This window comes from Nyctibius grandis, chromosome 5 (assembly GCF_013368605.1).
Source record: "Nyctibius grandis isolate bNycGra1 chromosome 5, bNycGra1.pri, whole genome shotgun sequence".
NCBI lineage: Eukaryota > Metazoa > Chordata > Aves > Nyctibiiformes > Nyctibiidae > Nyctibius > Nyctibius grandis.
Window position 1 is genome coordinate 52,031,083 of NC_090662.1, and position 72,089 is coordinate 52,103,171.

Below are 72,089 nucleotides of genomic sequence, written 5' to 3' on the forward strand. Positions count from 1 at the left end.
GGTCACACGAGAGAGAGAGAAAAGCTTCCAGATCAGATTTTTGCCACTTCATAGGCAACCCTAAATGCTGATTGATCTGCGTTCATCGTTGCTATACCAGAGCAGGGTAGGGACTTCTTTGTCTGGAGAAGGAAAGCCTGCATCTGTAAATTTTTTTTTTTTTTTTTTTTTTTTTGCTGTTGCAGCACTGGCTGCTTGGGCAGGAAGAGCTTTCCAGCATGACAGTTGGCTAACCCACAGCATGACAGAGTACCACAGATGCTTCCTGCTGCTACCATTTAGATTTTCTCTCGAATATTACTTGTGTGGCTGATGCACACAGAAAGATGAAGGGGGTACTAGTAGTTTCAGACTCTCAGAAGTTTTATTATTAAATACATTGTTCTGTTTGCATGCCTGCATCAAGCATAAAAGCTGCCACCATAAACGAGACAGCCAGACACTGGTCTGATTCAAAGTATAAGCGTTGTAGTTACATCTTGTCAAATGCTGCTTGTGAAATGACAAATCTCACCTACGGGCCCTATTCCACTGATGAAGCATGTAAGTATAGTGGGTCGTTTTAGGGGTAGAATGTCCAAACTGCAAATATCTTCCTCGCTCCACAGCTTTTTTTAAATTCCCTTTCCTCTCCTGCAGGAAGGCTCTATACACGCCTAGCTGGACGTGTGTCAGCTTGCTGTGGGACTTCTGGCAGGGGCTCTAATATTATGAAATTTTATGCTGATCCCAGCATAACGACTGGTTTTGTTTCGGAGAGGGATGACTTCTGAATGACTGAATAACCCACATACTGTACAGTGGAGAGAAGCAGAACATGGCATCTGCTTAATATCACAAAATGAAGCAGGGAAGAATGCCACTAATTTTCTTGTTAAAACAAGTTTGTGAGAACACTGCTCAGGCTCCCTGTAAGCATTCTGTTACATCAGAAAACATTACTTGTTTTTATCATTTTGCACACTTCTAATCACAAGGCTGCTACATACAGACACACTATACCCATAATCTCCATCACAATCCAGTTGGGATTCCTCAGGGTGTTTTACTGTGGCAGTTAGCATACAGGTACTATGGAGATTGGTCCCAGCTGTGGGGATGGTCAATAGGGCTTCACAGGAGACAAGATACACAGTACATCAGTATCACTGTAATCCCTGAACAATACAGAAAAGAAAACAGAAGTCAAAGCACCTTCTCTTTTAAAGTTAGAAGGGATATCTGGGCGCCACAGCTTCTGCAGATGCAGCAGCAGGAATCGCACAGGAGGCATGCTCTGATGGCTCCCGCCTCTTCAGAACTAACCCAGGCAGTTTTCCTTCAATGTGCTGTAAGGCTGCAGCCTAACAAGTGTTTTCACACCACACAATCTCTCTGATGGAGACAAAATACCAAATTCACGCTGAAATGATCACAAGGCAGCCTGTTAGAGATGATGGCACTTAACTTACTCTGTGCACTGCTTACATTTTTTTGCACTAATTCTTACTTAGAAATTGTTTACTGGCTACTTTCACTCTAGTTTAAGAGAGTTCATCCTTACCTAGACTTTTGTTTTGAAGAACACAGCCTACTGTTAGTATAAACAGCTTGTTCTTGCACCTATAGAACAGACAGGGTATGCTTTGAATTTCCCAGTTGTTGTCAGAAAAGGGTCCTATGTGCTTGCTATAAGAGCTGCCTTCAAGATCACTCCTGCCACAAAGAAGTTTTCCTGCCATAGTCTTGAATATGATCGTGAAACTTACATCTTCACCAAAAGCATATGAACACTTGCAGATAGGCACATTTTACTGTGATGCACCACTTAACTATGTTAGCCACATTTAACTGTGGTATTTTAAATAACAAGCACTAGATTAAGTTTCTTACATCAGTTTACTTAGAACATTTGGTATTCTAGTCTTGTTACACTTCCTCCTTACACTTCCTCCAACCTATCATCACTTATGTGAAATCATGCAATGATCCATAGTGGTTGTCAAATTTCAGTATTCAGATTCATAGCACAGATTGTAGTAGGTTCTTCTCCAAACCAAAACGACTGAAGTGCTCAAGCAAAAGTATGAACTGACAGAGGGTATAGGTTGTAGCACTCCTGACAGTAGCGCCTCGAGCTGGAGGAGCCTGCTTTAAGATAACACGCTTTTCAACTTGTATATTCATTCTTTTTGCTCCTCTCATGCCTATCCTGTTATCCTGCTTTGCTTCCCTTGAAGCTTTCACCAGCCTCTTCACTGCTCATGCTTTTCTTTCCACTCTCCCTTTTCAACTCCCACTTCCTTCATCCACATTATTTTAGCAGTTGCCTCCTCCACCTCTAGTTACAGGGGCAGTAGGAGCCACCTTTCTGCTTGAGTTGTGCTGTCCAGAGAACAGCCCATGCAGCTGATAGCGTACAACAAGCATCAGCTTGCAGCAGCAGTTTACCCAGAAGCGGTTCCGGTGTGTGGTTCACCATGCTGTACACAGAAGCTGTTGAAATGGCAACAACCTGAGAGGAGACACTGCAGGAAGAAGAGGAGCGGAGCGGAGGAGCTAACCTGAGCCAGCATCACGGACTACAATCCTGCTGTGTGAATGGCTCAGTTGCAACCCAATCTCGTCCCCCTGCAACCAGGCTGAGCAGTTTGCTCAGAACAGGTACAATTTTCAGCGAATTTTGCTGAACAATGGACAAGGCTGACTATATAGATATTTAAAGGTTGCAACTTGTCCATGCTTTCCACTGGGATAGCAAGAGATCCCCAGCACCAGGACACGACTCCTTGATAAGTGTCAAGCTTGTTCAAAAGCTTGGAGATGGTAGAGTATCTGCAGCAACAAGCATTAACAGAAAAATAACACTTCCTCCTCAAATTCCATCGTTGGAAATGGCTAAGCCCTTTTATTTCGTAACATTACTCTTCTCCCCCACTCAAACGCAAACCTCTTGAGCTGTATAATTTTATTAGGGTGGTCAGTGGTTAAATATATTTCTCCATGAAGTTTTCCTCAAGGCCTGATTTCTAAGTTACAGTACAACCATCAAGCCTTGCAAGACTGAAACAAGGCAAGAGAGCCACAGGAGCACTATGTCATTGTATTTGCAATATCACAAACGTAGTCAGTTTGGAAATAACTATCTACGGCTTAACTGTTGAACTTAGATTGATTCTAAGTGCAACATTGCAAGCTGGGTTTATGATCACATGCAGGAATATGCTTCAGCATTTCAGTCTTTTTGACAATGATTGTCAGAGATCAAGCATGACTTCGGAAAATAAACACTGAGGGGTCTATTGGTTGTGCTGGTTGCCTTCGGGGGACAGTAATAAAGCAAGCTAATGAAAGTAGTATTCTCAAGTGGTATTTCATCAGCTCACGCTCCTCATCTAGTGATCAAAAAGCCTTTAGCAATTCTTCATTCAACATATAAAATGCTGATCGGTTGATTGGTATCAAGCTGACAAATGACATTTAGCTGATATTCAGAACTTGGGCTGTTTGTGGCCCTTTTGAAAAGAATGAAGTCAGTGAGATTAAAGCTGTAATAATTGTATTCAAGTATTGACATGCCTGCAGAACGGCTGGGGACCCTGCTATCCCAAGATCTTAAAAAATGGTGGTTCAAATACTTTTAACCTCCTGCTGTAGAGTTTAGTTCATCTTTTATTGAAACCTTAATACTTTTGAAATGAAACATAGAATCATATAATGGTTTGGGTTGGAAGGGACCTTAATAGATCATCTAGTTCCAACCCCCCTGCCACAGGCAGGGACACCTTCCACTAGACCAGGTCGCTCAAAGCCCCATACCAGCCTGGCCTTAACACACTGCCAGGGAGGGGGCATCCACACCTTCTCTGGCAACCTGTTTCCAGTGTCCTCACCACCCTCACAGTGAAGAATTTCTTCCTAATATCTAATCTAAATCTACCCTCTTTCAGTTTAAAACCATTCCCCCTCGTCCTGTCACTACTTGCCCTTGTAAAAAGCCCCTCTCCCGCTTTCCTGTAGGACCCCTTCAGGTACTGGAAGACTGCTATGAGGTCTCCCCAGAACCTTCTCTTCTCCAGGCTGAACAGCCCCAACTCTCTCAGCCTCTCTTCATAGGAGAGGTGCTCCAGCCCTCTCATCATCTTCGTGGGCCTCCTCTGGACTCCCTCCAACAGCTCCATGTCCTTCTTACATTGGGGCCCCCAGAGCTGGACGCAGTACTCCAGGTGGGGTCTCACGAGAGCAGAGTAAAGGGGCAGAATCACCTCCCTCGACCTGCTGGCCACGCTGCTTTTGATTCAGCCCAAGATAAATGCTGCAATATACTGGCCCTACAGAAGAAAATTCAAACGATTTCTGCACCTTTAAGGTAGAGAGTCATAACGCAGCATATTAAGATTTAGTGGTATAGGCACACCCCCCCCCCATCTTCTAAACATACTTATTTTAAAACTTTTAGTTTCAAAAGCAATGTGTTATTTATAACAAAAAAAGGCTATATGACAACTGTTTTGCAGAAACCCAGCTATTTTTTCAATAGTTAGAATGTCAAATTTCTATTTGAATCATCCCACATTACTTTAACATTTAGTCAGCCAGCCAGCTAGTTTTACTCTACAGCTTATACGTGGAATATTTGACAGAAGCTTTTTCCTGTAACATCCTTTTTAAGACCAGAATGGCAGTTTTGTAATGTCAGGCTTCCTACATTAGCATTTAAAGTTTTAAATGCAATTATCTGAGAACAAGTAAAAAAAGCCTCCAAATCTGATATAACACTAAGTTCTCCAAGTGTAACTAAGTATAAAAAGGCAAAAGAGGGAGCATTTCTATGTAACAGAAGAACTGATATTGCATTTAATTTAATTTCACTAATTCTTTGCTCAAGTAGATAAAGGCCTGTAACACCACTCCATGAACTAAGGTAAGGAGAAGGCAGCTTCTCAATTCCATTTAAATTATAGGCTTCTATGATTAAAAATATGTTTTTCAGTTCTCTTTATTCTTAATCAGTTAGAACAATAATACAGACTTCATTAACTTTATATGCCTGCAAGAGAACTTTCTTTTTCAGAAACTGATCTTAAACACATAAAACGACAAAAATCCCACAGTATCTTTAATAAAAAGGAGCAGGTTCTTGCAAGAGGGTCCTAAGTAGAGAGCAGGGCAGTGAAACCACACAAATCTGCAAATAAGTCAACTTTTCATTTTCCTTAGAAATAGCTACAATTTTTATTCTTCATACACCTGGAAGATTTGAAAGAGCCAAGTAACTGAGAAATCCTCCTCTTGCTTGAGGAGCATCTGCTTTCCACAGGTCTGCAGCACAACTTTCTGGAGATGCTGTTAAAACCTGTGGGCTTTTCTATGAATTACAGACTGTGACGTTGAAGTGGCTAAGCATGTCTGGCTTGTAGTATAAAACACAAATATTAGAAGGCATAAGCAAAGTTTAACAGATACCCATTGAATACAGTTTAAAAATAGGATCACAGGATAATTCAAGCTAGAAGAGGCCTTGGGAAGTCATCTAATGCAAACTCCTGCTCAAAGCAGCAGAACTTCGTGAAGTTTCATTCAGATTATTTAATGAAGCATCATTCCTTTAATGCCTGCAAAGACAAAAAAGGCTGTGAATTTTCCTCACTAAAGAGTTATTTTCTGCTGAACAGTCTCCCAACTCCACAAAAGAATAACTGAATAAGCTGTTATTTTGAACATTTGAATACTGATTTAACCCAGTACCCCTCTTCACAGCTAAGAATATCTTCCCAGACAGCTCTCTGCAGAACTGCAGTGCACTGTGATAGAATAGCTCAGGAAGGAGGGGAAGGGCCAGGGATCAGAAGCCACACAAAATCTAGGCAGTTCAGCAGTGAACAGTAACAACTAAGCCCTGTGTTATTTCTCCTGCAGGCTTCTTTTCTAACAGGAGACGAGAAAAGCTAAAGTCCAGTCTAAGCTTCACTGACCATTACTAAGATTCACTGGGAGGAAAAAAAAAATGCCAAGGTATCTGAAACTTCCTACAAGGAGCTTTTCATTCATGACAGTAACTTAACTCCTGACCATCTCTGAAATTTAAAAATATCACCACTGAAGACTTCAAGATTAGATGTTACCTTAAGTTCAGCTCACTAGAGAACAACTCTGAGAACTGTAAAAACACTTAAGTAACATCATTTGCACCAAGCTTCGTGTTACTTACTTTAGACACAGGACAATCTTTTAATTCTTTTCATTCCATTTTTAACTTGTAAGAAGATGAGAAAGAGCTGCTAGAAGAAAGGAGAGAAAAATGCATGCTTCTATTTAATAAAAGATGCTTCTACAGACGAATGGGAATTGCAAGTTTGCTTCAATGCACATATGCTAATCCCTTTCTTCTGCACCTAATGGCCCCATCTTTCCAAAAAAAGATCAAAGCCACTGGCAACATTTTAGACAACCTGAGTCCCTCTCATGTAAGAAGTACTCTGGGATACCTAACAGGCCAGCAAGCATAGGATATCATCTTGCATGCAGTAACTTAATGCCTGGAAGTTGTAGCATTTTAGATAAAAAACAAGGAAGGTAGAGTTACTTATGCTTAACCATATCATTTTGGGAGTACTTTTTAAATGGTAGCATCTTTCAGTGCTGTTGTTTAGAGCAACTCATACAAGAGCTCTTCTGACAAGATGTATGGAAAGAACTAGCTTTGAAAAATATATGTTCTTAAGATAGAGGGACAGCTTTTTTCCCCCAATAGAAAAACAACAGTGTGAGTCTCATTTCAAAATTTCGAGGCCCAAAAGAGGTGGCACTAGAACTGCTTATCTGGTTACTTAGCACATCAGGATTCCAGAAGGCTCATTGTGTCTTTACAGAATAGAGCTAAAGTTGATGCCATTTTAAGACATTAATTTTTGACTCTCCCAGCCAGCAATCAAAAAGGTTTACTATAGCAGAAGTGATCAGAGCTCTGCTATCACAGTAAGCGTTACCACAGGCAGATATCAGCAAGCCCATCGGTCAGGTCAGTTTAAGATAACAGAATGACAAGTGGCAGTTCCTTTCATGTTTTGGTTCAGGTTTGATCACTCCCATGATTATTTCTTTGTTGAATTCTATCAGTGTATACAGATAATATCCATGAGGCTAATGGGGAAACCCTGTAGAACTGCACTTCCTGCTCAAGAATTTCAGGATCACGGAATGGCTAAGGTTGGCAGGAACCTGTGCAGATCATCTAGTCCAACCCACTGCTCAAAGCAGGGTCAGCTGCAGCAGGTTGCTCAGGGCTGTGTCTAGTTGGGTTTTGAGTATCTCCAAGGATGGAGACTCCACCACCTCTCTGGGCAACCTGGTCCAGCATCTGACCACCAGCACAGTACGAAAAGTGTTTTCTTGTTTTCAGGCAGAATTTCACATGTTGTAACTTGTGCTCATTGCCTCTTGTCCTGTCAGTGGGCACCACTGAGAAAAGTCTGGCTCCCTCCTTTGATTCCACCCATCACACATGCACAGTTGTGGCAAATTAGACCCCTATACAGCTGAAAAGCTTAATGCTTGTTTCTGGGGTTGGGTGGTGGGAAGGAAGAGGGGCTGTTAAGCAGGTGTTTGCTGCCTGCGGCCAAGGGATCTGTGTAGCACAGCACAGCCTGTGCCTGCTCATGTGTTGTGTTGTGGATCAATCACTCCTCCACGTACAGGGGTCTGCAGGTCAGGATCACTATGCTTGTTCAAGTAACTGTTTTGCTATACAGCTACCTTACATTGCCTTTGCATGTATTTTCCCTATGAAGTCCTCATAGGCCTTTTATGCATATTTTCAAAGCTCTGCCCTTAGGGCTTTTTACTAGAAGTGGGTCTTCAAGATATACCTGACAGAAGTCTACTGTAAGACATAATGCACTTGAAGTTTCCTGCCCAAGGCTTAAATTTATAAGTGTTATCCTAATTCTCAGCACCTGTACATCTGCAAGTATGACCAAAGTCCCGCTATGGGTAGAGCTGGAACCTTGTCTATATACCAAGGTGCTTTCATATAAGTTGGCACAGAGGTATGAATGAACAGAGGTACTTATGAGCTAGGTAAGGGGTTTTTATGAACTACCTAGGAGAAACATTTGGTCTTAAATGTTCATTCTCTACTGCTCATTCTTATCTTCATTCACTGTTCGTTCTTAGTTTAAAACCTAATTCTTCAAGACTTCATATCAATTAAAAAGTGGAAGGAGCACATTAAGGACCCTTCACTGGGAACACCAACAGCCACATTGAACAGCAGTTTTCCCGTGTGTTTACTGATCTTGAAGTGAGATCTTGAGGTAGAAGGCAGAAGACAAGATCATAAGGCAAGGCAGAAGGATGATAAAGCAGACAAATCCACAATTGCACCTCTTACTCCATCTGTCTTTCACTGATTCCCTACAATAATCCTTGGCAGACTGGAAGGGGGAAGAGGAGAAAGGGAGAAGACAGCAAGTTTTAGGTCATGTCCATACTACTGCTAGATTTATTAGAACAGAGCCTAGCTGATTTGGTAAAAGGAAAAAAAAGCTAGGAATGACTCATCTTTTTTTGACATTAAAATACAACATAAAGTACCTTTTCCAGAGTATTTTAGTTATTTAAAAACACTAATTTAATAGAGTGCTTTTTGGATGATGGTCCTCAATGAATTAGACTGTTACACTGATCAGAATATTAATGACAAATACATGGCAAATGAGTAAATACATACCTTCCTGTCTTTAAAAGCAGTGTTGTCAGAAAACAAATCCTATTGCTTTCTACCAAAATATCAGTTCCAAGAGCTCCTTATTTCATGTAATCTATGCCTGACCCATTGTCCTGGTTTCATGGGGATAAAATTTATAGAAACAAGTTTCTGTTAGATTTTGTTTCAGTTTGTGGCCAGCCATGGTGATCAAGGCCATTAGCAGTTAAATCCAGGGCAGCTGACCCAGGCTGGCCCACAGGTGTTCTATATCATTAACATCAAGTTCACTACAAAAGGGAGGGCTTGCTGGGGAGAGGTGGGGCTCTTTTTGTTCTGTTCTCTTCTCCCTTCCCTTTTTCTCCTTCCTCTCAATGACTGGTATCTCTGGAGTGACTTGCCACAACTGCATGGGCTAAGTATTATTTTGTGTGTTTTGTATCACCCTTGATACTGGTTTATTTATTTTATTAAATCTGTCATCAACCATGTCAGTCTCTTCTCCTTTTGCATATGATCTCCTATTAATGCTGCTGAGTTACTATGAAAGCGTAAGAGCCATGTCTAATTTGTTTCCTCTACTGAGAGAGAGTCCCTGCTTTGTCAAATTTGCATGTAAGCACCAACTCTAGCTTTATGCTTTGCAACTAGAATGGTGCTGCCACTGTCTAGTGAGCTACCTTTTGCATGCTATCTTTCAGGTGTTTTAAGCCTATCCCGTAGTTTTCTAAGCAAAACCTCATCCTAGACCTCATTTTGAACAAACAGAACAAACAGTACCTGTAGGAAGCTTTTGGTTTAGACACTGTGTAAGCCATATATCCTTGATGGATACTGCAGTCTCCTGAAGAAGGTGGTTAGGTAGTTCTGTATACAGTCCAGGAGAGAAGATAAGCAGAAGCAACTCTAAGGCTCTTGATTCTGGCCCAGAATTTCTCACGACATGGCCATGAATAAGCAGGCCAGTTCCGTCTGGAGATAAGTCTGAGCTGGACTCTCCATGCTGGCCAGGCTCATCCAACAAAGTTATGATATTTCAGTGAGGGCTTGAAATCTGTAAGATCAGAAGATATGCACTGCTTGGGGAGAGGGTGGAGGTGGAAAAAAGCAGGAGCTCTTTAGAACCAAGTATTTGCATCAGAAAAGCAGTATGGACATTAAGACATTCTACTGTAATTTATGCAAGGCTTAACTTGATCTGGATTCTTCTAGGGCTCTGCAGAGGCTGGCACTACTGGCAGTAGAAACTGAATTTATCGGGCCTTTGGAATAACTTCCCAATACAGTCAGCCATACACAAGTTATCCTTCCATGAATATTACATTTGCTTGCTTACTTTGAAACACCTTGGAAAACTTCCTGTTATTCTAAGAGTCTGAGAGTGTTAGTTCATATTTTTTGGCTGCTTACTCTCGCTACAGACCCGTGCATTTACCCATTGGTTTGGCATCAAGGCATTTCTCTCCATTATTCTCTCCAGACTACTCCATGATGCAGCATTTTCCTCTTCCTGTTAAGACCAATACAGAAAAAAATGAGTCCTCTTGTATAACAACTTTCACCCCTCCCTCAAAGCCAACATTAGGTGTCCTAACATTTGTCTTACATGCAAGTATAGTAGACATGCTACCCAGGATACTGAATTTTAAGCCACTTCAAACAGTAGTCAGTCTAGAACTGCATTTATGTTAAAATTTACTATTGCTTGATCATAATACCATGTACACCATAACCTCTTGAAAGGGAATGAGCTTAAAGTCGTAGCAAGAGCTATTTTATAGAACTGGCACACATTTCAGGTTTAAATCAGTACTGTACTGACAGTCAAGAATTTCAGTCTCCATACAGACTGAGATGAACAGCACTTTTTATTTACTTCAGTTACAAGCAGACAGACAAGTAAACCTTACAACCAGAAAGGCAATGAAGGCCTCATGAGCTTAGTGATAACCATTTCATCATCTAGGCAACATGTTATCATTTCTTGAGATCACAAAGAAAGCGTACCCCCCTCTTAAACAACGTTTCCTTATTTTTGTAAGGAAACTTCCTGTAAAAACAGCACACTGATGTTAACAGAATCGAGAGGGAGCACCGATGTACAAAGCCTACATTCACCCTCCCACCCCGCCTCAAAAGGCTTAAGTTATTCCAGAAAGGATAACACGCAGTCATGATCACAGCTAGAACAGAGGGAAAAATTAAAAGTCCATTTTCAAGTGAAGTCATATTATTCATGGGTAAAGAAACTCTCATTTTAAGCCAATGATTATCTGACTTTTGTAGTAGAGAGAAAACAGCTTACCTAAAAGCTGATCCCCCTGCCAAGCACTCTAGGTAAGAACTATGATGTAAGGGAAGTGGTATAAATATTGTGGAGAAATCACTATACAAAGTGTCAAGTGCAAAGCCCCCTTGCCTGGAATTCAGTGTATTTATGTAAGTACAATAGAAAAGACTGAATTCAGGAGTAGTTGACAGTGAGATACAGTGCTACAGGTTGAACATTAGCCACTAAAGGACAAACCCAAGCATGCATGTATCCCACCACAAGGGAAAGATACACTTGAGCTTCCTAACCTGTTCATTTCTGCAGTTTGCTCTAGTATTATCTCCTCCCTTTTTACCCACTTAATTCCTGCACTCCTTTAAAGGGACACCTTTAAAAATCTCCAAAATTCTGGATTCTTTGGCAAAAAAATTAACTTGCTATTTTAAAGAACACAGAGCTGGAAAAAGAAAGGAAAAAACACCAGTATACAACTCATCTCTTCGGTTGCTCTTCTAAGCAGTACTGGACCTAGAATACATGAGGAAGTACCAGATCAAGTACTGTTCCACCATCCTTCGCTGTTTAAACAATACAGTTGAGGCAGACCATAACTTCCTCAGTCAATCGCTAGCAGATCAGTTTTGGTACATAAGATATTAATCAACTGAAAAATGTATTTTCACTTGTGCTATATGTCAGTTCTCAGTTTCCCCTTGCTTAAGTGGTCAGGGATACATTTATTATGCAGTACTTACAGTAAGTCTTGGAATTTCAGGCACACCTATTCATTCCCAAGGAGTATCCTTTTGGCTCAGTGAAGACTTTTGACTACCTTAGCTTGCATTCATTCAGGAAGCAGCCACCATGATTCCATTTACCAAAAGTACTATTTTTAGTGGGGCTGCTACCGTCTTGAAACTGCAGTTTAAAAGTTAACCAAGTAACACAAAAGAGTAGTTTTCAGTGTTTCCAGTGAAGGAGCTGAGGAAAAAAATCTGTAAGAAACCATTGCTGCAATTTTATTTTAACAAAAGGGCAGATTTATTCATGTTTACAAACAAGTTTCAAAAACAAAAAGGAGAACATGTATGCTACCCACTAACAACCTTTCAAAATGCCAACAGCCCTCATGCTGCATGAAGGATTCTATAGATTAGAAAAAAAAAAAAAAAAAAATCACAGTTCCACTCACAGTTCACCAAGACAGCACTAAACTAACATGTTTAGACAAAAACAAAGGACTAAGATTCTGATGTATTTTGATTTAATCCATTTTGCCCGAGATAACAGAAATGTTTCAAGCAAGTGCCATCACATATTGATGTCCTGCATTAAACAATCCTACTAAGTCCTGAACAAAAGTTATTCAGTAAGTTTCTCAAAATTTTTAAAAATTAAACAGTTGTTTCAAAACCATTAAGTAGTAAATGTATTTAAGAAACTAATTAGGACAGAGGCCATAACTTCATTAGAACACCACTGCTCATGTTTTTACAAAGCATTAGTGTTATCTATTTGGCTATTAGTATTAGCAATTTATCTACAATATTTAACAAGGTAAATTGCAGGCAAAATTTAGTACAGTTTCAATAGAAACACCCTTTTCCTGAAAATACAGCAGTATTTGAAGGACTAGGTTTTTTTGTGTTTTTTTTTTTTTTTTTCTGCATCACTTACAAGGAAGCTTCCCACCTATGAACAGGAACAAAAAAAAATATCTACAAACCTTGTAAACAGATCTGTATCATTTATAAACATAAATAATCCAAATTATTAACAGCCAACAGCAGAAATTGAAGTATCAATTCAACGGTTCAGGGCCTCCTTGCCCTTCCCAGCCTTCCCCTCAGAAAAGGATCACGATAAACTAAAGCTCTGCTAACACACTGTTCAGGACCATTCTTAAGTACAACAGATGATCCACAGGTCACTTATGCTGAGTTACAGTTTATCTGTCAGAGTTCATTATTACTCCTACCCCCAGAAAAGCACCCTCCAGTCTGGCAGAAAGCTTTTTTTTAAAAAAATAAATCTACATTCGTACAAGTGTGTCTTCTGTTGAAGTCCAAGACAAGAATATCATCTTGTCCATCATAATGTGTGAAGAGACGCAGTTTCAATTTCTTTACAATGCAGCTAGTGTGTTAACATTCAGCTTACAATCAGAGTGATGTTTCCAAACTATGTAGCGGGCTCCCTGGGGATGAAGAGGTAGCAGACTTGTTCATGTCTGTTGTAAGGTGAATTCCACTGTCAACCGCATTGTTATTTTTATTGGGAGAGGGTGGGGGAGTAGAGTTGCGTTTTGTTGGAGCATCATCTTCAGCATCAGTATCATCAATAAGGGGAATATGAGGCTCAGAGTCTTCTATTCTAAACTCAGGATGCGTCATAAAATTGTGAATTGAACTTCGTGTCTCAGGTTTCTCCAGCCCCTCGTACAAGGAGCTACGAAATGCATTCACCACTCGGATCTGTAAACAAAGGAAAAAAGGTTGTTAAAATGCTGCAGATTTACTGCTAATGGCATGGTTCTTATGAGTTTGAATCCACAAACAGCTAGACATGAGTGAATCGAATTTTTATGTGATGCAGTGGAACTTGCAATAAACTGTAAAAAATGAAGAGCATTTCAGTAGAGCACTGCCAGTCTACGCAGTAGGAATAGAAATTGTAAAAGTACTGCAAAAAGCTGAAGGGCCTAAAAATTCAGACATGGCACTAGAATGGTTCAATTATTTAACATGGGCTAAGCATTTTTCAGAAGCGAGGCCAACAATTATTTACTTATTCACAAATTAAATCTCAATGAGTGTTTTATTGAATACTTGGGGAAGATAGGGAGGGGGGAGGAGGGCGAGGCTGAAAATAAGTTAGAGGATAAAAGGGTTACTAATTCTCATGCTAGGAATTAGGATGTCAACTGACTATGAAAAAGCCAAGCAAGTGTAAGCCAATGTCACAATGACCGGACATTTACGAAGAGTCATGCAAAAAAGGACACCACTGTAACAGCTGTAAATATTCGAGTATATACCCATTTATCACACTAGAGAAAATTCCTTGCTGAATAGTACTTTAGAAAATTAAGACCACAACTAGGAAATCTAATACTGTATTGTATAGCTAAGCAGCCACGACAGGTTGTTACTTTGAAGAGTAAGTAGCACGAAGTATGACAAAAGCAGGCGATTGATCAGCCTTTGCTTGAGTCTTCAATTTACATTGAATTCATGGACAAAATTCCCAGGCTGAGTATTATTTCAAGTCCTTTTATTGTTTAACTAACATTTTTCAAATCAGAAAGCTAAGTTTACAGAATTCATAAATAAACATTTCAGAGCGAAATTAGACAGAATAAAGTACAGCTTCATTTTGCAAATTGTGCGTGTCCATGTTGACTTGAATTTAAGCTTTTCAAATTGTAATTTAAATTATGAAACTAGCTGCCCACACCCCCCCGTCTTCTCCCACACCGCACACGTTTCCCTGACCAACTACAGGAATTCAGGATTCATTCTTGAACTGATAAAACAAATAAGGTTAGGCAGAAGTCCATGACCCCTTTGTCCAACACTTTCATCAAGATACAGTTTCCCCCTCCTATTAGCTCCCTAATTCAATTCTCAACATCTCTACTCCGAGTAAGTCTCCAACAAAGCACAGTTTCAATCCCAAAGATCCTCTGTTGTACAGTAAGCAGTAGAGCAACTCTGTAGTAAACAAGAACTTACTGTTACAAACAGTAAATCCAATTTAAAGATTTTTTTTTTTTTAAGCACATCCAAGATGACTTGTTTCAAGCCGAGAAATACATCATGACTAGTGCTTCCATGAGTTCCTTGACAGTAAAAATAAAGTGACTTCCAGGTGAAGGAATGATACTGGAAGGTCAAGCAAATCAAAAGCACAGACTTAAAAACATCTAAGATATACCAAACAACCTCACTGTAAACACAGAGAGGGGGTCCCCAAAAGCAATGCATTACCAAATTTGTTATCACAGAATCACTGCACATGATAAAGTCTTCGGTCCTGACTGTGTTCTTTGACCTCTAGAAATAGTGTTGTTCCCCCACCTCTACTCCCTCAGAGCACTTGCACAAAGAATTTTACTCAAAAGCTATCGTGTCCCTGTTTTTATACTATGGGTATAGCCCATAGCCCTGAGCCCCATTAACCATGGAAACCGGGGGGGGTGCGGAGGGAGGGCACACACACGCGGGAGAGGACATAACTACCAATAAAAGGAGGACAGGGAACAGGGACAATGTGCTTGAGAAGTAAAAGATTACAACAGCAGCTAGTACTTTACTGTTCATCACATGAAAAAATCGAGTACACTGTTAAAGAGTTGGCATGTTACATGAGCTTTAAACAAGTCCAGCAAGCTGCATAAACTGTCTTGGTGCTTACCAAGAAAATCAGCAGTGACGATGCCAGATTGAAAGTTCGCAGTGCCTTTGTTTGGCATGTTGCATTCCACTGTGCTACTGATTTATGTGGCAAAATGAAATATGACTGCCTCGTGGGACTGGTTTTTCATTGCTTACAGATGGTAAGTTAGAACATAAGTAGTAATGGAAAACAATTTTTGTCTTAACAGGAAAGCTGTAATTATCATAGTAATATAAGCATACCCACAATAAAAGCTTGATTCCCATGCAGAATGCATACTAAACAAGTGGTCTAGACAGTCCTACGAACCCAGAACTCTCAAAGAGTCCAGCCATGAAGGCAGAAATGAGACTATCAGCATTTTAAGTTATACTTAAAAAGGGAAAATCTACTGTTTTGAAGGCTTTATGTTCAACTACTCAAGATAATTAGACAAGAGAGGTAACTATAAATAAATTGCATAAGTGAGGAGTAAACAAGACAATTTGTTATGTGTAATTTATACTGTCATCAGGCCTTCCTCATATTAGTACCAGAATAGCAAGGAATGCAGTAAGCACTCCAAATCCTCCTAGCCAGATGGCTGCTTAAGAGTTGCAACCTCACTTCATAGGAACAGCTGAACTATTTTCCAACAAACAGCTCTGAAAGAGATACAATGAAATAACACATCTGCTTCCCATTAATACACACTAGTTATCAGAAGTTGTTCTCCTGGAGGGCACAGCAGAAGGCTCTGCTACGTAGTGATGATCAAAAACTAGTTCTCTGCTATTGTAGCTCTGTACCTGCGTTGGTCATTTGATGCAATTAGATGCTACAGTGCCCATTAGATTCTGCTCAAATTGCAGCACGGCATGAAGTTGCTCTCTAGAGAATTCTGTATGTCTAATTAATGTTCTTGAGTGTAGTTAGGGATACAGGTTACTAATTAGCATTTTAACTAGGAGATGCAATCCTGTGCATCCTTACTGTTAAATCTACTTTTCATTTCTTGTTCTTGAGGCATGCAAATTTGTGAGCTGAGCTTCTCAATACTGCTGCAATGGAGGGAAATACCTATCTCTCCAATGGAAAATTAGTACAGAGGTAAATATTTGTGCAAGCTCACATAGGAATTCTGACCAAGCCAAAAAAAAAAAAAAAAAAAAATCAGAGGACAACATTTCACTTAAGACAGCTCCTGAAATTAAGGTCTTCATCCATCTGGTAATCTGAAAGTTTAAAAAGCAGTGGGGGAAAAAGAAGCCCTCTCAGAGTTACTTTAAAAAACAATTATTTAACCAGTGTCTAGGAAGTCAGAGAAGGAAGTTAAACATGTAATATATAATTAAGATGGAAAACTCTTTCAACAATAGATAATAGCTATCAGTATTCAACTACAACTGTTATGCATCTTCAGGCTCCAGAGTTTAAGCCTACATACATGAGTAATTAAATCTCTAGCCTCTACAGAGAGGAAGGCTGAAAGTGAAATGTCACTTAGAGCACAATATAAAGAGGGCAGAATTAAGGTGAGACAAACTTTACTTTCACTGATGGCTTATGAACTGCTGCCAGAAGAACCTAGAGAGGAAAAAAACACTTCAGATTTGAAAGAAAGTTCGATGCTTAAATTCAATGCTTAAACCTTTTTTCCTTTTTGTATTAGCTAATTAAATGTTTCTTCTGACTTGTAGGCATTTTAGAACCTTGTTTCGCCACCTGAATTCTGGTGTTGAGAAAGTTGTGTTATTCAGTAAAAAAGGTCCAGCAAAAGCAGAGATTCATAAGTTCCTTACAGGCTACAAAGAAAATGCATTTAGTGCTCCATGTTCTAACTACATTCATATTTTTAACATACCATTTGCCTTCCCATCAGCTTGTTTACCATAAGTATCATTTGTGCTGCAGTGCAAGAGATTTATTTTTGTTGACCTGGGTCCATGATTATACCGTTAACTCACTTATTCAATGTAAGTCACTCTAAGAGGCATATACTCGAAAATTTACAACAGTTTTCCCATTGTATCTTAAACACCCCTCTGTACACAAATGGATGAAGGCACAGGATATGCAGGCTCACAGCTTTCACATTAAAGTCTTTTGCTGAAACTGTTCCACCTGTTCTCAGCCCTCTAAGAAAAAAAAGTCTTGAGGACTCCACTTTGTGGAAGAGCTCTATAAAGAGCCTGAACGATGATTTTAAGTACTAAGGAGAAAATGAGAAACGTTAGGTATGTGAATTAGGAAATGTTAATTTCATGCACTTTAGGAACACACACTCACACCCCACAGTAGTAGAAGCAGTAGTAGAGGAAAACACTACATGTGTAGGGGTAGAAATATTTGTTACATCATGGTGCTGGCTGGCGATGGAGGGTTGCCGCCTTAGAGCCCCCTGAATGGTACTTCCACTCTGGAAAGCATTCACTACATCCATCTGCAAGGAATCAGAGATTGTGACAGCTTGCTCAGCAAGAGAGAGAGAGAACAAGAGAAAGGACCATCCCATCTATAACACACAAAAAGTAAAGAAAAAAGGCACTTTTTAAATAGAGCAGATTAAAAGGCAAGAGTTGCATTTAGAGCTGAAGAAAACAGAGGACCCTGAGGGATTACACATCCATCCATACCCCCTCCTTTTGACAGTCTCATTCACACCAGTTAGAGCTGCCACCTTAGTCAAAGGACTGGAGATGGAGAAATTTCCCTCATAACACCTATTGCGTCCTACCTTTTTCAAGACCATACCTGAGTTTGTATCCTGTTTAGGCCCCTAAACCACAAGATCTGACCACGACGTAATTCTCTCTCAGCATGATCGATCTCCTCTACATCTTCTGCTAGTTCTTCTTCAGGAATCTCTTCCTTTTGTGTTCCATGACCAGCTTCTTTAAGGAATTTCAGGCGGCTGGTTGGAATTGTTGAAATCAACTAATGGTGAACGAAAAATATGAATCAGGATTATTCTTTTTTTAAAAAACATAATAAATGTAATACCAGACTTAAGGCTTAACATGATATCCTGCATACAATTAGTGAAGTTGAAAAAAACAAATTATGTAAATAGGATGAGTGCATTAATGTAGAGCGATCACTCCAGCTGAATATCTGCAAAGCTGTGAATATCCTTACCACCTCAACTGAGGTGTGAAATTAAACTTGGACTATGAACCTAGAAGACAAAATGTCCTTGCTAGGGACAAAGAATTCCACTTTAACATTACTTGACTATGCCATGAAGGAGCAGTACTGAAACTACAAGAGACATTAATTCTGTAGATTGTGCTTGTATCTAGAGCTTTCAGAGCTCCATTGGTTTGATGAGCATGACATGTTACCTCAAGTGAGAATTACATCATTTAATTAAAGTAAGCCCAGTTAATTCAGAAATACAGAACAGACATGCATTCGTTTGTGACCTGGAAGGTATCGATCCATTTGCAAGGCGAGTGATGTTTTCAAAACCCTTACCCCAAACTATTAATTTGCTACTTGGTGTACACTAGTTCATCTATTTTAAACTAAACAAAAGCTACACATGGCTGTTCCAGCTTTCCTTTCCATCCCCACCTTCAGGGCTAGTCTGCTGAACTATGCAGTTAAGGGGAGTCATCTTTTGATACGTCCCATCTAGCAGATTCAGATCAGTTCCAAGACTGCTTTCCTTGATCATCACAAACCTAGAAGACCGTTTCAGCAGCTGCAGAGGAAAAAGACTGCTCCAAAAGCAAGATAAACAGCCCTTTACACTGAAATTGCTACTATGAATGCTCCCAGATCACACTTCAGTTTCTACTATTCTCAGAAAGTCAAAAGCTCTTTGACTTTAATGACATGCTAGAGCAGCATGAACTGCAGCATGGAAGCTTTGCCCTTGCGAGACACTTTGGGTCAAAGGTATTTCAAGCCATCTCAGTTCTCTTCTAGGCTACTTTTAAACCTCAGAGTGACTCTATTTGATTTTTTTTTTTAAATAATTAATTTTCCAGAGAACCTTATTAAAAAGCTTATACTCACTTTTAGAATATGCAACTATGTAGGTATTTACAACTAAAATTCACTATATCAATTTTATACTGAAACCTGAAGTGTCCTTTACAAAACGTAAGGAAAGAAAATGTAATGGAAAACGCTTCATGTGGTATGAAAAGTTCAGACAACTATGTCATTAAATAATGGAAAACTCCATAGCTCTAAAGTTTCATGGAAATAAGCTTGCTGCTTACAAGCACTGTTGTGCATGCAATAGCAATGAAACCCTAAGGGGGGAGGGGGATAAAGATAAAAATGCAATAGCTTAATAGGTTGGATAACTTTCCAATTATTTCATAATTATGCAAATGAAGATTAAAGAGAAAGCTGTTTTGAGTTTTGCTGCATTTCTTGCTACTCCAGGAAGTTTTTAAATCAAGAAAATACTAGCAAGTTGAACATTTCTGATTTTTCAAGAAAAACATTCAACACTAAGTTAAATATATTTCAATATTAACATGTTCATTGCATCCATATAATTACAAAACTTCTTCTAGTACTTATCTGGCTAAAGATATAACTTCATATTTAAAAGGTAACTACAGCTGCTTCTAGTTAAAAGTTACTAAACGTAAAACAGCCATAGCACCTAGTTATGAAATGTAACTAATTCACCAAGTCAGAGTAACATCCAACTAAGGACTTTCTAGCTATTGAACTAGTTAATGCTAATCAGTATTTGCTGTTAATCTCCATATATTCATGGAGTCCACTTGAAAGACCTGAATGCTAAAGATAGCGTATTTGTATTTTCCATGTAAAGTATTCTAATGCAAGCAGATATTTGGGATTTTGAAAAGCTAGTTTACCTGGCCCCAGAGTAGTGTTCCCATGCCCAGGAAAATGGACCACAGCCACTGTTCAATTGAGAGTTCTGAGCAACTGAAAGGCTTCCCACCAAACTGCACAATAATTATCTGTGAAGAGCAACATCATTAAACAATATGTATCAGTGACCTGTTACTAGAAAATTCCCTAATGCTTCAAGATCACTACAGACAACTCTGCATTGGAACATAGGATTTCCCATCTTATTAAGCATACATTTCCATGGTCTCAGGAGTTTGAGCAAGTTTTCAAACCTAAGCCATCTTTCTTATGCTTTTCAGAATTTCAAGAACTACCTGTTTATTCTTCAAATGTCACACTCAAAAACCTGTTGACTACTTCATTTTGCTTGCAGTTCTTTCCCTTCATTTCACAATTACAGCATGTATTCCATGCTACAAATCTACAGTGGCTATTTCTCATATGAACACCCATCTCAGAACAAAGTTGATTAATAAACTTCTATTAATACAAGTCGTAGATCCACAAGACATGAAACACTTCAGAAATAATTCAACAGAATATTACTATGTATCCCATCAGCATTACATGTCAGACTTCAAATCTTTAGTCATAGCGTGACATCTATCTAATAAGTCTGGAGGGCGGGGTGTGTGGAGATCTCAAAAGCTAGATTAAGTATGCTCCTACTGATTTACCTATTACAACAAGCTGTACAGGCCCTAATGAGCAAGGTATCCCTCTGCATAGGAATTATATGCATGAAAGTCTGCCCTGGAGAATCAACAATTCAAGTAGCAGGGCAGGCACGAAAAGGAGACAGTACTGACTATTAAGTAGGACACCTGACAACTGAAAAGCCCAAGAGTATCTTCTTTTATTAACACAGAATAAAACACAGAGGACAACTCAGGAGTTACTTATTTGGGAAGGCATTCAGTCTGCCAAGTTTATAAAGGGAACACAGTTGCAGTCAGGAGTAATTTCTACATATTTGGCTTTGTTGCACAACAACAGTCTGCTTCATATACAAACCTAAAAATAAGAGTAGCTTGTGAAGAAGTGTCATCTAAAAAAAACCTAGAACTGGGAGAATAAGTGTACTAACTTTATGTGAAGCAGAGGTGCATACATTTGCATTGCTTGAACCACTATGAACTTGGTCAACTTCATGGAATCCCAAGTCTAAGGAGGAGCTTAAGGCACAGGTTATATCTTAAGTCCAAAAATAACTTAAGTCAAAATGAAAGCAAGTTCTGAAAAAAATAGTATACCGATTTGTTGGTTATTTCTTCCGATGAATTAAAAGTTAAGGCCATTTAGAAGGAGAAACTATTTCTTGTAAACTATTTTCTTTAGATTCAGTTTTGACTTGGTGTTTCTTAACACCAGTGTGTTACCCAATCAATTTCAGATAATTTAGTTTCATTTGTTAGCATATACTGAGTTAACTAACTAGCTTTTACAAATCTGCCTAGATGCACCAACAGAAGGCCCCTAGACATCAGTGTTTTTCACCTACAGCAGCAGAATCTATACAGATAACTCTAAAATATATACCAATACAGATAACTGATTTCTGCATAAGGAAGATAAAAACTGATACTTAAGTTTCTAAAGCTTATTCATGTCCTGATCTCATTAAGAAGATATGAGAAGTTGTAACTTTGCTATAATTGTTTAAATAGGCTCTCAGTCAGATGCACAGGCAGGAAGAGTTCTGACTGGGGGGGGAACATACAACTTCCTCACATTCTGTCAAGAGACTAGAACACTAAGACCAAATTGAAGGACTAGAAAATTCAAAAGGTAAATACAAGTACTTCTACATTCCAATTTTACCAATTTCAAAGAAGTCTTACCTGAAAACCCTGTCAAGCAGCACTTCCAAGTTTGACACTGAAGGTTTTTCACATAGCAGAAATGAAATGCCTGGCACTAGTTCATCAGCATTTCCAAGGTAAGCAAGTACATCAGTGCACTAAGTGCATTTTCCCCCCACCCTCCAAGAACTTACTTACCTGCACAACAAATGTCCCCAGAACAATAGAACAGAAGATAGCGTTGTTAAAGATTCCTTCAAAAACATTTCTTTCACCATGAATTTTCCGGGCATTAATTTCATTAAAAAGCTGCATCATCACAAATGTATTAAATACAATAGTATAATGCTCTGAAGGAGGAGCGTGCAGAGGTGCATTTCTTCCACTATCGATATCAAAAATTCTCTCACCTGTGTATAAAAGGTATTTATCAGCAGCTTAATTGGTGTCTTTACACGCACACTACAACAAAACAACAGTTTTAAGATCACATCTCTGTACAACTTTTAGAATAACTTTGTAAAGCCTCAGTATTCTTACCAGCAAACAGGAGTGTGAAGACCACTACGAGTTGGTAGAAAGCATGACCCAAAATGTTCTTCATCATTGTACGAGAAATCAAAGGTTTGTTTCTACCATAAGGCTTTCGCAACAGAAGAGCTTCAGTGGGTGGTTCTGTTGCCAGGGCAAGAGAAGCTAATGTGTCCATTATGAGATTTACCCACAGCATCTGCACAGCTTTAAGCGGAGAATCCTATAAAGATAGATACATAAACCCTCCAATATAAGTGAACAAATTGCAGCTGTTAAAGGCATTTATTATACATGGGCATGTTCTGAAGAACATTATGTTCTTTGGACTAGTATTTAACTGAAAGTTTGAATTCAAGAGTTAATCAGTCATGACACTTTCAACCTTTATTAGCCGAAACAATCCACCACCAGTACGTACTTGTGTTATGCATGCTCCTGTAAAAGCAACAATTACTGCTACTTACATTGACAGTAAGCTGGAACTGAAAGAAATTTGGGAGATGCTGTCATACACATTTCGTCCCCACATAACTGCTTTAACAATACTTGTGAAGTTGTCGTCTGTAAGGATAATATCAGAAGCTTCTTTAGCTACGTCTGTTCCAGCAATACCCTAGTAGAAAAAGAAAAACACTATGAAATATAACAGGTTGCACTGACTTATGTAATAGAAGCTATTATTATATCCTTGGTCAGCATTCACTTTGATGCACTATGTCTGAACGACAACTTTAATGTAAGCATCTGAAGTTCTACTGAATCTAGTTCTGCTTGCAAGTTCTACTCAAGCATGGGAAGATGATAAAAAAAAGTAATGGTGTCTTTAAAGACCTTAATAAAAATCCTCAAGTTGATGATAAAGACACTGTGTGTAAGTTCTCCCAAAGAAATGTTATTGAACCCTGTTCAAGTTAAAGGCCACCAGATGGTGCAGTACTACAGTTTAGCCTATGTCCTAAGTTTGCCATATGGATTCCAGCAGTAGGGCAATGCATGTGTTCATAACACAGTAGAATGATACACGTTACCAAAACCCTTTTGCAGAAGAGCGTTGGCATTAAACAGTAGAATATGCAATGTCATTGCATATGACACTGCAATGCAACATGATGTTATTAAGTTTTAAGCACCTGTAATCTCCTACAGTATCCAAACAGTTAAGCTGAGTTCTGTGTAATACCTACTTCAAGGATATTTATTTTGCTTTCAGCATTCCAAAAGCACTAACTCAATAGCAAATTTAATGATTCTTATTCTTGATACATTATTTTGCCAAGGAAATGAGTCACCTGCACAGCTATGTGTACACTTTAAAAGGTACCTTTAAATATCATATAGTAGACGGTATATTAAGTGCTATTTAGATAAGCAGTTAGAGAAATTAGTTTCTTACACAGATTAACATAGACAGCAACTGCAGGAAAAATTTAAGTTCCGGAAGATGAAAATAAATCTGCCCCTGACAGTGCCAACTACAGCAGCTATACAATAGCAGAAAACAGATACTCGTTAAAACAAGACTGTTACAGTCTAGAGAACATTTCATAAGTAGCTGTCAAATTTTTAAGTTATGCTTTTGAAAAACATTCCTTGAGAATGACACGAAGGCTCTTCCTCTTCCCATTTTTTCCTTCAAGATTAGCACTCAAGTCAGTGCATCTGCATGTGGTATAGGAGGAGTGTGGTCTTCATTTTTTTTTCCTTCAAATGCTTAATAATGAGTTTTTAAAAGCTAAAGTGACCTACTAGCAACAAACTGTACCTTTTCAGCTTAAGACTGAGGAGGAATCTCGAGGCAACAGGAAGCTTGAGGAATCTATCTTACAGTGTTTTAAAAGATAGAAGAAAGACTCATGCCTTAAGTCTGTAGGCTTCAGCTATCTATCTAGTATTAGCACTTAAAGCCAAGACTGAGTTTGGTTACCATTTGATAGGGCAGCTAAGAATTTAAATTGAAAAAGCCAAGTAATCTAATGAACCATCCAGAAAAACGCAGATCCTAGATTGTCATAACATGCTGTTACTTCAGTTGTACTAGAGATGTCTCTTAGTACAGCCTCCAAAGCCGTTTTAAACATCAAGTGTCAGTCTCTCTCATTATAGTCTCCCTGTTCCTATGCATCATTTCATGGAACACAGATGAATAAGCTTATTCCATATTGCATATAAGCTTTACTCAAAGTCAACACAGTATGCTATTTACCACCTAAAGTCATTTTGCCTTATGTTGAACAGGTCTCATTTCAGAAATCTTCAGTAGCAGTAATTCTGTTCCTACATTTTGCAACAAGCCTTTGTGTAAAAAAGGTTTGAATTTGCAAGTGACTGTGGATCTGCGTTTTTTAAGTTCTATTCAATGGCAAATGCCACAAGGACATTTTCCACCAAATAAAAACATGGTTAAGTTGGAAGACTGAGAAAGGAGGTTAAAGTAATTAGCATTAAGTGTGAGAGATGTTAGCTCCATTAACTTAGTTGTATATTAGGCTCATGAAACAAGCAAGGTTGTTTAACCTTAAGTGATTTGATAAGTTATTTTATCAAAATAGGTCTCCAAAATATTGAAGATAAAAAAAAAAAACGCACCATAGCAAATCCAACATCTGCCTTCTTCAGAGCTGGACCATCATTGGTACCATCACCAGTTACTGCTACAACTTGCCTCTGTTCAGAGACAGTGCTGTCAATTATACCTAAAATAAAATGACATTTCGGTTCAATGTTCAATGTTCAAATGTCAGTTTTGCACTGACAACACAGCACAGATTAAACCTGAAAGAGAAACCCAGTTTTTGTCTTCCTCAACGTCATAAAAAAAAAAAAGAAAAACCAAAACCACAAATAACAAACAAACAAAAAAAAACAAAAAAAAACCCACAACAGATAGTTCTAGTTGGCTCCATTTCTCAAGCAGGAAAAAAAAAAAAAGTCACTTGGCAAATGAAGACACCCTCATACACATTTCCTACTGCTCATTCCTAGATTTTTTTCTAGAAGCAGAAAAAACCCAAATAATCTAGCTTTACTTAGAAGCTCAGATAGTTTTTACTTACCTTTTACTAGAGTGTGTTTGTCAGTGGGAGAAGATCTTGCAAGAACACGAAGTTTTGGCCAAATTTTATCTATTCGCTCTTGCTCTATCTGCAAAAAGAGCATTGGTTATATTTTACAGTTAGGAGACTTAGAATATCTGCTGATCTACTTTACATAGTCAGGATGCTTACCTCTCCTTTTTCATTGCGTATTCTCCTGTTAAAGTCTTTGCCCTCTAAACACAGGAAGTCTTCACCAGGATTCAGAATACCACATTTTAATGCAATAGCACGAGCAGTGTTGATGTTATCGCCAGTGACCATACGTACAGTTATGCCTGCACGTTGACACTTTCTTATCGCATCAGGTACCTGTAAGAAAAATAAAACAAAAAACAACCCTCCACAGGCTCAGAGACTGCACATTAGCTAAATAAATCTAGATAAGTGACTGAAACGAATGTTTTTGGCTCAATCCAGGATAACTCTTATTTTAAAATCAAGACTGCTGTTATGGAACATTAAAAAAAAAAAAAAAAAAAAAAAGTAGTATCTTACCACAATTGTTTTCCTGAAAAACACACAAATGGCAGTTCTGACAAAGGGGCTTTGTTGTTGTTATGTCATGTCCCCTCCCCCCTTATTTTTCAAATACTGCAGCATTAAATACCACAAAAATCCTGATGACATATTAGGCTGTAGTATTCAAAGGTACGGAGTACAGGCTTTTAATTTATGATTATGTGAAATAAACTACAGCTCACACTCCACTACTTCACCCACGACTTTTAGTGTGAAGTGATGATAGTGCAGATCAGACTAGAGTTCCGCTTACATGTGGCATAAAAGCTTTCACTATTGAAAAATACTGCCCTCCTTAGACCTCAACCACAAGCTGGATTCCTTACCTCCGTTCTCAAGTGACAAACCCTCCTCTCCATCATGCCCCATGAGAAGCTGGCAACAAGCACAATGGCTAATATTACCCTAAACAAGACTCCTAGTACTCCAAGTGGTAAAAAATGACAAGTTGTTCCATCTGAGACTCTGCACAGTAAGCGCCTTAAGTCATTAGTTTGTACAGAGCTCCAGTAACACAGCATAAGTGACATTAAGAAGTTTTAATCTGCTTTTATAGCTCCATTAACTTTCCCCTCAAGAAATTAGATTTTCATTTATCAACTATGCTTAAGGCATACAATAGCAATTCAGTTCCTTGTACTCATTGCATGATGAACAACAACATGAATCAAGATTCATTGTAACAGAATCACTGCAGTTTAGTCACAGAATCACACAGAATCACAGAATGTTAGGGATTGGAAGGGACCTCGAAAGATCATCTAGTCCAATCCCCCTGCTGGAGCAGGATTACCTAGACCATATCACACAGGAACGCATCCAGGCGGGTTTTGAATGTCTCCAGAGAAGGAGACTCCACAACCTCTCTGGGCAGCCTGTTCCAGTGTTCGGTTACCCTCACCGTAAAGAAGTTTTTCCTCATATTTAAGTGGAACCTCCTGTGTTCCAACTTGCACCCATTGCCCCTTGTCCTGTCAAGGGATGTCACTGAGAAGAGCCTGGCTCCATCCTCATGACACTTGCCCTTTACATATTTATAAACATTAATGAGGTCACCCCTCAGTCTCCTCTTCTCTAAGCTAAAGAGACCCAGCTCCCTCAGCCTCTCCTCATAAGGGAGATGTTCCACTCCCTTAATCATCTTTGTGGCTCTGCGCTGGACTCTCTCTAGCAGTTGCCTGTCCTTCTTGAACTGAGGGGCCCAGAACTGGACACAAGATTCCAGATGCGGCCTCACCAGGGCAGAGTAGAGGGGGAGGAGAACTTCTCTTGACCTGCTAACCACACCCCTTCTAATACACCCCAGGATGCCATTGGCCTTCTTGGCCACAAGGGCACACTGCTGGCTCATGGTCATCCTGCTGTCCACTAGGACCCCCAGGTCCCTTTCCCCTACGCTGGTCTCCAACAGGTCTGTCCCCAACTTGTACTCATACATGGGGTTGTTCTTGCCCAGATGCAGGACTCTACACTTGCCCTTGTTATATTTCATTACATTACTCCCCGCCCAACTCTCCAGTGTGTCTAGGTCTCTCTGAATGGCTGCGCAGCCTTCCGGTGTGTCAGCCACTCCTCCCAGTTTTGTGTCATCAGCGAACTTGCTGACCTTACCTCAGGTCTCACAGGATCTTCAATTCCAACAATAGCAATGCATGTCAGACCAGTAACAATATCATTTTCATTATCCCATTCTGGCTCAGGTTCCCCTGCTGGGAAGTCTCTGAATGCCAGGCAGATGGTTCTGAGCCCTTCAGAAGCCATTGGCTCAATTACAGTTTTCACAATATCATCGCGGTCCCTAGGTCTAAATACCCTTGATTCTCCATTAGCACTCAGTATTTTGAAGCACCTGAAAAGCAAGGTTTAAAAAGTTATCAAATTTTAACCAGAAGTTCAGCTTATTAGTAACTCCAGTAAGTTTCCACAAGCTTTGTTTTCACTAGACACAAACACACAAAAAAAAGCCAGAAGCAGCATCTCTAAGGTAATCTTCTCCACATGCACTTAATCTCTTCCCAATTGCAAAACATACTAGCTGTAGAAAGTTAACTGAGCCAGTCATCCTAGGATGAAAGTAGTGCCCAATGAATTCAGGGCACAAACATTAGTTACCTCCCAGAAGTATCCATTTCTCCATTGTATGTAAACAGACTAGTGTCTGTGCTGGTTGAGTCAGTCAACCCAGTTTCAAGTTCAACAAAATAATCCCAACTTGTTAACAGTTATACAAGTCTCAAAAGTACAGCATGCTTCCAGAACATGCCTGTTGTGCTTAAACAGCTGTAAGCACTAAACTTACAGCACTAAAAGCAAACTCTGGTGCTATGATGAACCAGTGCTATCCTTTAGAGTAGAAAGGTTTGACCCCTGCCCCTCAATCTAAGTGCAGAGAATTCAGAAAGCATCTGGCATAGAGTTCTTAATGTTAAGTATTAAATGAAAAACAAATACTTAAATCTGATTTAAATGTTTGTAAAGGAGGCTAGATTCAACACTTCAACACATGCTCTTTCAGTTATGTTTCTTCATACCAAAGATGCCACTGCTTTCATAGCCAGCATACATACTTTACCAACATTAATGCCATGAATATAACACTATCAAATATTTTGAACAATAAATTTAGTCTTGTTCATCTGCATCCTTAGCAAAGTTTTACCATAAAGCAACACCATAAGCATTTGTTTTGCAAATTAGTACTAATGTGGCACTGACAAAAAGATAAGAATTCATGACTTTTTAAAAAATATCAAGGTCAGACCTGGCAGATCTGCTAAAATGACTACTGTTACATTTAAGTATTTATTCCAAGGGTTTAGGGAATTCCCAGGTGCAATACATATAAAAAAAGTTTCCACCTCAGCCAGAAATGGAAACTAAGTAGTCCCTTAAAGCTTGATAGCATCCATCGTAACTGAAATTTGAAGTCTATCTGAATTTCCTGATTCTGGTTATCTGTTCAAATGTCAGCAACCACTAAGATAACCACTAAGGATATCTTGTGTTACCTGCAATCACAGGGCTTGTGATAAATTCAAAGCATTCCAAGATGACTAAATGGAAGCCAATAAGCTTATGTAAACATTTCATTGAAACTCACTTCAAATATTTGACTCGATGGTAAGGAAAGAAGAATAAAACTGCCCTGCTTGAAAAAGTTTGCAGAATTTCTTCTATACTTATGAGCGACTCATTTGTGTCTTATAAAATTCATGTTTAAGCTTTCAGTGCTCAAGAACAGTCATACATGTGATAATAAAGAATGAGCGGCACAATTGACAAACCAGTTCACAAGCTCCGAGATTAATTTCTGCCACTGCATAGGTAGTGGGTGAAGAAAGTGGCTTATGACGCTAAGGTTTTTTCCTAGTCCATGCATACCCTGAAATAGTTTTGGAATTACAACTATTCCAATAGTATCCAAATCAGTCTAGGTTTTCTTGTTTTTTGCCAAGTGTCCTTATTATTTATTTTCTTATCTCAGTTATGAAGCCAAGTGGACCACATGAGTCTGGGCTGAATGAGTTTTAGCAGCTTCTACATTTCAATTGCTCAACAAGATAATAAGGTACAAAATACTTCTGAAGGTAGAAGTAATGCAAATATAGGCATAATTATTCACTGATGAGACCTGGCTTAAAATCTAGCTATGAAAAAAATCACATCTATATCCATATCAAAAGGAACAAGAGTCCTTTAAATATTGACGTTCTGCTGTCAGCACTAAGTTGAGGAGAAGGAATATTTCATCTTTTTTCTTTAGTGCATTAGTACTTTCCTAGGTAATGATTTGGGGGGCTAGTAGCAAGCAAAAAGGTAAATTGAACTGGTGAACATAATCTATGCGCTACATAGACTAGAAATAGTCTGATGTTAGAACCAAAACCAGACTGGCTACAACTGCTGTTCCTAGAGAACATGATGCATACACGCTTGACTTTTCCTCACCTAGTTAGGAGATACCACAGCCGCCTTCACACCTAAAGGTTTGTCCCAGTGGTAACTAATCTATCGCTAATAGTTTAATCTCATTCTAATAAATCCTCTAGAGATAGGCAGATGCATAAGGAAGCTATTTGTTTTGTCACATTAAAAACCCTCAAGTTTCTCCATTGTCCAAGTTCATCCTCCTGTTAAAATGATCAACTTGGACACCAACTTGCACAGTCTTTTGAAGCTGAAAGTAGTCTTAAAAGTAATCACTTTTCAAAGCCACAATTCCTTCCTGGAATTTAGGCATATCAGCTGTTGGGACTTTACTGGAAGATGGGCGAGTATTTTGACCAGCCACACTTAAAACTATAATAGTTTAACTAGAGAATAGATCCATTCATAGACACTTTCCTGTATCAAAGCAGAGTTCACAAGTTAAAATTAATCACGACCAGCTCTTTTTTTAGGGGGTGGGGTGTAAAAATTGAAGTAACTGAAATGCTAATTGCCCACCTTATTGTAGAAAGTCAAACAATGGAGGGAGACAAGCTGGGAAGCTGGCTGCAGTCACAAGGGTGACTGCTGCACTTTTTTTTGTGAACAGGGCAACAGGAATATTTCGCGGGCTATGGCACAATGGTGTTTAGCACTTCAGTCTCCCCACCTCTATCACAACATTTAGCCAAATATAAGTGCTGACGTACAACAGTAGTTGTTCTTACTTTTTAAGAACTATCTCAGAGGCACCTTTACTGAACATCCGGAAACTGCCATCAGAGTTTTTTAACACAGTACTCATGGATTTTCTAACAGAGTTGAAGGTGTACACTTTGTACAAATCCTCTTCTGGTATCTCCTTTCTTACGTCCTCATAATCACGTTTTAAATCCAAGAGCAATCCCAGCAAGGCACATTCAGTTTTATTCCCAACATGACGTGGTAGGCCACCTTCTTTTTCAGGAGGCTGCAAGAAGAACAAGAACCTTTGCTCATTATGAGGTTAACTCACGAACCACTGAAGTACAGCATTTAGAAAACAAGGGAGCTAAGGCCAAGCTCAGCTCTGGGATGGGGAAGTTTCACTTTCACAATGATTACTCTATAAATTCCTACGAGTCATGAGCCAAAGTCATACTGCTGGCTTTTGTAAGTAACTTCTCTATCTGTTTAGGATCTTTCAGTCCCTTTCTCAGACTCAAAAACCACCCATTAAGTTTGTATCAAATTCCAACATGATCCTTCTAAAAGGCATTTTCCATTGCTTGAAATATCTATCTCATCAGTTGAGTGTAGTCCCCAAATAATTATTTTGCATTTTAAAAGTACAAATAAGTTTAAGTAAACATTTAAGCAAGCTAAATGGCATTACTTCTGCTAAATTAAAGTATCGTCTCCTGCAATAACTCTTCCTCAATGACTTAGACTACAATCACATCACCTGTTAGCCTTCTACTGAATCAACTAAGTCTTTAAGCTTATTAAGTCTCACTACAAGTTCTGTTTTCCAGGCCATGGCCTATTTAACTGGAAAGAGTTCAGAAACAAGCTTCCAACCCTTTAATACCAGAACAAGTTTCTTATCTCAGCAATGTGGAATATACACATACTAGTGCTATAAGTAAAGGAGTATTTCTCTCAAGATATTTCTGAGCTTATACAGCCATTACATTGCAGTGTAGTTTGTAGCAAAAAAAAGGCAGAAATACTTAGCCTGACATGCCTCAAACAGCTAGAGCTGAACAATATTAATCATAAGTCAGTGATCCATAAGTCATCATTCAGAGCTGCAAGATCTTGGATTTGGCTGTACTGAATACTCTCACTTTCAAAATGTTCACTTTAATATTCAGTTTAAGATGTCCAGTTCTGAGCTGCCCAGTACAAGAGACATGGACATCCAGCCATGGGCCACAAAGATGATAAAGGGACTGGAGCACATGACATATGAGGAGAGTGTGAGAGAGCTGGGACTGTTCAGCCTGGAGAAGAGAAGGCTCTGCAGAAGAAACTTATCAGTGTGTATTTAAATGACTGAATGGGGCAGGTGGGTAGAACGACAGTAAAAACTGCCAAGCCAGACTTCTTAGTGGTACCCAGTGAGAAGACAACAGGCAATGGATACAAACTGAAACTCTGAAATTCCATTTGAACATAAGGAAACACCTTTTTACTCTAAGGGTGGTCAAATACTTGACCAGGTTGCCCAGAGGTTGCAGAGCCTCCTTCCTTCAAGACTCTTAAAACCTGATTGGACATCGCCCTGACCAACATGCTCTGGCTGACCCTTCTTTGAGCAGGAGAGTTGGATCAGAGGATCTCAAGAGGTCCCCTTCAGCCCTCTGTGATTCTGTAAAACAGACTAACTCTGACTGCATTAGATATAATTTGATTAAAATTGTAGTAGTAAGGGACTTGGTCAGTTTACATGCAGCTACTTTTTTTCTTTCTATAAAAAGATCTTTAGAAAATAGACTGTAAAAGTCTTCACATGCTATAACTCATTAGTAGTATTTCAGTCTTGTTTCAGAGAAGTCGGTGCTGGTGGTCTTGATGTGCCGCCTCAAGTACTGCTATTGAGGAAATTCTTCCAGAGGTACCATCTTTATTAGCTGAAAAGTAGCTTTTGGACTGGGGTTTTACTGCTATTCCTGTAGAAAACATTCATAGTGAAGGCTTCTACTAAATCTTGAAGTGCTAATTTATGTATTTTTTTTTAGGCTAAACCCTAATTATTTTTGCTGCCTTAAAGAATGTAAGTTATGCAACACATTGGAATAACTACAGTAAGGAAGCTACGTTTGGAGTTGCAGAAAATGATGCACACAGAAGTGCTAAATAGTCCAGTATTTATAATGTGTAACAGTCCATTATTCTTTTTATTTCAAAATATTTTGGAAGTCTCAAAGTATGAACAAACATGTTACAATTCTAAAGCCTACAAACTCATACAACAGTATCTGGAATAAAAATCCATCAGAATCCTCATCTGTACTTGCATTTTCTCATTACATTCTAGCTAATGTTATGCTACTCTTACGTGTTTACTTTGAAGTAGCACTCAAATCAAGCCAAGATGCTCTTCAAGTAAGGTAAACAGCCCCACTTACAAAAAAAAAACCAACAATTTAGACACAACTGTGAACTTAAAGGAAGTTATCTTCCTGGGATTGTATCTTTAAATAATCAGTTCTAACTGAAATAAGCTATTTTTGAAGTTTAGTCTCAAATGAGCAGTTGAGTAACTTGCAGCAGGTACAAAATACCTTACACTGCCATTTTGCCACACACACTTAACTGCCTACCATGTGGCAACCAGACAATTTGTATCTTTTGAGGAAGTTGTTTAGTTACCTTGATTAGAACGAAGAAATACTTACCAGTATTTTGGAAGTATAAGCACAATTAACAGAAATTCCTGTCACAAGGTAAGCCATAGTTTTCTCTGGAATAGCTTCTGGTTCTGGAATTTTTTTATAATGTTGTTCATTGATGTAGGCTTGGACCACTGTCATTCGGTTCATGGTCAATGTTCCCGTTTTATCTGAGCAAATAGCTGTTGCATTGCCCATTGTTTCACATGCATCCAGATGTCTCACCAAGTTATTATCTTTCATCATTTTCTAAGGAAATAAAAGCAGTCAACAGCTAGCCATGACCATCACTTCACATTTCAGAAATTCTCATTTAGGGTGTCCAGTCTTACACGGCAGTTTCAGCAAACACTCAGCCTTTAACGTTACCTGGCATCTCACAGAGGAAGAATTTGTAGCTGCCACCTTCTGTAAGGATTCCTTTAAGTCTATCACATCACGCTAAACTTCATTTTGAACAAGGTTCATGAATACAGGTTTCATCTCCTGTATCTACATGTCACGCTCACTACTACTACTAGTCAGACTGTTACGAGCAAACAGTTTATGATGATATTTAGAAATAGAGGAGAGATACAGACTGAGCTTTACCAGATACAACATTAAAAAAAAAAAAATAAATCTTTCTCCTTACAAGAAAGATCAAGTAAGCTATTTTACAGACTTATCCAAACATCAGATGATAGATATTTCAACGATGCTAGAGTCAGACTTAAAATCAAATGCAAACTGGAAGCCTAATGTTCCAGCTATGATAGTGAGGACTACACAAATTTCATAGGTCAAACATCACTTTAAATTCTTTACTTAACAGGTTTGGATAGTATTTTAACCTCTAAAAGGCAGAGTAACTTCAAATGATACAATATTAAGGCCACTACTAGTTAGTAGTGTAAGTTATTAAGTTTTAGAACACAGTCTAAACAGCCATTGTCTTTGCAATTAGGTTTTCAGATCAATAACCAGTCCCAGCATGCTGAAGCAATAAGAAAATTAAAAGAACAAAGAGCATGAGTTAAAAAAACATGCCGTATAATAAAGGGAAAGCTACATGTTCCACAATATTCAGTCCTCAAGGAGAACCAGTCTGGAATCTTTTGTAGTAGCTGCTTAACACATCAGTTAGGTAGAAGTTCAAGTTTATAGAAGAGTTTGTTATTTACAAACTCTAACATATCTATTTTAAGCAAGTGCTATAATGTTATGAGCTAAACCCATTCATCTTTATTTGGTGACACCAGGCTGCCACTGCTCACTGTTCACGTTAGTGTGTATTCGGAGATTAAGAAAAATACTTGGGCAGATTTCTTATGCAGTTCAGGGAAACAAGAGAAGTTTCTCCCCAATCTGTTACGTATATGTGATGCAACATATCTCAACAAATACACCTTTAAGATCTGTTCCCCATCTATCAACTTACCTTAACAGAGTAAGCCAGAGATATAGTGACTGCAAGTGGAAGACCTTCTGGTACTGCCACCACCAAGACTGTAACTCCAATAATGAAGAACTTCACAAAATACTGAATATAAATTGGCGTACATTCAGCAAGCCAAGGTCTCTTCTGAACCCAGAAGGTATCAATTACAAAATATAACACAAGGATAATGACTGTGATTGCCGACATCAATAAACCTTGTTAAAATGAGAATAAAACAGTTTTCAGAAATTATCTCAATATTTGGGCAATACAGACTGTGGATAAGTCAAGTGCAAATACTTCTGCCTTTATAAAAATTAGTTTATAGCTAAGATTTTAAACAGGCAAGCCAGAAAACATTAAGGTAGTTCTCAAAAGTGTTCCAACTTTCAGTGCAAGTATTTCGTCATGCATTTCACCTAGAAACTTCTAAAATATTTTTTTTCTTCCTATTGAAGAGTGTAAATCTAATTATGAACAGAAGAGACCAATATGTAATGTCAATTGACTAAGCAGAATAAGAACTGAAATAATTCAGCAGGCCTTCAACAATAAGTACTGCAGATTTATTCAGTAGGGAAAGCTGTACCCTGCTTCCTGCTGAAGGTGGGATTAAATATGGCAGATAAGCACAGTGTTCAATGAACTGGGAGTAACTGGGAAGACAAATCAGAACTGCTGTTCACAAAGATGAGGCAACACACTTAAGACACCACAGGAAAACTGAAGGAAATGGACCTGGCTGGAATAAAGCAACAGAAGTCGCTGAAGTGTCAGCTCTTATAGAAAGATTGCTTCAGAGTGTGGACGGTCCCAAAAACAGCAGGACGGAAAAAATGCAAGCATGAAGCAGATGTGCATTAAGGTGTGTGGGAGAATTACAATGGGTCAAAAAAGGTGCATGAAGGAAAACAAGAGCTCTTACTTAAGATACGAAAAAAAATTTGTTTGATAAGAACAGTATTTTACATTAAATGTACCATGGAAGCTTTATTCAATGTCTGTTAGTACAAGTTTCTACTGAAAATTAACATTGCTATACGTAACTATGGAGTGCTAAAAGCTAAAAGTTTAATTGCTTTTTCCTCATGCCATAACTGTCCTCATGACATAGATGCTGAAGTCAGTCCTTTTTGAGCTGTGGGCTGGGCTACAAGACTTCTACAAGTTCCTTCTAGCCTAAAATCTTTCAAAGTTTTACATGCGCCAAAATAAAACCTGAAATATTTGAATTAAACCTCTGCAAACTAGATAATATAGCCTAAAATTTACACTGAACTTCATAGTTGTTTTAGTCCTACTTTCAAGAAGCAACAGTTTATCAATATTTTGACAAGACAGCTGAATGCTGATAGAAGAATAATAGAAGCTAAAGGACAGTAGAAAAGTCAATAAAAAATGTTACATATCAGTGGGACATATGTTAAGTGGAAATTCCCTAAGCCTCTGTAAGTACCAGAGATGACCCAGTCAACCCTACCACCATTTCCGGACTTCAGTCAATTTATAGTCCTCTAGGTACATGACTAAATGCCATATCTTATCTAAAAACATCTTTCGTAACAGTTGTCAAATGTCATGAAGTTGGAACCATTCTCTCCCAGAAGCTAACACTCTACAGCCCGATTCTATTTAAATCAAGGAAAAATAAAAGCCATCCACATAACACAGTCTGAAAAGCCATCAGCACACTCAGGCACAATTGCACACTTGCATGCATTGGAATTCTGCACTTAGAATAATCAAACTGGTCAAGGCTAGTTACTCTTGAGTTATCCCCTCACAAACTATGCATGTTTCCAACTTTATTCAACATGCGACATCAACGTAAGGAGGGTACTGATACATCATACCTGCTTTGCCAATCTGAACTGCGAGCTTTGTAAGTTTGCCTTGGAGAACAGACTTTTCTTTCTTTGGCAAATTTGGCTCTCTTCCTATCTTATCTTTCTCATCTCCATCCCCACCATCCTCACTCTTCAGTGGTTGCATTTCCATGGCTGCACCATCCTGAGCTTTAGGCTAGAAGGTCAAGATCAATGAACGTTAATCCATTCAGGAGTCCTCAAAATCAATGATACTTAAAAAGCTTAATAACACCAGGCTCCACTAAACACCAGTACTGCATAGTACCTTGTATCCAGAGACGCCATACTGCACATGAATGTTTAAACAAGTGTATCAGGTGTAGGTGCCCAGGCGCTGGCAGCCGGGGAGCTGCAGCCCGTACGTAAGACCATGGTGGGGCAGGCTGTCCCCCTGCAGCCCATGGAGGACCACAGTGGAGCAGATATGCACACTCCAGCCGTGGAAGACCCCATGCTGCAGCAGGCAGATGTGCCCCGAAGGAAGCTACATCCCGTGAAGGGCCTGTGACGGAGAAGGCTCCTGGCAGGAGGTGTGGCCCCTGGGAGACCCACGCTTGTGCAGTCTTTTCTTGAAGGATTGTACCCTGGGGGAAGGACCCACAGTGGAGAAGTTCATGAAGGACTGTATCCCGTGGGAGGGCCCCCTTAATGGAGCAGAGTAAGAGCTCATAGGGAGGAGGTAGATGAGTCAGGAGTCAAGTTGAGTCTGGAAGAAAGGGGTGGTGGGGGGGAAGGTGTTTTTATTCTCACCATCCTACTGTATTTTTAATTGGCAATAAATTAATCTTCCCCAAGTTGAGTCTGTTTTGCCCATGAAGATAATTGGTAAGTGATGTCCCTTGTCCTTATCTCAGCCTACAAGCTTTTCAATTTTCTGCCCTATCCTGCTGAAGAGGGGGAGTGAGAGAGCAGCTAGGTGGGCATCCGGCAGCCAGCCAAGGTTAACTCACCTCAGCAAGATAGCTTGAAAATCATTGGTAAAGTTTACTTTTGTAGTATCTAGCTATGTTGAGACTACCAAGTTCATTTAAGCACTTGTTTTGTGCAGACGCACTTATGCCATCTTTAGCGTAAGCACTTTGTATCTAAGTATTCAATATGCATTTTCATATGAAAGTATGTATTCATTACATACACTGTCAGAAAGTAAGGACTTGCAAGAAAGGATCAAAGAACTTGCATTTACCTTTGTTACGGTTTTCAACAGCTCCATCTTGCTTTTTACCTGTTGGAGAGGGAAACAAGTTGTGTTTTAAACTGGCTGTGCAGAGTTCATTTCAGTGTTTATGTTTATATATAATACATGCATTACCATAGACTGAAACGACCAACTGCATTTTTTTTAAAAAAGTGTAAAACTAACTGGAGACAGAGGTCTGACATAACTGAGGCTTTAAAAAATATGTCAACTCACAGAAACAGCTCACATCAGTTTTTTGGACTTGACTTTTCTTATACAAGACTGCTGCAATGTTATGCTACCATAGTTAAGTTTGCACAAATTACTGATACAGACATTTATTACTTGTGAGGAAAGCTTTTAAAAGGCTTGCCTAAACATTTTTCTAGGAAAGAAATCTGTGACATTAAAGTGATTCAGTGGCCTCCGTCTTGCTCCCTGTTTCCTTCCAACACTTGGCCACCTTGTACCTGCCTACTACTGTCAATGAACTGTAGGATCTCACTTCTAGAATCAGTGCTTTTGTACAACATTGCAGAAGCTACTGTAGTATAAAATATTTATAAATCCACACCAAAGCTTAATGGAGATACAGCATCTGGATTACTGGATCTATGCTAACCCTATTTACGCAAGCATGACCATAACCTGTTGGCAACATACCAACATTACACCACTAAGAGAATAGCTCAAGTTCATAATAAAATATCACTCCTACCTCTGTTCAGAAATTGAGTTAACAAGAGATCATAAAGAAAGACAGTAAAATATGAAGGAAACTAATGAGTGAAATATTAAAGGTAACTATAAGACTGACACATCATGTGTAGCTTATTGGTGCCAGGAGGCACACCTACCTTTTTTTTGTTTGGGTTTTCAGATAAAAAGGTTTTGGTACTTACCATGGCAAGTGACAAAACGTTTCTCCTAAGTAGAGAAAGCAAGGGTTTACAGTTACTATTTGCAATAACCTGAAATAAAAGCACAAAAACTGTAGGAACTTAGAACAAAACCCAGAATTTTTTCAGTCACACTGGTAATTCATTAAGTTATGTGGACTGAAATGTATGAGAGTACCCCGTAGAATGAAAATAAAATTATCAAGCAGCCTGTCTGACATGACATTTAATACCTCCACTACATTATTACTGTAGACATAGTCTGATTTCTATATGTAAGATTTCCCCCCTTGAGCATCCTCAGAACAGCTGAGGATGGAAAAAAACAAAAACAAAACAAAACCAAAACCATGTTCACCTTCTCCTGAAGATGCCCACATTCAGACTTCTTAAGAAACTCATGTGTCTCCTAATTTATTACTTGTTCTTTCCTAGTTCCCCTTTCCCTCTATACAAGAGCAAAGTTCTACACTTGAGTTACTTCTAACTCCTTGCCACATATGTTTGCTTTCACTTCTGAACCAAGCCATACACAGCCAACTAAAAATAGTCACTACTTTAATCTCCTTAAACCTTCACAGAGACGCTAATTTAGTTTAACCTGAGTTTTTACCAAGAGAATCTTATCATCAGGCACCTAACTTAAGGGGAAAGAGGAAGTCATCTCTATCGGGGAGACAAAAAAAACCCCACCAAAGTGTTCAGGCCCAGGAGATACATCAAAACACCACTTGTCAAAAAGACTTCTGTTTATAGAATAACAAGGCACTGACGAGAATATTAATAAAAGCTATAACCTTCTCCTTATCTCCTGTAGCAGCTGGCACTGTTGCTCACTTCCTTTTCCTTCCTCTATAGGGGAAGAGCAAGGATGGAAACTGTTCCACACATAATCTCTGGAAGCACTGCAGGTCAACTTTTACTCTTCACTACCACGCTCTGAGCTGAACTAACTTTGAAACTTCCAGTTCTTCTTGTACAATAATTGTAACTTACTTCTGAAGAAACTTATTACCTTAAGTTTCAAGAAGGGTCAGAAACTGTAAAGTATTTGTGGATTAGGACAGGAAGACAAAAAGCACAGTTCAATCTTAATTCCTGCCACACAGCACACATTTCAACAACTGCCTCTTTAGTTTGAGGCACTGAGATTCCTAAGCACATTTCTGTATGGCTTTCCATTACTGTTTCATATTCCTCTCATGAAAAAGTAACTACTTCTGTCAAGAATTCTCAGGCTCAGTTCACAACCATTTCTACAAAAATTTTTGCTGTAGTGAAGCTCAGTCCTGAACATGCCTTGTGAGAGCTAGAATCAAAACAGTAGTGGTTAATATTTCTAAGCGTTGATTCTCAGGATAAAGGCTATGGCTTAGATAAAGTGACCTTATAATTCCAGCTACTGAGCAAGTCCTTCAGAATAAGGAAGACAGACCATTTCACACCTCACAGAAGGGCCCCAAAATGCTCTGTGTTACAAAAGCCCCTCATCCCTCCAAAAATAAAAGTTTACACAGAAAAATGCCACTAGGGATTTGCCTTGTGTGTATATCTGAGCATTCAAAGTTTCAGTTTTGGAAGAAAAGGAGTGGCAGAAGCAGCTGTTTGCTCATCTTTATCAGTCCTTATACATGTTTAAGATATCCACAAACTCAGCAGTATCAATGATACAAAGAGCTATTACCCCTTCAAGTGTCATAAAAGAAACTCCCTATACAGGACATTTTTCTATCTGTCAAAGCAGAACTAGATACTTAGAGTTGTTGGTAATAACCCTGTTTGCCATAAACAAATACTTGATATTAGACATGATGTACTTTGAAGTCACACAAGAAGGCAGTTAACAATTTATACGTGGTATGGCTGGTTAGCAGTTGTAAACTTTCCAATCTCTAATTGATCAATGAGATCTGAAGTTTAAAAGTCCACGTAACAAGAGTTCGTAGTAGTGGTGTGTACTCTCAGGTCACTGGACCTGAGTATTTTCCTCCTGTGAAACCTAACGGAAGTATGAGGTTTTAAAAAAAGACTTTGGCTTCAGATGACTAGAACATGTTTTTATCCAGTAACATTCAGGAGTTCACCCCTACCCCCCCAGGGATTTAAGACCATTATGCCTACTTTTCTTGTCCTTCTCTTTTTCCATTCTCCTTCTCCTCTTCATCTCCTCCAGCCCCAAGTAACGTAAAGATTATTCCAGTCTGAGAGTTCACACCTACAGCAGTAACTACCATTCTTCCAGAGCCTTCCATCACATGTGTACCTGAAAGATATGAATCAGGTTTTCACTGATATTTGAGGAGTTATACAGCAGAAGCCCAGAGGAAATGAGTTCTCAGACTGCATATTGACAAAACTGTAAGATGTGTAATATATATCACTGTGCTCCCTACCACTGGCTTTAATTGCCAAAACTATCTTGAAAATAAAACCTAAGCAATTACATAAAAATGTTTGTCAGTTTTAAGAGTCTGCTCACTTTGACAAAGTTTTGTGCTAGTTGCACTTGTTTTTGAATACTTTTAGGAGTCAGCCTAGATAAGGTCCAGTTTGCCAGATTTTAACCTCAAAATTTTAATAAACCAGTTTACCCCCAGAAACAAACCACTTTCTTCAAGAATTGTCAAATGTTACACACATGACAGCAGCATAGGATCTCTGTCCAGAGATTTCTTAAACATGATCAGATCTCCAGTTAGTGAGCTTTCATCAATTTTGAGGTCATTTCCTTGAACTGAGTACACCATCGGCCGTGTAAAAGAATCACCTACGAGAGATCACTGGTATGTTGACTGCAGTTCCTTTTTTAAAAATAAAAGAAAGTTCAACTTTAAAGAATATGTTTACCATATTTCACTTGTGCAATATCTCCAACAATTATGTCAGCTACTGGTATTTGGATGACTTGGCCACCTCTGATGACTGTGAATGTTCGTTCTGTTCAATACGGCTCTGCAATCCCCGAAATGTTTCTCTTTACTCCAGTCATTGAAAGCTGTTACTAATACCACACACACTACAGATAGGAGGATTGCTGCTCCTTCAATCCAACCTGCTTCAGATTCCTCCTCTTCTTCACCAACATTTACTGATCCACATACTGTAGAAAACAGTTTTCGATTTAAAGAAAGTTCACGCAGATAGTTATTTCGACAACAAAAAAGTTTTGCCAGACAGAAAGAAACTACTAACAGTTGTTAAACCATTTCTGTGCTAAGCCTTCTTTGCAATTTTAGATTTATTTTCAGTAAGGGTAACACACAAAGAAGCTAAACAACCTGAAAGCTAGAGCAGCTCAAGGAAGTCAAACCACCTAGAATTTACATCGCTGCTTATCTGAACATAAAAGAAGTTGATATAGAAAGTTACCTGTCCTTATTATCTCGTTAAAAGATGGCACAAGAATGCCAGACTAGACAATTAGATAACCACCTTCTGCTTTCTCAACATCTCTCGCTCTACCTTTATCTTAGCAAGCCAGGTATCATTGCAAAAATTCAGTTCAATGAAGGCCAGATCCTTCATCTTCCATTTAGAAGTATAAATATAGCTTCATTTCTTAAGTTGGAAAGTTATCAGTGTCATATTGCAAATCAAGGAAAATTTAAGACTTGCTGACTCCCCAAAGAAAGCACATGACCACAAATTATAAATTGCTTAAATATTTGAGGCAAAGCTAAAAAAACACTTGCACAGAAACATGACTGGATCTAAGACAAGTCCTTGTTCCTGCTGCTTGCATTTTACCTTTGGCACTTTATTTTGGTCAGAATCATACCAGATCATGACCAGGGAAATCTCATGTTGCACTTTTAAGGCAAGCTAGAGTTTTAGTAGTGTTCTCTCAATAAGGAACAATAAGCTGCTTTTCCACTGTCTTACTGTCTCCCATCAGATTTACAGTATAGGCACGTCGGGCTAGAAAAATTCGTAGTATAATACAGGTAGATAACTACTTTTTTAAAAGTTTACTTACGTGATTCATTTCCTCCTGGAGGCTGGTAAAAAGAAAGGCCCAAGGATACTACGGCTGCAATTTCTAATATAATTAGTGTAACGTCCTGTAGTGCTTCCCATACTAACTGAAGAAATGTTTTTGGCTTTTTAGGAGGTATAAAGTTCTTCCCAAAAACTGCTTCCCTCCTTTCTATATCTGCTGGATTTCCACTTAAACCTATTTAATAATAAGACAAAGTTAGTGACACTTATTTGCATTTCACCCTCACATTAGAAGTGATCGAGGTTTCCCATTCATGAAGTCAAGTCCCACTCCATATTTTGGTAACAATACTGAAAAGCCGTTATCTCATACATTAAATAAGTATTATCCTTAAATCAGAGTCACTATAGAAAACCAGCTATATTTTATAATTCACACTTTGCCAACATAAAGTAAGCTGATGGTCTACCTACTTGCACTTAATAGGACATAGCAACAGAGTATATAGTAACAGACATACCTTTGTACAAAGTAAACAAGTTTGCAAGACAAGATCATTAGCAGAGTTACTACTATCGAGACTGAGTAGCACCATGCAGCTTTAGCAAGACCACAGCCTGTGAAGCCAGCTCTGGTTCCCACTGTAGGGATTCTGTATTCAGAGATAACATCCTAGGATCCTACAATTAATGTAACATTTATAATGAAATATTTAATATAATTAATAATATAAAATACTATAAATATTATATTTGTGTATTATTTATGATATCAAATACTGTAAAAAGCCAGTGAAGCTCTCCAGGCATCATGTGGAGAGAGGCGGCCACTTAATGATGCTGCTTCCACCTAGACAGCAGTTGTTTGTTCTTCTGAAGCTTCACTTTCTATCTCCTCTCTCATACAGAGAGCTCATATTGGGCACTGTGCAGGGTCTGTCACCTCAGCTTTGTACCCATCTTTTCTTATATGGCATATTTCATCACAGTCCTCTGTCTCAACTCTTGTACCATCCTTAAGGGACGCTAGCAGACAAAAGTGGCCTTCACTAGAAGGCACTGCATGCTTTTAAGAGCTAGCTAAGTCCTTAAAAACAAAGGAATACCAAGTATATTCAGTGCAAGGTCATGTACTCAAGGTCGTCCATAAGTACACCTCCTATTTACTGCTTCAACAGTTTCCAGCTGCCTACCCACCATTCAGAATTTAAGCCACTAGCTCATTTTTCAAGGCAAAATGGCCATATGTCCAGCCATGTTCAGTAAAAAGGTCTGAATACTTCAACCATATTGTCCCCAAGGTTATCAGCACCTCATTAAAGACAACAATGTTCCTAGTAGCAGATTTTTTAGTAGTTGACCCAGCTGTTTAGTGATATCAAGGCACGGCAAACACGCTGGGTAATCAATAAGAACTGCGACCACTGCAAATGGCTTTCATAGTAAGTGGGGTATTTAACACGTCTAACAGACACTTCTTAGCACCATCACATGACAATTTCAAGACATTTTGCAGACTACTGAATGGCAAAGCTCAGTTTTAAATGCTAACAACTGCTATGTAATCACTTAACTGAAAAGCAAAATATTATGTGCAGATCTTTTAAAGAGTGAAATGAATTAAACATACTCTTAGTGTACATAATAAATTAGGTTTATTCTAACACTCTTAGATTCACCTTGAAGTCACGGCTTTGGAGGTTTAATACAAAGGAGCAATTTTACTGGTTAGCCATAACACTACACTTCTTGAAGTTCAAGCTTTGAGGTGCTTACTTTCACTCTCAACTCAAAGAGCACTGCAAGATCATTTTGAAAATCAAGGTATACGAGAGGAACTAGAGAAACTCAGGACAGCTTGGCCATTCCAAAAGGCTGGACCATGTTCTCTATTGCTTTTAGCACAGTGGAGTTTGGAAGATTATGTAAATAATGTCAGTGGCACCACATTCCTTCTCCCTTCATCAGGGTACCAGGATGCAGAACGTCAGAAGTATACAGCAAAGGTCTCTGAAGAATGAAAAGCACTTTCCAACAAGGCTATATAAATAGTCAAGTCAAGCTACTATCAGAACCACTTAGTGAAGATTAGTAAATAAGCCTAGCAAAGACAAAAAGCATTTGTATTTTTAGCATTTACCATAATACACCATGCACCATTACTGAACTTGCTACATTTACCACATGGTTGGCAATTTCATAGTTCAAAACCTACAGTCCTGAGGTTGAAACTACTGTCATTGTATTGTTCATTATGTATCTTAACTAGGGTAATTTACATTATTTGGGGTTAAGTTTGAAAAATATTAGGCAAGGAACTAGTTAAAGCTTCACATACATTTTATTAGAAACCTAGAAGTAGAAGCTACAAGACAATCAAAATTATGTAGACCTGTGGAAATAACAATGGTGGTCCATCTCTGCAGAATAAATGAAGGACTTTTGCTACCACAGATAAGTCATTCATTTATTGGCACCTGTACACATTTGTACACATGTAAAGGACATAATAAACACTAACTACAAAGCAGGTAAGTCTGCTCAGTGTCTTTTTTTAGTAATACTGGTAAAGGACAGTTCCTTTTTCTCATTTCAAATCAGATAGGTCTGATCCACATTTTGTCCGAAAACAGACATTGCCTTACACTGTCAACAAAAAAAGCAAGAAATTACACAAGCTGAAATCATCCATTGTGAACTACCTATACTTCTGCTGCGAAGCCACTGGTAATTACACAAGTCAGCATTTCATCAAAGAAAGCTTCTGAATAGGAAGAAATGTCATAGGGCCTTGCAGGTGTACACATGAGATGTTAGAGAATTAGAACTAGTGTAACACACAGCAGTTTTATGCTTAGATCTTGCCTAGATTTTCTCCATTAGAAATGTCTCCATTTCTATAGTTACAACATGAATTTGACAAAAGAAGAGACCTAGTCCTACTTTTCTGAGAGCTCTCCAGTACTACCTCTGAGAAATTTATAGCAGCTTACCTGACAGAGAAGCTGGTTCTCTAAAGATTCATGTACTGATTTAGAGTCAAAACGACACCTTTGTATAGGACACTGCTCTAACTCATCTTACTTAACCTTTTCTGAGCTAATTACCATGTTAGACTGCTGAGGCCTTGCTGCATTTATGAGCTGCTCTCACACTTCAAAAAACATGGCACCCTTTTATCAAGGCAGTGATCGTATTTAACTGATTGCAGGACAGTACATCTAAATGTCAAATCCTTTTGAAAGTGAAAGGCCTTGATCACACAGCCCTCAGCACCACAGAATAAATGTGCAGGAAAGGGCATCTAACCATTTTTAGTTTCAGCATGTTAACAGTCATCATTTCCACATGTTAATTTGCTTGTTACTAAGGGACATAAACAAAGTGAATCCTGCAGTATGCCAGGTATTTGGTGCTTAGTACAATTGTACACCCACATAGCTTGCAGTAATAATGTGCCTTAAACCTTGCAGATTACTGTAAAACAGGATTCAACCCTCGGTTCAGTTCCTCATTGTAGAAAGCTACAGCCCTTTTCACTGAGAAAGGAAGCTGCCTTTCATACAGTGCAACAGGGCAACAGAGTAAAGAGAGATTGATCCTCCTATCTCAGAGGTCTTACACTGCCTGTACACAGCAGCACTTCACATGCATGCACTAGACTTTACAACTCCCTTGATGCCGAGGAACAGAAGTTTGCACTCCTCGTGTTTCACAGATTTCTTCTTCAGCCTAAAGCTCATCTACTCCCATTCACTGGCCGATCAGGCATTAGAGCTGGCTACTTTCAGTTTGGTAAGAGGAACCTAGTTCATGTACTGAAATAATTTCAGGAGTCTGGAAATAAGGAGTCTGGTTTCAAAAGTAGATCAAGCCAAAACATGTTAAATGCAGATGTACCCAGAGATACCTTACAGCATTAGTAGGCTGCTCTTGATCCAAGAAGACAAACCTTTCCACACCATTTCTGAAGAACAGAAAGCAACAGCTCTGCAGGATTGAGCCAGCAGATACTCCACTGCCACCAACATGACACCACATTGGTTAAAAGCTATGTAGCGCTTAAACGCTGAGACACCACAATTTGCCAAAATCTTTATTTTGGTACTTCTCAATAACTGCCAACAGCAGGACTTCACATTAAGTTTGAGTTAATGTTGGATAAAAATACATGAAAACATTTGTACAGGATACTACAGTTTAGATATCTTAAGCAATATGACTTGCATCTTTCTTTCACAAATTAAAGCTTATAGCTTTCATTTACATGGGAAGAGAGGAGTAAGAGAGGGCCAGATCTTAAGGAAAACTTCTGGAAGGCTCTCAGGATGGAGACTTGATACATATTTCTTTCTTCACATTTGTACAGTCTATTTTGGAGCAATAACTCTAGAAAGCATCAGGTAGCCACACTTCACAGAATTCCATCAAGTCCAATATGGCAAAGACTTCTTTAAAGGTGCTTATTTCTAGAGAAGAGATTGTGTGATCCCTTTGGAAACCTTCTACTAATGGTGACAGTAGCCCTTAGTGCCTAAAGCTGTACTGATAGTTATTTTGTAATGATCAAATGAAATCTACAGAAATACTACAGATTTAAAAACTAGATCCTGCTACTAAGAATTAAATGTAGTACACACAAAACCAGATGTCAACAGTTTTAAAAATTGTTACATTAGGGAATACAAGAACTAGGTAGCAACACAGAAGCATTAATAAGCCCTGCATTAGACTACTAAAACCTTGTGTTCCACAACAGCATGATCTAAATTGTGATCTGTAGGTCATATGAGCTGTTCACAAAACTTACACTTTCACAGTAAGTTAAACATTGCTATGTTGCATTGCTATTTCATACATGGATGCCTACATCAATGAACTTTATTCCAAAGTGCATCTTCACCACTAATCCAACATCTCACATGCAGTTAGACCAATTGAAAAAAATCGTACTTACTTATCACCATTGAATACCTCTGTCTTAGAGGAATAAGAAGCAATATTTTATTATGGTAACTGAAATACTTTTATAAACTTTGTTATATTAAAAAAGAGGAGTCTGCTTGACTAAGGTTTTTCCCAAATGGAGTTTCCTCAATAACAGTGTTAAAATTGACTTACCTTCATTTGGTGAAGTTTTCAATTTTGCACAGATGCCATGTACATCTCCATAGCATTCCTGTATTTTATGCAGTGCATCTGTAGCTCGAAGTTCCATAAGAGAACGGAGCTCTGCAAGAGTAACTCCAAAATCTCCATGATTACCTTCTTTTACAGCATTTTTTACGCCACTATATGCAACCGAGTTGTTTGCCATGTCACCCATGATGCGTGCAGTCTTTAGTGTAGAGAGTTTCCAGTAAGGAACAAGATTTCAACTTAAAATATTTCCAAAAGGAAAATAAATCCTTTGCGTATGAAGACAGTCAGGAGAGCATACACATCACCCAAGTAAGAGATGCTGTTCGGAAAGATATCTTTGAGGCTGTCCCATGGCACGTTCTGTTCCTCAAGCCAAACGGCATGTACAGTCTAGGGAAAGAATAAACATACGTTCAGTTACATAACAGCTATACTGGAATACATTGTAAGACAACCCTACTCTTCGTATTGAGGTTACAGAACAAATTTCTGCTTAAGGACAATTTCTTCATATTTCCTATAACGTTTTTAGTTAGCATTCAGCTGGCAAGAGTGACAAGGCATAGAATGGATGTTTCCCATCCCAAAATAACCTTGCGTTATTATCCTTTCTTAAACCATTAACTTCTTAGAACAGCTGTTGCCTTTAAGTCTTGCATTTTGCTTGGTATATCCATATGGTTCATCATCAAGAGGAACCTATTAAAAACACCTGGAAGTAAAGCTGTTTCCAGGGAAACGGAGTTTGGAGCATCCACCACTGATGTCACATGGGGTAAGAACACGCTCAAGTTAAAAATCCCGACTTCATAGAATGAATCACAGAATGGTTTCGGTTGGAAGGGACCTTAAAGATCATCTAGTTCCAACCCCCTTGCCACAGGCAGGGACACGTTTCCACTAGACCAGGTTGCTCAAAGCCTCATCCAATCCGACTTTTCACCAAAGCTTTCACCTCAGAATTTGGGATGAGCAAGCTTTTGTGTGTTCCCATGAATCCGTTTGTGCAAACTGCAAGGAAAACAGTTTCAACACTAAGTTAGCCCAAGCACAAAGTACTTTCGTAGTTTAAGTAGGAATATATCTTCAGGCAGACCTAGGTCAATGCATTTTCATGTCCAAACAGTTTTAGCCCCCCTCTAGCCTCTTTCGTCACAACTCAAGACTCCCACAGCATCTGCATTTAATTATTTGAACAGAGAGAAAATTGCACAATACCACCTTCCTACAGAAGGGACAGGGAGACTAAGAGCAGCTCTTCCATCTGATTATCAGAGCACTGTAGCTGAGAAATTAATATCCACCCACAGGTTCCCAACCTGCATAGGTACTCTATGTTTAACTCCCACTCAGCTGATACATCTTCCATGTACAAATGTCTCTACACAACAGTATAGTGAACACACAAACATTTCATGCCTATATAAAGATCTGCTGTGTGCAGAAGACATAGGTCTGATCATGTAAGTCAGCTTTATCAACATAACAGGGCACAGTGAGCACAAGTAACAATATATTCCCCCATGAAACATTATTACTGCCAGGCTCAGATGAACAATAACTTGGACGCTTCCAGGTCAACAAGACCCTCAGGTGTCATATGCTTAGCAAATGCAAATGCTTTATGAAGGCAAAGAATCAAAGAGCAAAGAAAAGATCTCTGGCTATTGCCCTGTCAGGTTAGAGGACTGTTCAGCTGAACCACCATGTCTATGTTGAGGTCCAGGTATAAGCACCTAATTACCAGAAGTTTAAGGTCTTGATTCCCAGAAAGTCTCAGTTGTCTGCTCGGGAAACCATCAGCTTCAGCTATAGTCAATCTACCTTTTTAAGCACTGTGCCACAGTACTGCATTCGCACTGAGACAACCACTGATGCTGAAAGGACCTGAAGTGATGTCACCTGACCATAAGTGACAGTCCCATCTCCAGCAGAACTACAACCACGCTTCTCTTCCTACCACGAGGAGATTCTGAGAAAAGCACTGTCTATGGCTGTTTTCTGGAGGGATAAAAAGAGTAAAGCAATCAATATTCATATGCATAAAACTTCAACATCCTATAACATCAACAAGGTACCGAATTTAAAAATCCATTTTAAATCCTCATTGTTTTCTCTGCTACTTGCAAAAAAATATTACAACAGTTGAAGAGTCCATGACAATGGTGTTAACCTGAATGCTAGGATCCAGTTTTGATTAACACACATTCTTCAGCTGACTATAACATGTTCTGCTAGAGTATCCTGCAAGCGAAGAAATTCATTCAAATCACATATGAAAGAGTGGTCTTTAAAGCCACACCACATCTTTATCTAATGCCCAAAAGCTGGATGCTGTTGGCCAACTAGTAGCCTAGGAGGATTTTTCAATTGGCATCTGATCATAAGCTATGGCAGTATAAAAAGAATCAGATCAGGCAAATGAGTTTGTAAGCTACAGAGAAGATGCTGCAGCTGATATTTAGGCAAAAATAGACCAAGCAGAACACCCCACAACTAATTACATCAAACTTGATTCAATTTTAATTAAGAAAAGCTCTGTTCAAGCCTCTAGCAGGAATTCTGCACTTGAGGCCCAAATACACCCAAATCCAAGTACAGACACAAGGTTAGGAAAAGCTGCAGTTCTAGTCACTGCCCACTTGGCATTGAAAACCTTTGAGATTGAATACTGGGCCAGGGCAAGATTTGCTTTCACGTGCAAATAATCTTAAGAGCAATAACATTGCTTAATCATAGCTCATACCGTGCTTTGCACTGCGATTCTATCATCTATATGCATCTAGATCCTTTTTTTTTTAAGAGACACAGTAGTCCAGTGATCAGCTATTACTAACAGTTTATACTGAAAGTGGTCCTCAGATGTTCTGCAGTACCTCAATGGGTGTCCTAACATACCAATGCACCCTTAGGGTTCAGACAAGTTCAATAAGCCTTCATTAACACTACAAAAGCAGTGCTGTTCTGCAGATCAGCTCTAGTAGTGTTACGGACTACTTGGCACATCCATGTTAGGAAATAGCTGTGGAAAATTGAGAGGAACAGTGTGAAGACTCTTCAAATCCTGAATACTGACCAAGAGCAGTTTTGCTCCAGATCATAAAACTTGGTTAAACATTAGCAATTGTTACACCAAATCAGACCAGAAAGAATCTGCTCCAGTAGCCGATTTTTACCAGCATTTCAATGGACAGTACAAAGCCACTCAGCACCATGGGTACAGAAAGGACTTAATATAGTTCTTTGCCGATTCCTACAGAAAAATCTCACTGCAAATTTCTTTAAGAAATATCCCTACTACTGCAGTTTGATGTCAAACCTTGCAACATTCAATCGCTTCCTGTTACAGCAAGTTCCAACAGTCCACTTTTGTAACAAAGTGGCGATGCATAGTGGCAACTATAAACAGTGAAATTCAAGTATCATAAAAAGAAAGAGTATTTTTAAGCTACATAGATCATCTAATACTATTTATCTCTTCAACTATTAGTGGAATATTTTATTTGTTTTGACTAGTGTTGCAGTTCCAACTCAATTCTTGCAGCAGCCATTTAAGATATGTTATTTGAGTAGTATGAGCTCTGAAGCACTATAGTTAAAAAGTAAACTCACCTCAAACTTCCAATCTGCTAATATCTCAAATTTTCAATTCAAGAAACAGTTGTCATAACTAAAAGTTATACACCATTACTGAAGTTCCAGTGTATTTAAAGTTTAATTCAGTTGAAATTATGTTAGTGTCCAGCTTAAACAAGCTGCACACAAGATGATTAAATGAAGTCTTTCTTTAGGCACATCAACTTTTGGATAATCCTTTGTTTACATATCACGGAGACTAGAAGCAACTTTAAAGCTATTGTCTGTCACACTCAAGTGACTAAAAGTCCTGTACTGCAGAGGCACCTGACAGTAGCAGCACTTACGCTCATAGGCAGGGTTCAGATACTTGGGCAAATCTCTCTGAAGAGACCCTGCTCCTCTATGACTGTAATAACGTCACCAACCTATCATGGCATCGTGGCTGCCTAGGAGAAATACTGCATCTTAAGTTCCTTATCCAAATCAAATTGGTATTTATTGCTAAATGAGTGTGCTTTGTTACCAAAGACAATAATTCAAAACCATAACCCATGAAACAAAGGTTAGATAATTTCACCAGTGTTAGAAGTTCAACAACCTCACAAGCTTCTGTAGTTAGACTGGAAAAAGGACAAGCTCTAAACAGAAGTCTACATATAGAGATGTTTACCAAAGCATGAAGAGACTACAGATTACAACTCTGTTCAGTGCCACCAGAGAACATACTGTGTTGGACCAAGCTAGAAGCAGCTGTTAACTTGTTTCTTGAAGTGTTCTTGTAACAACACTTTAAATATAAACCCATGTTAATCCCCCACCACCCCAAAAAGCAGCTATCATTGAGGCAGTCCTGAACATTAAGCATGCTTCAAGAAGGACTCCAGAAATAGTCCTTCATAGGTGAAAGTATTTAGTAATTAGTAATTTAGTAATTCCCTCTATTTGGAAGAACGCTATAAGGTGCTCTACATTCATTAAAATTAAGGGTACCTTGAAGTGATAGTTTGCAGTGGCCACGCACTGACAATCAAATACAGACAGCAGAGTATAAGAGTGGCACAATTACTACTGCCCAGATGCACAGGACCTAGCATACCTTAGGCCCCTATCCAAGCCCCTCCTATTATTGAATGTGCATTTAATACTTGCTTCACCAACCTACAGGAAATGTATATTAATATTGATTAAGAAAATTAAATCTTAAAACACTTAAGTAAACTCACAGCTCGAGTCAAAGCTCCAGCAATTTTATATCCTGTGTCATTCAATCTAATTTATACATCTGCTTGAATACTATACACTCAGATATTAAAGCATTAGCTGGTACTAGCATTTGACCTTCAACAAACATACTAAGCTTGCAAAGTGATTATCTCAGGAAAGCCTTTGTTTAATCTAATTAGTTGAATGAAGACCGGACAGATCTACATACCAAGACACTGCAGTGATAAAAACTGTCCCCACATGTTTCAGTTGCCATGCCATTTTAATCTCTTTCAAAAAAACCCCACTATTTAAGAGACTGAAAAATATAATATGCCTGTGCACACTTTTAGTTTTAAACCTACAGTACTGTGTATGTTCCACAGCTTCAAGCCATCACATGACATTTTTCCTTAGGGGAAAAAAAAACGTTGGCTGTAATATTATTATAATTGTAACAGAGAAACTGATCTGGAAATCACACTGAAAAAGTCTGAGGTCTTCTGCTCTGGAGAAGAAGTTGTCTTACTTTAAGAGACAGACTCTCATACTTACTTGAAAGGCTACTGAAACAGCTGGTGAGTTTCTCAAGAAACACAAATGAATGCTAATAAAGCAGAAGGTTCATACAGAACAGCATGCATTTACAGATCCCTATGTTTAAATGTGGCTAACCGAACAACTAGGAGTTAAATAATTTCAGTGGCATGCTGTTGTTTTAGTGCAAGCATCTCAGAAAGCCTGGCTTAGAAAAACACAACTACAAGCAGATTGAACAGCTAAGAGGGAGAAGGCACAATCCTGGACAACACTTCGCAACAGAAAGTTTTTAATACATCACCTTCAGCCTTAAATGTGCCCAGCAGTGTTGCAATGACAAGTTTCCCCTATTGCAAATCCTGTGTTCTAAACAGTAAATTCCTCAAAGGTCATGAGTTTTGCCCAGTTTTCAAATAGAAATTTAACTTCATTCTGAAGCTTAATCTTTTGGGAGGTAGATGTACTTGCCTAACTGAAATAAAACCAGCTGCTGTTCCTAGGCTCTGCAGTGGATGTAAACACTGGTATTTACCACATTTAATCTAAAGGATTGCTGGTGCCTACCACGATTGCCACTTTCATAGTAGCAGTTTCATCCAATGGTAGTTTCTTTAAAATCCCAAATTATTTCTCATTGAAGTGATGGCTAACAGATTAGGACTTCAGTAGCCTGAAGTCAATTCAGTAGTACAAGTTAGCAGTGTTCATGCAAAGGATCCCTGCACCATTTCCTTCCCATTTTGGTAGCAGCAAGGGAAAATTGTAACAGTCTTGAAGGTGAGTTATTAGGCAATTAATAACAACAAATTTGGACCGGTTTACTACATACATCAAGCAGCTGAGAAGTCTTCCTTTGATTTAATGGTTACGTATGGCATGAAGAACATGATCTTCTCTTACAAAGCAGCTCGCTCCACAGCCTCTGCTAGGAGCCTGGCAAATGATGAGACATTGTCTTATTCCACAAACGAACTGCATGCAGGCCTGTACTGCTCCACCTTTCCTAAGTCATGGCCTTTCCACACTCATGAAGCAAGTGAACTCTGACTGAAATGACAGCTGGATTAAGGAACAAGATTGGAAAGTGCTATATAGAATAGTCTGAGTAGAAAAACTATTTTATCAACAGCTTAAACTAATCATTAGCTTTCCGAATTTAAGGTATTTTTACTTGAATATGAGAGAATTAAATAGATACAAGAGAGTGATCCAACAAGCAGGGCTTCAGAAAAACCTATAAACATTTTCAAGGAACATCAGACTTTGAGATGTACTGGAAAGCCCTAGAGAGTAAACCCAATGCGATCATCATTACAGAAAGTGTCAAGTGTCCCATGTATTTAAAATGCTAAGCTTTCATACTCACCTATTTTGTATTACAATGCTGAGTTGTCCAGAAGAAGCCAAACGCTTCAAGGCACAAACCCATGCAGAAGAGCTGAGTTTTTAACTACTTAAAAACACTTTTCTGGAGGTGGCAATAACTCATTCCAGACATCCATTAAACAGAGCAATGTCTTGAAGGGGTCTCCTACAGTCCACAGCTCTGACCAGCGCTCAGACAGCTTCTCCCTTCTCCACCCACAGGCCCTGAGGCTTCCTTCTCAGTACTTCCTTTTACCTACTTTTCACTCTGCAATGACATCGTAAATTAAAAGAAAAAAAGCTAAATTTGACAGGAGTGTTTATAACATCAGGTAATTCCAAGTTAAGACTATAATCCCAGAGAAAAAAAGTTTTAACCTCTAGATATTTACTCTGTCCCATTTGGCATTATTTCTAGCATGTTCAAGTACCTAAGATGCCTTTACTGTGTGCGTCAGCTTCCTTAGATAACTTGAGATGAGCGGAGCTGCCAAAATTTGGACTAAAGCAGCTGAAGGGCAAACCTGGGACATCACAAGGCCACCACCTACTGCTGTTTAAAATGCAAGAAAATTGTTTGCCTAATGCCCATCAATCTTTTCCTTCACTTCAGATCCGTTGGATCCTAAATAGATGACTGAGGATTTAAAGTCTCTTAATCCTGCACAGTTCAGGCTTTATCTTGTTCATGTCAGGATAATTATGGTGTAAAGTAAGTTCTATTAACAAATCTGTCATATTAATAACTTAATATATAACTTAAAAAGTAGACTTTTTTTTGGGGGGGTGCAGTAAGTTATCCATTGACAAATATTCACATTAATAAGATCAGGCACAACTTACTACGCTGTTCTCATCAATGTTTATCAAAACAGTATTGTCAAAAGTTACAATAAAAAAAGCTGAACTTTTTCAAAAAAGAGGTGGTAGTGTGACATCCTACTTATTAAAATTATGCGTTATTAGACTACAATAGTTTGCTTGCATTCCCAAATTACAAGATACATTCCAGTCACAAAATCTGTCAGGCAGTGTGTTAATGAGGCATATGGTATCATTATATGCAGCCAAGTTTCAGGTAAAGGGAAAGTGAGATGGTACCAAAACTTCATCCACAGGAGCTGGAATTGGGATTCCTGGAGTTTAGTCACTTGTTGCATTTAAAGCTTAGTGGCAGATGCCCGAGAGCATTGCATCCAGCTGGTCAGTTCTGACAATAATTATGACTCAGACCAAAACAGCAGCCGACTTCCTCATAACAGTTATTCCCACAGGTATGTTACTTGTCTTGAGAAATTTTTACCTTTTTTTTTTTCCACAAAGCCTCTAACTTTTGCTGCTTCTCCTTAACCACCTCCTTCCAACACCTTTTGAGCTAAACACACATTTCAGATGTTACCTCTATTTTTATTTCATCTTTCAATTCCCATGTGCATACCACTGAAATTGCTTTAGTCAGTTTGAGCAATGATTTTCTTCCCTTCCCATGTCATTAGACAATAAGTAGCACTAGTGGAAATGTCTTTGTTCTGAAGCTCCAAGTCAATTTAGGTGTTCTTAACAACAGAAACCTTGTTTCAGAACATGTTACACCCATTTAAATTAAAACATGCTCAAGATAAATTGCACATAACACTTCAGCCAGAACCAAGACATTTAACATCTCATCCTGATTTGAATACTCCCCTTTTTCTTCTTTCGACTATAACCATGCTTCCTGGTATCAAAGAGGTGCCAAAAGCTCTTTAAGAGCTGGAAGCCCTTCAGGCAAAGGGCAAAAGTCCATCCCTACCTGGTTTCGTTTTGTATTCAGAAAACCTTGAGTTACATTTAAAATTATTTTAAAATTACTAGGAAATACTTATGCCTAATGAGATTAAGCTTAATTACTTCCATAAAGTCACTCTGCATATGACTGACTTCTTTCTATTAGGGCAGTAAAATTAGCTTAGTAGGGTAAATTTTAAGAGGGGTTTTTTGCTACCTTGGACTAGCTTACTGCCATGTAGAAACAGTACTATAAAATATTCTATATGCTCATTGACTGTAAATACTACTATTTATAGATTATGTGTTTATGTGGCAAATCATCCATATATGATCCTTCAAATCATCCCTGCCAAGCAATGGTTTGGAACGTAAAAAAAAAATAAAAAACACCAGCTCTCATCACCCACCTCAATGAGCACACACTATGATGCTAAGTGGATATCTGTTTTGTTCTCTGATGGCCAAAGTTTAAGCAGCTTCCCTCTCGTCCTGTAACATGCCAGTTTAAGAGCCTTCATCTTCAGATTTTTCAAAAGCCTTTTGGAAATAAAAGAACACAGTTCATCCTTATCCTCAAACCCTTAAAAAAGCCTTACTTCCTGAAAAATTGTAGAATCTTAGAATTATAGAATCGTTTTGGTTGGAAGAGACCTTAAAGATCATCAAGTCCAACCAAATCTGTAAATTGAAAACTATGCTGGCTTCCCCTGCATGCCATATTAATCCCTGTCTGCCAGAAAATACACTAAGTAAACTGGCTAAAAAGTCATTCTGGGAGAACCCCTTTCGAAAACTACAATTATGTTTGCCAGCCATTGTTAAGAAGCCAAAGGGTTTTTTTAATTTAAATATCATAACTAGTCTACACTTGAGTACCTCTTCCAGAATTACTGCACACATTTGCTATTCCTGCTGGTGGTGGGATGAGGGGGTTCAGGGGTTTATGTTGGGGTTTTTTTTTGTGGGTTTTCTGGTTTGGGTTTGTTTTTTTGTTTTGTTTTGTGCTTTTTTAACCTCGATACTTGAATTTGAAAATCCACTGCATGGCTTTGCAAGACACATAGGTGTGGAATCTCTTGCAAGCTTCTTCATTATGACTATACTGAGCATCCCTTTAGTTCTTTTTGATAAATTTTGAGAGCTTAGCTCACTAATCCATTCTAGTGTGCTTCCTCTTTCTGGTATAATATAATAAGTAACTTCAGTAAACTGAGCCTCATAGTATCATCTGATGTGTTTTATCCATTTAGTGAGGCTACATACTGCTTTATCCTCAGGGTACATCTTCCAGTTTCAGAATTGGTCCTTCCTCACATTATACTTTTTTGGTCTTTCTCAAGTCTGACACCCACATAAAGGCTAAGTTCTCATGCTGCCTGCACTGTCCTCCTCTTTTAGCTACTCCTTTTAAAGAGCTTTCTCATTTATGCAGGGTTGGTTACTGGTTTCGTTTTTTTTTTACATACATTTAAGCATTACTGCAATACAGTTATTGGTACCTGTCCATAGAACGATGTTGAATTAAATGCTTTGTCATCAATACAAGTTACATGACAATCCCTGGTCCACCATTCACTATAAGGTAATAAATTTCTTCTCTTGGCAGTTTGTTTCTTTGACATAGACAGGGATTGTGTAAGCACTGCTAGTAAACATGATGCACAAAGCTTGAAATTCCCTTCACAGCACTTCATAAGGGTCAAACAATGGAAGCAGCAAGTCTGCCACATTCTTCAGGTGACCACAAGGTATGGCTGTGCTACAGTGTCAAAGACATAAGACTTCCACTCACACAGGTCCTGAAGCAGTTCTCATTATTTGACACTAGCAACACTGCAACTTACACCTGCCACTCTTATCCTTTTGCACTGGGAAGAGCCACCTACATTAATTGGCAACTGCGTTAATGACGTAATATACTATGTGAAAGTCTGCTGTCGCAAGTGTCACACAGGCAACCCATGGGCTCAGAACGGTAACTATCTTGTGTGCTTTTCTAACTCTTCTTTCACAGCACCTCAGCCACTGAGAGACAGCACTTTGTTTTGGGTCCTGCTCTAAGTCGATCTCCAAAGGGACAACACAGCAATCCAACCGATTTTAGCACCCCTGCCTTTACTAATCCTTTTTCCACTGCTCTTGCCTTCTCCCTAAACTTCCATGATCTTTCAGAATAGAATTTTTGACAGCAATGCGATCTTCCCCTCCGGATCCAAGGACGTAGAAAGCACTAACGCATGTTCCCAAGCTTCCACCCTCCCACTATCTGTGATCATAGCCATGCATTTCACTTCTCTACAGTCCAAGAGCAGGCTACTCGCAGGAGCCTGGTGCAGAAAGCAGTCATCCAAAAAGCATATCCCCCCGCCCAGCGACAAAATAAAGCCAAAAGATTTAAATACCAAGGTTTCTACTGGTTTAACAAGTTACCACAATAGATCCCCCATAAGTTTTTTCACAAGATGCCAGAATAGCTGATTTATTTGTAGAAGTCATAAAGGCAATGTGGATATGCCAACTTAAGGCATACACATTCAGCTAACGCTGAGAGCATCTTCATCATGGAACTATGTTGCTGCCACCTTTAAGGTAACATTTATCTCCATTCAAGGAAAGGTTCATCTGTCCTCTGTCATTTCAGGTAAACTGACATGCCACTAAACAAATTGCATGATACATCACTTTACTGCCAAGGCCAGACACTGTTTGAACTGAAGAGCAAATTCACCAGACCGTCAAATGGCAGCTCAAGCAGATATAGTAAACTTAATTCATTGTTCAATTTTGGTAGACTATTTAATAATTACTGCACAAACTGGCTACGTGCACATAACTGTGGCTTCATTTTTAGAGTCTTCAGGTGTGAAGATCTGTACTGTGCATAACTTTAGGTTTCTGAGAGCACAAAGACATCAGTTGCATGATTAATTCATTAGAATTAGAGGAAAAGAATGCAAATGGAGCCATGCTCCATGATAATATTTAAAAGTCCTATTCCACCCTGTAAAGAAAATCCCTCCCCCAGTTTGCAGTAAACCAAAGGTCTTAACCCTTCACTAGTATCAGTTGACCCTAATGCAATTTGTAGATGGTTGTGCTTACAGTCTAAACAGCAAGCATTCAGATTAAGAGGTGAACTAGTTGTCTATTTAGCTCTAGCACAATGCTTATTACTCTAGGCAGGGAAAGGGTCATGCCTTGAAAAACTTCAGAGCAACCAGCTGGACCTATTCAGTGCTGAGGATTGGATATTTTGTTTCCCTCACTCCTCTGCCCAATCGAAGCACAAAGGCCATCAGAATAATGTGATAAGCCAGCAGGCACTCAGGTGCCTAGAGCACAACTACCATGAATACATAGCGAGGTGTCAGTCTCCTGCTAAGGCAGCTCTGAGTTCTCAGCAGTAATTCCTAGCGGCTAGTTCAATAAGGGTAATAGTCCTCCTTCCAAAAGACAGCATCTGAATTGAGAGCCTACTGCCATTAGTTCAGCTGCAGCTGACCCTCAGGGCCAAGAGTCTACCCATCCATGAAGACCACAGATTGTCATTTTGACTCAGCTTAGTCAGACCTATTTTGTTCCTTCTACATAAAGCTAGTTCCCACAAGTCTTTGTTTATTTTACAGTGGTGCATGGTAATGTTCTGCAACTTCTGCAATCAGGCTGTTTTTAGCAATAGCATACAATATCTCTGAAGGGAATTGGGAAGGGCAGTATCAGCTCCTCCACTCAAGTGACAAACTTCAAGCAACCTGATAAACTGCTGAATTTGTGCATGTTAGACTAATTCCAGTTGGCCACTGCTGAAAGCACAAACTCTTTTAAGAACTAAGATTTGTATGTCCAGCTCATGGTTTCCAACAAACCTCCTCAAAGGGCCATTGCAACTACATGTCTGACTATAACACACCTCAGTTCAGCGTGGGTTCCTTTCCCCATACAGCCAAGTAGGGGCTCACAGACTAGCCCTGGTAAGTCAGAAGCTAATTACATTTTTAATCTAACCCCTGCAGCTCACAAGTTTCCCTTACTGCAGCAAACAGGTAAAGCAGAGTAGGGAAACTGAGCGCTTCCTCTAGCTTGAGGTTAGCAAGACTCAGGGAAATGGCTATTTCCCCATTGGAGGGAAGTGACTGAGAAGAGCATCAGAGTATCATGAAAGAAGAGTGACACAGTACTGTGAAACAGAAGATAATATGAATTATCAAAAACTCCCACAGTTAGGGACTCAGCATTTCTAGAGGTAATTTTGGAAGATGAATAGAAGTCTCCCCGCTCTGCCTCCTAGTGCTCCACTAAGTTTCCTCAGCAGTCTCCTGTATCATTGTCTTTCTCCCAGGGTACCATCACCTGGTTTCTCAGCACCTTCAATAGGCTCTTTAGCTTGAAGGACACATAGCAGTCTGTCTCCATTTCTAATGGAGAAGAGAAAGCAGACTGCTACGAAGCAGCTGTGCTAAGACTGTTCTCCAAAAACTTGCTCATTATTTCAATTCTATTAAGAAGGACTTATTTCAATTAGTTTGTCAAGGGAAGTACAGAAGAAGCCATCTTAAGGAACACTTTAGTAGCATTTCCAAAAAACCTACCTGAGGTAGGCAAGATTTAGAAAAAAAAACGGTGCAAGTATGAAGCCTGCTAGCCTTCATAATAACAGACTTCGTAAGTTCTCTCTAGGGCAGGCTAGCAAACACTGGCTAGGAAGACCTGAAACTTCTTTCTGAAGGAGTCCCTACACATTGACAACAAACCATATGCCTCATTTCCAAAGTTATGTTATGAATTTGGCTCATTTTAAGTTACATGCATATTCGAGTCTGTACATCATGTCAAGAAGGTTGAAAGCCAAGTTTTACTGTGGTCTCTAATCTATGTTTACTTAAATTCTTGGTTTGGTTTTACTTCCGATATTTTACAATATTGCTTTCTGCTTCCCCCTTTTCTGGAGGAAAGGGATTGCCTTAAAATAAACACAAATTTATGCCAACAGAATCCTGAATATCCTTCACATGTTTAACATTCACAGGTATAGCAGCACATCTTATAAACAGTGCTTCCAGTTCACCTTCAGAACAAACACGCATTTACGCTGACCATTTATGTGTAGTTTTGTATTCTGCACTTGTAGACTCAATGCCAGAAGCTAGTAGCTTTATCTAGACTATTAATAGCAAGTTGATTCTTGGTGTGCTACACTCCTGCTACAGGAGTCAGATTTTTGCACATGCATCCATTCCTACCGAAATCTTTCCCTCTAACCAAAACAGCATGAAATTGGGGTGATGGATGGTTTGGGTTTTTATTTGGGGTGGGGGGGATACCTTATTTTGTTGTTATTTTGAACACAGTTTGGAGCAGTTATCTAATTAAAGAAACTTAGCAATGTGATCAAACAGTATACAGTCAGAATCCAGAATCAAACTAAGTGTAAAGGAACAAAGGATTTTAGGCGGTTACACAGCTGTCTGTCAAAACCACAATCTAGTTTGAGGCATGATGCTTCATGCACATAATTAAGATTAAAGAGCTTTCAAAACTTCTTTCTTCCTTAAAACTCAAAAAGTAGGTACTTGCTAAAACATTACCTTGTTGTTTGAGCAATTACTATTAAAATAACCCATTAGCTGTCAAAAAGTATTTTTCACTGAACAAAATATTTTCAAGTATTTAAACAATGGCCTCACAGCAAAATTGCTCAAAGAAAGCCTAACCCAAGCTATTTTAAGCTACTTTATTATTTTAAAAGCTATTTTAAAAGATTAGGAATCTCTGAACTCCTTAACTTGGAGGTTTCTAAAATACACTAGGCTTTCCTAGAGAATGGAAGTATTTCCCTGTGCACTGAGAATCCTCACCTGTTCCGGCCTGACAAGACTAGGGTTCAAGGCAGGCATTGCTAAACGTAAGTTTTATGGCCTATATTATGCAGGTCCGTAAGTTTTTGGTTTACTTGCCCAACTAACATGAACATTATTGAAATACAACTTTGGACATTAAAATAAATATATGAGCATGGCAGTAAAACTCTAACTTCTGATCATAAGTGGGATATCCAAGTCATAGGGCTAAACTTCAAGACCTTAATCCACATAGTGATGCCCCAAAAGGGAAAAAACTGGAAGAGCAGAATATTTGGTAGGGGGAACACACTCCCTGTGAGAGGAAGATTTGTTCTAACCTTGGTGTGAACGTCTGGCACTGCCTGTTCTTATACAGCCAAGCAGTCCCTTCTCAGAACAGCAATGCTAAAGACATCCGCAGACAGCCACAGGTATACCGGAATAGAAATCTAACAGGAGGAACCACAGAGTGTTTTCACTGCACCAAATTTTTAAATTGAGTTTGCACAGTAGTCTTACCATTCCAAAATATTTGACAGTCATTAATTATACAAGCAAACATCTGGACAAAAGACTCTGCTTTCCAGGAAAATGCCCTTTGCAGGCACGAAAAGCCAGAACAACATCTCAGACTTGCAACCAGAAGCCAGGCCCTCCACATTACAAGGCTCAGGGAGTTCTTGTTCACAGGTATCCTGAACTAGCAAATGCTAAAAAGGCAGTTTGGTTTGTTATTCCACTTATCCAGCTTCAGACCAGTTACTGACCAGTACAGCAGAGTAGGTTATTCCCTCAGGTTGTCTGAAACTGTTAAACCACCCCTAAATTCACAAAGCAAAAAATAACTAGAATAGTAGTATAATACAGTAATAGTATACAGAAAACAAGAAAACAAAATGAACTGCACTAGCAGTGAACTGCACTGTTCACTTCCAAGAGCAATTGTTTTGATTATGGACATAACACCTATCTATGCCAAGATCTTGTTCAAGGCCTGAACTACTTCTGGCTGAGAAATTTTTATATCCAATATCTTCTCACATAGGAAGAAACCAGAAGTCTCAGAATAAGCAAATAAATGTGCAGAGCACTGTAATTTATGGAAGGATATAAGTTCTCTTCCCTGTGGGAGGCTTCCAGGTATCATATCTCTTTATGTACATATAGCACACACATACCTATAAAAGTAGGGCTCAGATGTATGACTAGATGTACAAGTATTGGTATCTTAATTTGGATAGCCCCCATCCATTGTTGATACACAAAAACAGACCAGACTACAATTACAAAGGTATATACAACACCAGTGTTTACCGCTTATAGCAGGAGATAGCATCCGAGACACCTGATTAGCTTTCAGTAACTATTTGTTGACCCATTTTTAAGGAAAATCCCTCTTCCATTCATTAAACTGTTCTTACCTCAGAATTTCACACAAGCATATTTGTAAGAGGTGCTACTCGACTATTTAAGCTCATGAAAGCTATTTTTGCAGAGCCCGCAGAGGGAGTACAGACATCATTTTACTTATCAGCTGTCGAAAAGATACCTTGTAAGAAAGCACTAAAAGAGCTGTGCCTGCAAACCTAATGCTCTTAGTTTAAAGCATGCCAAGAACTTCCTCAGGCTTTCACAGACATGTATGTCAATGGCCAGTAGAGTTGGTGTTTTGTTTCTGATCCCCAACCAGCAGTCACATCTCAAAGTCTCATATCTGGCAAAAATGGCAGGATCAACTCTAACAGTACTAACAAGTACCATAAGCCTGATGCTTCAGACATCAAAAAAAAAAAAATACATTATACAGCTACAGCTCAAGCTAGTCAACAGTTTTTATTCCTATGGATTTTGCTGCTTCTCAGTTTCAGAAAAGCTAAACCCTTTTGATTGTTCATTTCTTAAAAATCAGCTTCACCTGGATTTCAGAAAGTTGAGAAACTCAGAGTTCAAGGCGACCCACTAGCAAAGGAGCCAGGAAGGTACAGCACAGTGTTGGTCTAGAAGGTAACAAACAGCTAACCCTTCCGCTGGCGTTTGCAGAAGAACACACCTACTGGCAAATCTGGTTTTATTACACATCTTCTGAGGTAAGAGCTTCTGCTGCTTTATTTAGCATTTCCATTGATCAGCCTGCTTTGGAGTTGGCAATTATGACTGAACAGTGTTGACACAGCGGTGACTGTGGAAACAGTCTGAAAGAGGAACAGGCTTCAATCAGACAGATTGATAGCTTTTTGTCATCTCATGGAGGTGAACACTAAGCTCTAGGCCAACATGAGACAACATACCTTCCTGGCAAAAAACTCCAGACACTCCTTGCTTATTTACAGTGCAAAATTTTGACAAGTTTGTTTTTTTTTAAATAAAGTCAGTATTTCCCAACTTGTTGGTAAGAGGCTAAGCTAATAAAAAATACCTGCCAATCTTATGCATTTAGCAAATTATTTTATTGGGTGGCTATTTCTAAGTAACACTATTTAAAAGTTTGTATATGAAAAGTTCACACAAATGCGATGAGCTCCTTAGTCTCAAAATTTCCTCTAGAAGAGCAGCAAAACACTCTCCTCCTCCCAAAGAAAAAATTTCCATCATCTTCAACTTCACATGAACTTAAAGCTTCGACAGCTTGAATCATTAGATTTTGATTACTACTTACCCAAGAAGAATGTGCCTGTAGCTATGGGATTTAGCCTTCACTTCTTTAAGTTCTGAAAATAGAAGAACCACCCTTTGGCAAGTTAGATGGCTGCTTCTGCTCCCCACTTCCTACACGAGATTGGCATTCACTTCTCAGCTTCGTTGTCACATAGTAGATTCACTAAATGAATAAGTGAAAGTGGGCCAAACTGGTTCCCATCTTACAGAGCTTATGGTTGAATATTGTATAGCTGACTAAAGTTTCTCCCTAGCATGGGAGAAGACCACCTCACAGTTTCGCTGTCAAAATTCAGGGCTCCAGCACCATTCCCTATTTGTGTGCTCTGCCTGGTTGGTTCCCAGGACTCCGGCCAGGCTGATCAGTACACTTCAGGTAGGGCAACCATGGCAAGAAAAGCCCTGCCTCTTCCATCACAAACATGGTGATGCCCAAGTATCAGGAGGATTCCCAACCCCTCTGATCATCCTGCCCTTCCCTGAGCCATTGCTGCCTCTTGTGACAACAGTGAAGTTCCTGCAGATACATGAGAAGCTGATCCAGATAGGAAAAATGCTGTTTTTCAGGCAGACTGGTTATCTAACCAGACTGACCACACAGATAATCCAATACTAGTGCCAACTCAAAACAGAGCACAGAACTACACTGAACCTGCTTAAGTCAAGCAAATGTGAAACCATACTTGCAGGAAAGGTGCATTTTTTTTAAAAGACATGACTGAATTTATGACTACAGAGTGGTAAACAGGTGGTATAAGCAAGGTGAATGCCAAAAATTCACATAGCAATTTATTGGTTGAGTATGATACCACAACTCTAATTCATCCTGCAGCTGGAGCCTCATTAAGTTCCCAAATAATTTAGAATCCTTAATTATAATTTAGTATCTTAGCTTTTTGTTCCTTCCAAGTCCTCCCTTTTCCAGTTTAAAAAAAGCTATCTCACTGACAGATGAATGTACTTCATGTCAAGCTTCTCTATTAGTCCAAAAAGAATTGAAACTTATTAATAGCACATATTTATATTTATAATACCCTTCACATTTGAGAAACTGACATTAGGCTTCTAATTAGCAAGTTAAAACAAGTAATACATTTATATGGAATAGGTAGGGTGGGGGGAAGGACTGAAAAAGTCCCTGAACATGAGTATGTTTGGAGTACTTTTCTGCTCCAAACCAATGCTGAAGTTGTGCTCTTCCCCATCCCACTCTCCTCTCCCCACCTGGAGGTCCGATTTGAAGTTTTGAAGCCTGTTTGCATTCCACGAGTTACAAGTTTACATTATTCCCTCCCACCACATGTGTGATTCACCTGACCAAATGGTAACACCTATATCTAATGTAGGCACTTCAGGGTTTGTTTTTTTTTAAATAGGAAATGGATAAAATTGTAACTTCTCTGCCAAAAAGATCAAATTTAGGCCACCTAGAACCCGATCTAAAACAACCACACAAATCTTATCTTGGATGTGCTTACATCTCTTCAACAGAAGAGGCCCAGAGTGGCTAGTTTTTAAGATGCTTATGTAAGCGGCCAGGATTGCTGTGCCGAAGTTAAGTGCAGTCGGCCGGGCTGAACTCGCATACCAAGCAGCTGTGTGACCCTGTCAGAGGCAGCACAGGCAAGAGGAAGGATGCGGTTTCACAGTTGGTTTAGGAATATCAGCCTACGCTACTACCAGAAGGCGCAGCCCTGCGCCCTGGCCGGTGCCAGCACCGGCACTCACCTGACCCCAAGGACGGGGGCAGCCCTAGATAAGAACCAGTGACCGGGAAGACAGCAGCAATGCTGGTGGTTCCTCCTGAAGGTCACACGGGTGACCAGGACTGTCCTCTTCCAGTGCAGCGCAGGCCTCACCAGCTGAAGTTGATCATGGAAACTCTTCTCCTCAACCCCATGTTCATCCTGAGAAAAAGATGATCCTGGCTGCACCTCCTCTGTGAGGCCCCACTGAAGACCATCACCAGGGTCCCTCCTTAGCCTTCTCCTTTCCAGGTCAAGCAAAGGCACCTTGCTCAACCTCTCTCCACACACCATGTCACCGGCCTCTAACCAGCTTAGTGACCCTCTGCCAGCCTCTCTGTCAGGAGAGGTGCAAAACAGGACACCATTTTGGATGCAGCCTCACGAGCACAATGGAAGGCAAGAAGCCACTGCCCACGCTCTTGCTAAGGCAGCCCAGCGTGGTCTAATCCTCGCCAGCACAGGAGAGCCCTGCTGCTAACTCAGGCTCCCCTGTCCAACAAGGTGGCAGAGACCTTTCCTACAGACCTCCTGCCCCAGCCCCACCACAGGGGGACAGGCACCAGGCAGCCCAGGCAGCCCCAGATTCCCTGCTCACCCTCAGCCCCAGGGATCTAGACCACCCAGCAGCCCCACACCACCACAGTCCAGCACCAGACACACATCGCCATTTCCAGCTACTCCCAACCATCGCAGCAAAGAGGAAAGCCCTTCAGTGGTGTTGCTACTTTGCCGCTCAGTAATGCTCAGGAGGGGCCTTTGGCAACAACCATCAGGATCTTGAAACAAGTCTGTTCTATTATCACTGCCTCAAAGTAATATGTAGTTACTTTGTCCAATTCAAAGCATTTTGCTCATGGTTATATATATAGCTTTGCTCTCCACATTCATTTCTTTAGCTTTGGATTTGACAATAGAATGAGAACATAAAGCGTCGAGCCTATGCAAATTCAGGGTTTCAGTTTTGGAGCAAGTAGTCCACTTACCAAAATGTTACTACAGTATCTTTACAGAGAATATAAAGTAATCCCCTCAAGTATCCACTCCTTGTATTTTTCCATCTGGTAAACTGATTTCCTGTGCTTTGAGGTAGCTTAAGTTCATACTGCAACTTTAGGGTGTCAGACTTCGCATAACCAAGACAACCTTTTCTGAGTGGTTTTGGTAAGGCAGTTTGAGATGCTGCTGTCCAGTGCTCAGCAACGCCAGGATCAACAAGGAAAAAAAGAAAGCCACATGTGAATTGTTCACTCACAAGCAGACTATATCCTTAGTATGTACCACTGCCTTATATGCTGGTATTCCTTTTTTGGAAGCACGTGTTTGTTCTAAAGCTCTTTCAAAAGGCTCCTGTAACCTAGTATGTACCATGAGTGTCCGTCTCCATCTGAAGAATAGCTCCATTACAAGTGCCTCCACTAACACACAAAAACCAACTAACATGCAAAACAAAAAAATCCGAAAGGTAAGAGACCATGCTTTTCTCAAATCCTAGACAATTTAGTGCTTTATTACCAAATCCCTTCCAACTCTCTTTAGAAATACAGATCCAGTTTAAAAACAAAGCCCTAGATCTACAGTCACCACAGACAGATCCACTTATTACCAAAACACGTCTGAAATCAGACTTTGTGAAGATAAGACATTTCAATATGCAAAGCAAGCTCATTGCAGGATGTGAAAATTGCTGTCACTGTTGATTTCAGAGCTGAAGTAGGTGAAGACAAACTGAAGTGATTTGAGTTGTTAAAAAAGCAGAAGTAAAGCAGTTGTGCTAGCGGTGGTAGAGCACCTTCCCTACCCTCCCCAGCCGCGAGTCTCCAGCTTTTCAACTATGTACATTTGAAAGCCGTCTAGCACAGATCCCACCAGCCAGCTTAAATCATTTCATGTTTCACACAACCTCACTGAGCGAGGCTGCTAGACACTGCTCTAATTTAAGTATCGATTTGCATTGTATTCCATAGGCTTCATGAAGTTTTGCACCAGCTTCATTCCCGAGTGAAAAAAAATTGGTAGACCCAAGCGACATAAAGCAATTTAAAGTGCAATATCAACAGTGATAGCAGTAGCACCTAGATGGAAGTGAAAAAACTCCTGCTCTATATGCATATTAAGATCCTGCTTTAGTCTCTGCTATCTCTAAATAGCCTGGAGAGGTTAAAAAATACCACCCTTTCTCAGATAATTTAAGGGCTAACCATACCTGTCACCTTTTCTACTCATTTCTTGTTACTATCTCCTCTGTCTTACCTAAGTAATAACCTCAGAAAGCAAGTGTGGATGCACAATACGAGCACTTTTTCATTTCCTCCACTGCAGTATCAGAAACCACCTAGACACAGAGCTAATGTGTTTGTAATATTCTTTAATATTTTGCTTAGTGCAAGATCTTTATGGATAGATCCAAATAATCTTTTCTGGAAAGCCATTAGTTGAAGGCTGGCACTCAAACTACTCTCCAATCTATTGTCAGAACAATAACTTCAAGTTCTTCTACGTGAAAAGGTTAATACTCTCTAGGGAACAGTTTCACGTGCGACCATGAAAGGAGGAATGTTCCCACACCACCGAGCCAAAGACTTGTGCTGTTTCCCTCGTGCGAGCCTTGCCTCTTCGCCTTGAAGAGCCCAGGCTATGCACAAGGATTGTGTAACACAAGCCATCTACTGGTGCAGTGAGTAGATGTAAAGAAGCAGAGATGGCACAAAGGAGGGGGGAGTTATTTAGCAGCCCAGGACAGGGTGGAAAAGAGAGTAGCTACCAGGCCACCTCAGCCACCCCATGAAACTTTCCACTCACGGTGACAAGCCACATAGGCAAAGCTGTCTCACTGTCCTTGCAGTCTCTTGGATTATGCTGATCGACACAGTAGCTTCAGAAGGCCATGATAAAAGTGTGCTATAACTTTAGAATATAAAAAAAGCAATCAAACTTCTTATATTAACAGAAGTGACTAACAAGTCTTTTGATCAGGACTTAAGAGACTCCCATCTCTTGAAACACCCACCATACAAAACCAAACGTTTTCCAAGCTTTTGGAGAGTCATGGTGGCCATCCTCTTAACTTTTTACAATATTCTACAAGTATTCCTAAAAAAAGTTTGCAGTAAGCTACAAGACTTCTTTACTGCTAGTAGCTAAGCTCCTTATTTCAATGGAGAGCACAGCACTATGGCTATTTCTTTCTATGGCAGAAAAACTCCATCAAACACAGCTAATGTCTCTTCTTTTCTCCTTTCCCCATATGGAGCTATCAGTTGGTTTTGATTTGTTTTAAATCCAGAGAGATATTCTGATCTGATTCACAGATGAAGTTTATTCTATCATACAGAATTTTTTTTTTTTTTTTTTTTTTAAGAAATCTGCTATCACATAAGATCCAAGATGTCTTGATTTCATTAGAAATGCAGTAGTTCAGGAAGCCAAAGCACACACCACAAGCAACACATCCTTGTATTTGCATAGACACAAAAGCAATCCCGAAAGAACCACATGGACAAGCCACCAGTCATTTGTCGAATAACAAGTGCAAAAAAGGTTGTGTAATCTCTAGGTAAGGACACATTTGTAACACTCCAGCGAAAAGAGCCCTTGATTTTTCTTCCACTGGTGCACATATTGTAAAGGTGATTAAGATCATCTGATTCAAAATCTTAAATGAATACCAAAGTTTGAGTTGCAATGAAGACATAAGCAGAAAAAGAGCACACTGCTATGAACCTTGGGTTGAGTCCCAGAAAGTTAGATAGTTGCGTTAAAGCAAGAGCAGCTGAATCATCTTTCTGCCTCGAGATGGGGTTTGTCGCTATCGACTATGCAGAGCACGGTACATCCCGGGCCTCCTCTTTGTAGACCAGACACTGTACACCAAGTGGTCAGAACCCAATAGTGTTGTATTCCCTGCTGCCACCTTATCTTTCTGCGAATATAAGGGCACAAGTAAGGGTAGCAGATTACAAGTGATTAGGCTCCGCAGAAGTGTGTTTTAAGAACACGTTTTTTTCCTGTGCTCACTGGGAATTCAGGCAGCACCAGCTCGCAAGCAATATTAAAAAAAAAAAACCCACAAAAAAAACCCCTGAGACATGCAGACAGCTTAGTCCACCATAAGCAGGAGGTCATGAAGGAACTTATCTAGGTCCCTCCTCCAAAGCAAAACCAGCCAGAGTTAGTGGCCAGCACCAAAGCTTATCAACTCTGTCATCCTTAAAACACATCCATGCACTCCTTAACCGCACAGTATACAGCTGCAAACAGCAGTAAGGGGAGGGTATACCCTCTTCCTCAGTCCATTCCCCTCCAAAGGCAAGGCAGGTGTTATTTGTCTGTCTTGTAACAGCATGTTACATCTTATCTCTTACCAGACAAAAAGAATTTGTATTTATTTTCAGAGCTTTTTCTGGCTTTTTTTTTAAAAAAAAAAAGCACCTCCCACATTTTCTTTACATTTCTTCTCCCACCAGACCTTTGAAATACAACTGAGAAAGCCTCATAGCCTACTTTGCAATTCACCAAATTAAACTAGTAACACCTCCTGCTGTCATCTGTCAGTTAGAATAAGATTTGTAAGTGGCAGCAGAAATCACTTTCATAATGTTTACTGGAATATGAACAGCCTGAACAGGCAGATCCCTCAAATTTACTGTTCATATCAAGTGCAACCTGTCATGAAAACTAGAAACTCATTTTTATAAACTGTATTTGAAAGCCTGATAATTTAGAAATAAAGGACAAACTGGATGATACAGTTACAAATTACATTTGGTGTGCAAAGATGCAACTGTTCCAAGGTGTTAGTCTAATATTTTGCCTGTTGATTTCATTGTACATGGTACTTTCCAGAAATCCTCCTTCTATACTGCTTGTCATTGCTTCCATCTTCTGTACGCAACTGCCCTGTTTCAGAGACGCTGAACACACTTCTAGTTTTTACATGTGGATACAAACATTTGGGGGGCTTCACGAACAAAAAATCCTTCCTTCCTTATTTTTTATCACTCTGCCGTGCAATTAGTGAATACTGTCTATTCAACCATTTGAAGCCAAAGCCAGGTGAAAACTAACATTAGTGACAGTTATTTAGGAGTGAAGAAATCCATATCTAAAGACAGCCATTTTAGTTAGATTAGTAATTCTTAATGCTTGTGAGAAATACCCATCGTCTACATAAATCATCATAGGTTCACTTTTCTTTTTCAACCAAACAGTATCACCTCATGTCCGCTGCCCTCCTTGTTCTTCAATCAGTTAACTTTGTAAGGAGAAATGAAAATGATGCCTTCAAGAGAAAATTCAACATGTTTGAATAAAAAAAAATAAGCCTACTTGAGACTGTTGTACACAGTATAGCAAGCCAGCAGGCACAACTAATCTTAGCTTTTTAGACACAATACTGCAACCCCTAGATTTTATCTAATTTTTAATTAAAATACTCTACAGAGAAAGATCATTATCTCCCGAACAGCAACTTTTAACAAGCTTTATTATTACTCATTTTAAGACAA

The 72,089-nt window shown here is 39.2% G+C and overlaps 1 protein-coding gene across 1 annotated transcript; it reads right to left on the reverse strand.

Annotated features, from left to right (window-relative positions):
- Positions 1-12,044: 12,044 nt before the first annotated feature.
- ATP2B1 (ATPase plasma membrane Ca2+ transporting 1) lies at positions 12,045-56,815 on the reverse strand. The gene is given in 28 exon segments (XM_068400557.1): positions 12,045-13,432; positions 17,692-17,778; positions 18,090-18,272; positions 20,183-20,290; positions 22,184-22,395; positions 22,526-22,739; positions 22,938-22,979; positions 22,981-23,010; positions 23,013-23,132; positions 25,106-25,212; positions 25,573-25,660; positions 25,744-25,923; positions 27,745-27,982; positions 30,789-31,030; positions 33,444-33,686; positions 34,858-35,072; positions 36,711-36,878; positions 37,912-37,950; positions 40,926-40,947; positions 40,949-41,067; positions 41,443-41,571; positions 41,652-41,735; positions 41,738-41,773; positions 41,776-41,904; positions 42,781-42,978; positions 47,865-48,275; positions 54,574-54,840; positions 56,750-56,815. Coding segments are annotated over 26 exon segments (3,750 nt in total). The 5' UTR covers positions 48,070-48,275; positions 54,574-54,840; positions 56,750-56,815; the 3' UTR covers positions 12,045-13,120.
- Between the last annotated feature and the right edge of the window lie 15,274 nt (positions 56,816-72,089).